This window comes from Dicentrarchus labrax, unplaced genomic scaffold, assembly GCF_905237075.1.
Source record: "Dicentrarchus labrax unplaced genomic scaffold, dlabrax2021, whole genome shotgun sequence".
NCBI classification, from domain to species: Eukaryota; Metazoa; Chordata; class Actinopteri; family Moronidae; genus Dicentrarchus; species Dicentrarchus labrax.
This window is the reverse complement of record NW_026136711.1, coordinates 24,334,342-24,390,127: the sequence shown is the minus strand read 5'-3', so window position 1 is coordinate 24,390,127 and position 55,786 is coordinate 24,334,342. Positions and strand designations below refer to the sequence as shown.

Below are 55,786 nucleotides of genomic sequence, written 5' to 3'. Positions count from 1 at the left end.
ACATGTGCTTAAATATAACCTACATGGTATTTCAAATAAATAAGAGCCTCGCTCAGAATGAGTCATATAAACACTTATTCTCTCTCTTGTATCTAAGTGTATAGATACAAGATATGTACATACATCTCTAACCTATTTAAACAGATATTTTTCAAATGACAATTTGGAGCCCAAACTGCAGATAAAGCCATGCAATTATTATCTGAGCTTTCTTTATATCTGACGAAGCTTGTCCTCGCTGCTGCCTGGCCAGCACAGTCTTTATTGATCGCCTCTTAGCCTGAGTGTCCCTACATCACACGTCTGCTGGGCCTCCGATACCTGACACCAGCCAAGGAGAATACAACTCCTGTGTCGTTTCAGATTTGCAGTACATTTTGGGGAGTAATAAACCAGGCAATTACATCCTCAGAAATATGATCGTTTTGTAAGCTACCTTGTAACTTCACATTTTACATTTTCACTGGAAACCCCATTAAAATTATATTTGAATTTAACATAATTTAATTCAAATGCTAGAAGCTCCTCTTGGAAATTAAGGAACAGATGTTTTCTCCAGACACTGACTGGTAGCTTACAGCAAGAGATGATGTCTTCTCATTTAGACTGGTACGCACTATGACTGTAAGCAATAAACATTTTCTAAGACATTCTGCCTTATTATACTAGTTTATAGCTGAGATATACACGAAATATGAGTACAGACCAAGGGAAGGGGCTGTGCCTCCTCCAACAACAAAGATCCCCCAGCTGGAATCAAACCAGGAACACTGTGACCATATGGCGTGAGCCCCAGACCACTTGTCCACAGGGATGTCTCTAAATGTGTGTATTTTAAGTCAAATGGCAGTCATCATTTATCCATTTTATAGTAAATGGATAGATGGGAAGACCTGCAGTAAGCTGAATAAAGAAGTAAATCCTCTGACCTGAAGAACTTTATGAATAAATGAAAACAACATCAGAATCCTTTTTCTTCTTTTTACCTCGGCCATTATGTTGTTATGTTGGAACTACACACAAACTGTCCTCACATAAAAGACACATTTTCATTTTCTTGTAGCTCAGAGTGAAAGAGTGATAATAAAACATTGTCACACTGTAATAACAGCTTTTCCCAAATTACGTCTTTGTCATCAAAGTAGAGAGGTTTGTTAATAAGACACCACATGCTGTGTGTGTGTGTGTGTGTGTGTGTGTGTGTGTGTGTGTGTGAGAGAGAGAGAGAGAGAGAGAGAGAGAGAGAGAGGACTGTAAATTCTCCTCTATACCACTTCTGATGTTTACAGTGACTGAAGGGAAACCGAAGGGAAAACACTAGTAAAATTATACAGTCTTTGTTATCATTTAATACCAGCATAGCGTTTGTGTCTCTGGTTGAGTTTCAAAGAAAAAAGCCCACAGCCATGCATTCAGTCTCCTACAGACTAATACAATACTGCATCAATACTTCATTTAAAAGCCAAGCCACAATCTTCTCTGTTATTCTACTAAAGTATTAATTATTGTAAGTCATAGAGAGAGGACAATAAAAAGCCACTAACAGACCTAAATGCTACTTGGAATCATCAAACCAACCCTCCCACATACATGCATCTTCAATACCAACTGCCTTAATTTATCCAGCCAATTATCTCTTACAATAGATGACAGTGAGCTGCATAATATAAGGTTGTGGTCAGCAAACCTTTCCATCGCTCACTTAAAGGACGGGTGTTTTTGCATGTTTTACATGCTTAACTACAAATTACATACACTTGTGAAATATTTTTCCAATGCGTGCTTTACAATTTAAAAAAGTTGATTGTCATTAGTTTCCAATTATTTCCATATGGAAGAAAATTCTACACCACTCAGCCATAACATTATGACCACTGACTGGTGAAGTAAATAACACTGATTAGTTTGTTATCATGGCACCTGTCAGTGGGTGGGATATATTAGGTAGCAAGTGAACATTTTGTCCTCAAAGTTGATGTATTAGAAGCAGGAAAAATGTGCAGCGTGAGGATTTGAGCGACTTTAACAAGAGGCAAATTGTGCTGGCTAGACGACTGAATCAGAGCATCTCCAAAACTGCAGCTCTAGTAGGGTGTTCCCGGTCTGCAGTGGTCAGTAACTATCAAAAGTGGTCCAAGGAAGGAAAAGCGGTGAACCTGAGACAGGGTCATGGTCCAAGGAAGCCTCTTCAAGGCTCATTGAGTGGGCAGTGAAGGCTGGCCCATGTGGTCCGATCCAACAGAGCAGCTAGTTGAGCTCACATTGCTGAAAAGGTTAATGCTGGTTCTGATAGAAAGGAGTCAGAACACACAGTGCATCACAGTTTGTATGGGGCTGCACAACATGGTCCCAGGTGGGTATAATGTTATGGCTAATCGGTGCAACATGATAAAAAAAACAAGGTTTACTTCCATCAAGAAAAGTCCAAATCATTTAAAATTATTTGTTTTTTGCTCACCGACTGGAGTGCAGTGCAATCAGTTCTGCCACCAATGACTGGAAACTATATCTCTGAAAAATACTCAAAATAATCTTAAAGGTTCGATATGTAACTTTCAGAAAACTGTGACGCCAGTGGCCATTAAGTGAACTGCAGTCAGCGTCCAGTTGCTCATCATCGAGTGTGAAAGGTAAACTGCTAGATTGTAGACTGAAGACTGACCCTACAACTTTTATTATTTTATTCAATTTGTACTATTCAATTTGATTGTTGTATATGCAGACAGGGGCAATATTCCTGGATATGTTGTTGTCAATGGGTGCTGCAGTGTTATTTTAAATTGTAATAGTATGTAGTGGAATGCACTGCACAGTTTTCCCCACCAGGTAGTGCCTGTGAGTGAGCACCAAGTCTTAGATTTAGAAGAAGAACTACTCATCCTCTATTGTTTCATTGCTGTCACTAATTGTGGCCGGAAGATGTTTAAGGCAGCAGAGAGACATGTGCAGTCAAATGTGAAAGTACACTGCTTTTTTTAGTGAAAGACAAAAATAAAAACCAAGCGTCTGTTTGTGTCTCAGGCGGCAACACAAGCATCATCCTTGCATCATCAAAAGTAAAAAACTCTAGACTGAATGCTGAAAAATAAATTAAAATCATATTTAGAATAACATCACAATCTGTAAAGTTCCTACATTTCATGTGGACCATTGACTTCATGTTACTAACTAGCTTGCCATTTACAAGTCACCAGCCAACACCAACAAAGCAACCAATGTCAGACCCACACCAGCTGAGCTTAGGCTACATAGCTGGATGCGCCTGCCTTACATCGTTCTCGACTAGAAAGCAATCGTTAATCGTTACATCATGTACTGTTGGCTGTTTGTAAGTTTGTGTCATAGCTCATGTTAGCTGGTAATTGGTAAGTAATTTAAAACCGCTAGCCAATTAATTCAATGTAGCCTATTTAATTTGCTACTGATCACGTCAATGTTAGAGAGCCACATTATCACAATGAAATGACTTTGGACTCCGTGTTCTGGTGGGTACCGGTCGTTTGTTGACATGAGCGGACTCCGATTATCAGCTGACGTTAGCTGCTGCACAGTGTTGATAACGTAGGAAAGCGGACAGAGAACGCACACGTCACATCCTTTGGATTTGATGGATGCACACAGTCCACAGGCAACAAAGAAAGTTGGGGAAGGTCTTATTTTTTAAGTTACATCACAACCTGTTTACACATTGGCAATATCAAGTGAATAATACATAAAAATGAAATATAAAATGCTTGAGATTCTTAGATATGGATCCTTTAAACACAGTAGCATGGCTTGCAAAATGGTTAGAAGTAAAGTAAAATCTCTTTTTAGTCATGCAGGAGAATTCACATCCCTGATTTTTCCCAGTGACATTGACATTGCTTTTTTTTAAACAAGATCCTTCACTCACCCTGTAGCCATTAAAGCCTGTTGTGTGTGACAAATTGTGCTGTGTCATGGCCATGGCTGGTTATAGCTGAGACCTCCCTCTCTGCAGTTCAAGATGGCTGCCTTCCAAGATGATGACCATGGGGGAAAAAGGGAGGGGGGAGGCTTGAGGGAAGGTCAGCAAGCTGTAGATACAGAAGGACTAGGTATCTGAAAGGTAACTGTAGTTCATATATTTTTCAGTTATTACATATAGTAGGTGGCAATTAACAGTCTCTCTCCATACTAGTCTGTCTTATCTCTCTTTCTCTCTCTCTCTCTCTCTCTCGCTGTCTGTTATAATTGCACACACAGACTTTTTGCCTGAGACCCCCTGCAGATTCATGAAATTCAGATGAGTTGAGTCTTTCTTTAATTCAGCTGTCAGATGAGAGGCTACAACTGTGTGGACAGCAACACCCACGCCCTGATTTCTCTCTCTGTCTTATCTTTTAGTCTCAACATGTTTCTCGTTAGCTCATATTTATTTCTCAAACCCTCATTGTCATTGCCCTTGTTGCTGCATGTTTCATTGTGCTGATTTAAGTGTGCACCTAGTGCGCACTCAGACATCCTGGAGGGGACTCCCTCCTTTAATGTTTTAGCTGACAGCATTTTTCTCTAAAACGATTACTGAGAGTTTCCCTTGTCTTTACTGAGGTTGGTGAGGTAGGCAGTTTAGGCAGACCTGTATTTCTTCAAGCTTTTTTGTTTGTGTTTTCTGAATGACTGCTAAGTAGTTCTGTCTAATTAGGTTTAGGTTTACCTTAAAGGTCTCTTTAAATATTTTCTTTCTGTAAAACCAGAAATACTGAAAACATTGCATATAAAGCATAAATCTTTGTGAAGGTGTCACTTTGTGCTCTGGGAATGGAATGTCCCACTATATACTTTTACTTACGTATGTTATCAATGCAAGACTTTTACTTGTACCAGAGTGTTTTTTGCGGTTACTTCTCCAGCAAAAGCACAGTAATGCATTTACGAATAGATGGTGCAATCCTGTTTAGGTTGCTGTTGGATGAAGCTAGCCTCATATTGTATATAGAAATATTATCATAATTTAATTTGAATTCTGTGTACCTTGTTTTCACTTTCATTTCTGTATATATATATATATATATATATATATATATATATATATATATATTCATTCTACATGATGAATTGCTGAAGAAAAACAATAGTTTGTGTTAGTGTTCAGTGTTTAATACTGATTATGTAAGAGAGAGAACTAAAGAATTTATGCTCCGCTGTATCTGTGACAAACATGTTGCAACAATGCACCTTGATTAAACCTTAAATGGTAAAAAACAAACCACACAGATGCAGGTTAGTAGTGACTTAAGTGAAAAATCAAGAGAGTCATCTGTCAATAGTCTCCAATCAGCCCTATTCTTCATTTAGTCTTCTGGGCTCATAAAGAGGTATGGGAGGTCAGGCTAATAAAAAACTCTTCCTAAGAGGGATTGACGTGCTTTCCTTCCCAGTAATTGGCTGCGGAAACCGTGAAAGCATAGAGTAATTGCATGTTGCTGTGTTTTAATTAGTGCTGAGGCTTACTGCACACTGCTTCCCCAGGTGGCCTGTAAATTCACCACACACAAAACCAAACAGCCACAGTCTGTAGAGAAGAGCTGTGCATCACTTTACATTACACAGATGAGTGCTGGATTAAACATTTTCCATCCACGTCCTTTAAAACCTAATCCTGCACATGGTTGTCTGCGCGTTGTAGAGACAAAAGTGAAGTCATAAAATGTACAGTGATATATTTTTCTAAACAAAATATTTGTATATATGTTGCATACGTTGCAGTACATATCTTTGCTTGTGTGTCCTTCACTTTACGTTCCTCCTCAGGATGTCTGAGCGGGCCAGTTAAAGTAAATTAATGTAGTGGGAAAACGACCAGAGTAATTATGTGCTTGTCTGTGGTCTAGCAGAAGCTGTAGACATTGTCAGCGTTTAAATGATGAGACAATTTCTTGTGACTATATTTTCATTTTTTTTGCATAGCCAACAAATATTGCTCTATGCCATCTTTGTAATCAGTTGTGGGGAAATGTATTACCTACAATCACAAGTAAACAGCTGTTGTTAAGCCACAAAATTTACCAAATCCAAATAAATTGGAAAACTGACAAGATACTGACTGCAGACTTGCAGTTATTTTTAAACTACATTTTGACAATGTGTAAAATCACAGTAAATCTCATAATATCAAAGATAATGGTAAACGTGATTACTATCCGAATTAGGGATGCTACTGAAATTGATTAGTTTATAAGATGATTATCAAGGAGGATTTATAATTACCAAATACTTATTTTTAAATTAACTCTTTTGGACAATGCAAAGCATTTGGAAACATCACCTAGGGTTTTGAGAAGTTGTGATGGCCATTTTTCACTACTTTCTGACATTTTATGGACGAAAAAAACAAAAAATTTAAATAATGACACAAATAATGATAAATACTCACTAGTTGCAGCCGTAGTCCGTAGGCCGCGTTTTAAAAGAATGTTTATTCAAATCACATTTTTTATTATGCAGAAGTTAAAGCTCAGAAAAAGAGAGAGATTTAAAATTATATCAGCATCTGCATTTGTAGAAGGGGTGTAGGAAAATATAAAAAGTTATATTTTGTTCTGTTATAGTCTATCAATTCTCACAATCAATTCAAACATTGTATACATTTTTTGTTTAACCACTAGATGGCAGAGTTGTGAACAAAGTGCTTATCCCACTGTTGCGTAATATTAAACTAACTCAGATTTTATGCATATGGTGGTGTTTTCTTTATACTATGACAGGTTTTTTTTAATCGCAATATATCACCTTACTTACAGTATAGCAATATATTGCATTATATTGAATTACACCCCCGTATCATTCTATATATATCGTGAGATTCTTGTCAATAACCAGCCCTAATTTGTAGAATTCAGTACTGTAATTCCAGCTAACACCCTTTCTGAAATCCTGATCTTTGTACATTGATCATTTTGAACACATACACATGAGTTTATCTTGTCCAAGTTCAAAGCACTTTTATTTGACCAGAGAACAGAAGAAAAATGTAAAATGTAGCCTTCAATTTACAGCAAACACATCTGGTCCTGAATAACATTCCAGTCAGGACAAATTAGGTCTGCTCAGAAAACTGTAATCAGCATTCGTCAACATGCTTTGTAGTGACGGAAATCAGAAACAAAACCCCAAAAATTGTCTCATGTCAGCTTTAACTAAATGTTTGGTGTCAAGTAAGGCCTAATATACTGGGACAATGTTGAAAAAAAACATGCTTTTATAATTCAGATTTATTCATTCAAATTCTGTCTCTCCACCGATGGCCGCTGCTTGGCCCTGTGCCAGGACAGTGGTGTGTGGATCTTCCTGCCGGATTACTTCTTGCCGAATCTCTGGGGTACAGCCATACTCCAGATCTGACCGGGGGCAGCCTCCCAGTCACGGGAATGTATCTGATCCTCTGACACTACCTGCCCTCTGGAGCCGCGACCAAACCTGTGAGGGAGGAGAAACAGAGGAACTGACGCAATTCAAAGTAATATACGGTTTAAATGAAGTCCTTTTTAATATATCTGGATTTAGTGGATCTTAGTAGGAACAACCACACAAAACCATGTTTTTGATGAGGCCTAAACATGGACAAATACAATTCACAAGCTGCAAATACAAAAGAATCATTTTGTTCTTCCATCAATCAAAAACAATCTCATATAATATATATGGTACTTTTCATTCTGAAACGTAGATATGGAAATGGAAAATGGTTGCAAATGCGTAAATGGAGTTTTGTTTGATCTACATTCCTTATTCCTTATTCACAGCAGCCATTTTGACAGGAAATAGTAGGGTAAACACAGGTGTTACAAATGATACTAATTAAGCAGACCAGAGCTTTTCCAGTGAGCCAACATACATAATAGCAGCACTCTGACTCTCTTTTACCTGAATGGAACAGAACCTTAATTAGTATCATTGGTAACAGCTGCGTTTACCCTACAATTTCATGACAATGCAGTGAAAAAGGCCTATTAGTAGATGATTAGTCAGTCGACAATTTGGATGATCTTTGAGTTGTCTCTGTTGATTTAATTGTTGAACTGTTGATTAAATTGTTGAACTGTTGATTTAATTGTTGAATTAACATTTTCAGCCTATTCTTGTCTTACATTATAGTAAACTGAATATCTTTGGCTTTTGGACTGTTGGTCTGACATAACAATACGTTTGATGACATCACCTATAGCTCTAGGAAACTGGGCTGGCCATTTGTCAGTTTTCTTTTATGACAAAATGATTATTTGAGAAAATAATCTGCAAAGAATGAAAATAATTAGCTAGTTAGTTGCAGCCATATATCTGCATGGCTCTTGTGCTACACTGATCATTTCAGAAATCAGAGTTATTGAGAGTTAAAGAATTGTAAGAGTCATATATGATGTTTTTGTTTTTCTGAAAATCCTTATGTGACCCTAACATGGCAATGGGCTATGCAACAGGTGTTGATATTTTTTCAGGTAACTTATTTCTTGTGTGCTTATTTTTATGTGCAGCCTACTGTATGTGTGTGATAAATACAGGCTCTGTAATGGCACTGACCTCTGTGGCTGATGGAGGACAGAGTTCCTGGTTTCTCTCTGAGATCCGAGCAGCAGAGCTCTCAGCACTGCGGTCAGCAAACGATCATCAATGCTGTTATCTATGTTTTCACTCTCCTAGAGTACAGCAGCATACACACAAACAAATGCAAAGCCTAGTATCAAAAAGTTTGTATTTAGTTTTTGTACAGAAACCCCACAAAAATATCTTGAGCCATAACTGCATTCAATTTTGGGTTGCAACACAAACCCCAGGGGCTGTCGCTCCAGTCAGTCGGCCCTGCTGTGGCGAGGCACCTTGAGATATAGATGGCAGTGGACAAAGGCAAATAAATGCACCTCATGTGCACCCAAATATTCATCCACCCTTATCTTTATGCAAAATGTAACCCAGATCTGTCTGTCTCTGCACGCCACAAGGAAAACGTTATATTTTTGACTCGTGATCTGAATCCTCCTCCATCCTGATCTGACTGTCTGTTGACCCCGGAATACATTACAGTGTATTTCACACTCTTGCGTGAAGAGGAGCACTATCTGAAACCTCATTTAGCTTGTCTCACTTTATAAAAGGGCTCAAATCCAATTTACATACTTCATCACATGGAGTAACAGACTTCTCTGAAAATGTTGGCATGACTTCTGGTTGTGCACAGAATTTTTCATTTAGTCTAATGTGGCACACATTAGCACAGACAGTCCATATTTAAATCCCGCCTAGAGACAGACAGTATATTTTAACACATTAGCATGTGTGCCTCAGATACGTTTCAAAATAGGATTTTTATTTTCAGATGCCAAAATTATTATTGGCAATTTGTATGTAACATTAATTATATAGCAAAAAACACACAAATGGTGTAATTAAAAAAGTATATTTCCTTGTCACAGCTACAGATAAATCAGAGAGTTAAGGTTTGATAATTCACTACTCAAAATTAAAGATTTGCAATTCAAGTTTGTGCATGGTTTGTTGTCTCACCAGCCCCAGCAAGTGGTCGGCCATGTTCTCCTCTGAGCCTGGCAGGATGTCATTTTTGTCCAGACTGCCTTGGATATGAAGAGCTCGACTGACGCCAGCCATCGCCATAACCAGACCCAGAAGAGTCACCACCGCAGCTGTGTCCATGGTCTCAAACTGCAGAGGAGGTCAGATGAATGCTGATGACAAAGGCAAATGAAGATTTCGGTTGTCCGATTAAACACTTGTTGACTTCTGCTCCTGCAAAACAGAGGAAGGACTCGTCCTGCTCGGGGTTAAGTGTCCTCTTTGTGCGGTGTCCTGACTAACTTCAGTGGTGGCAACATCCTTGCCTGGTCTTTTATACACCTCACGGTCACTGGCTGGAAGCCCCTGGGAGAGCTGGAGAAGGATGCTACTGTACAAAGGGGAACTGGGGACAGGATGGAAGAAGAACCATCCACTAATATGAGATTTAACTAGGGCCATTTAGCAGGATCAGGGCATTAGTGATGACTGAGCACCAGAGTGCGTTATTATGTGGCCCCAGGGTAGTGCAACACAACTCTCTCAGTTATTAAACAGATAAATCCCTGCAAATGGACTCTGATCCACCAGTCCCTGTTGTCCAGTAGTCGGCACCACATGTACAAACAGACAATGCGCGAAAACACTCATTACCAACTTAATCATTCACCAAAATTTAACAGATTAGACCGGACAACTTAAGTGATCTAAGACAAGAAAGTAATGGACCTAAAACACCTCTTTCAAAGCAGAAAAACAAAGTAGACGCAAAAGAAGAAAAAAACACGAGTGACACATTTTCTGCTTATTAGTTTTTTAATGTTTTGCTCCAGAGCTAATGTTTCTAAACTAGAGAACATATCCACAACATCATCTCACACCTCAAGGTCTACAATAATATTACTGATTCATTTATCAGTGAAGGATTAACCTCACTCAGAGTTTGTATCTTAATGGTATCTCGAATTAATGTTGTAAATCTTTACTTTTTGTCCATTTAAAGGATCATTTTACAAGTGTGGGTTGAATTGCCCAAGATTGTGTTTAAGATAGCATCGATTTTCAAGTAAAAGGTTCCATTATTACTTACTACTGAAATTCATTATCAGGTGGATATCAAAGTTTCACTGAAAATGCGTCACACATGCTCTCGCCAAATGATTACTGGCACAAATGTAAAGCACACTATGGTGCAATAGTAACATTATGGATCATGGAAACCTTTGCTTAAGCAGTAAAGAGACGGTTTTCTGAGTGTTTTTCTTAACATGCTGATGAAGGCATGTCAGACAGAAGCTTCTCCCAAAGGAAAATGTCTTAGAATAAAACCCCTTCATTTGTTAAATGTCAGCTTCCTTCATTTTGTTCATTTCAAACGAAGACAACTATAGCCTTGATTTGTGACAGTGGCTTTATTAGTGCCATATGTGTTCAATTTGTTTCTGTCTTTGGCTCAGAGTGTGTGTGTGTGTGTGTGTGTGTGTGTGTGTGTGTGTGTGTGTGTGTGTGTGTGTGTAATAATTAGTCACTTCCCAATACTAGATGAGACATAAACAGATTTGGCTCATCAAAGTGCCTAATGGATGACAATCCGCTTAAACTGCAACACACACACACACACACACACACACACACACACACACACACACACACACACACACACACACTCACTTCATAGTCTAACTGACTCTGTTTAACTGCCATGGCAACCAGGATGACATCTGAAGGATTCTGAGGGGAATTAGTTTTCATTTCTATAATAAGATTGGAAGCTTTTGGATTAGAGAAACATCTAATTCACTCACTCACACGTTGTGCTGTTTTCTTTAATGTTTACATACAATATACACTTAGTGGTCACTTTATTAGGTACACCTGTACAGTCTAATGCAACTACCGTACCATAAAGTCTACTCTTATGAGGATCAGTTAGTGATGTGTTCTACTGGACTGCATTCAATTTCAGAGGTGTTTCTAATATTTTGCCCCTCTCAAGAATATAGATATGGAGGACAAAAAAATAGAAACACTCACAGCTCACTAATCAACACGTTGTATCTTGTATCTTGTTTGTTTAATCCGTACAGAAACCAAAAGCCAAAATGTTGTTTTTACTCTAAGCTGTCCGGCTCCTGGCTGAAGATTCATATTGAGCAAACAGATATGAGAGTGGTATAAATCCTCTCGTATAACTTATTAATAAAATGTTGAATTATTCCTTTAATCTTACATCATAATTAAAGCTGGAGTACGGGACTTATAAATAAGTACTATATAAATGAACGCCTATCAAGGCCAGATAAATCTCTTTGTATTTTGTGGTATATTCCCGCGCTGGCACACTCAACTAGCAATGATTGGGACCAACTAGCAACTTTTTAATGCCTTTATTTGATAGTATAGGTGAAAACACAACGGGGGGGACGACATGCAGCTGCAGCTTGGAACCGAACCCGGGCCGCTGCAATAAGACTCCATGGGGAACGGGCTCTACCAGGTGAGCAACCATGTGCCCCTAGCCTGGGACTTTCCAGGGCAATGAGTGTGATAAAGTCATAAGCATACGTCGACAGTGTTTAATTACTCTCACTGCTAGAAAGGGGAAGATGAGTACTGTAAGAGTAAGCAACATTTTCTGCATTTATTTCTGATTATTCTATCAGAGTGGAGTGAACACATTAGGGTTTTACATTCATCCCTTTTTACATACAAATTTAAGCGCTACCTAAAATATTGTCACAGTATCAATATCAAGGTACTAAGTGAAAAATATTTTGATACAGTAAATATTGCACAGCTCTTCTTGTATGTCTTACCACCTGAATATACATCTGAACTTAATGCTGGGGGCTCTGAAACCTGACCACACTAATAAACAGGTACATAAGAGGTTCATATTCTTCCATTGTACAGCTGACAAATATAATAATTTCTATCTACCCTCCTCTGATCTGGAGAAGGTCATCTATGCTTATATCCAATCTTTTTTATACTTTGCTGCAACCCTCATGCAGAGCCAAGCGTCTCTCTCTCACACACACCGTTCAGCTGTATGGATTTTAACTGCACTTCAAGGAAAAGACCATGTATGACCAATTTAATCATCAGTTAGAAGAGGAAATGAGCTGAGCATTTAAAGCTCGGGTGAGTCTGACCTTGAGCTATATATGGCTGACCTTTATGAACCAGAGGACAGCCTGCATATCCTCATGATGATAATGATGATGATTGTTAATATTATATGACAAGACCACAATCAGTTTCTCTCTTCACTTGTTATTGTTTCATTTTAGTTACACACACAAACACAAGATCTACATATTGTATTCCACAGAAACGTATAATACCTTTATTTCTTCTGTGTTCTCCAAGAGGATGTACATTGAAAAGCAAAGGTTGTGTTAGATGCACAAAATCCTTTTCTTTTTTATTCCACTAATCTGTGTCCTTGCTGTGGCAATATGTCTCTCCTTGTGTTTACAAATTCAAGTCACACTGCAAGGTTGTGGGCCACATTACCATGAAAATAAGGAAGAAATTAATGCAAATGTATTCCATACAAGTGCTGTTACCTTGTAATTGTTTTTGTTCCATACTTAAAATGCCAATATTTGCATACTATAGCAACATTAATTTATTGTGTGTGTCACATAGACAAATCACAAATATGACAGAGACAATTGGGGTATTACAGTTTTCAGACTTTTGCCTCCATCTGGTGTTTTCTGATTGAACTGCATGTTTATCCAATCAAATCTGGCTAAAATTCAACTGAGAATGACACGACTTAACGTTATCTGATGGGTTTATTTTGTTTCCTTTTATTTTATTTACAATGTTAAAACAGTGCAGCCAAACATAAAATAAATAAAACACTGAGTCATGAAAAAAAAAAAAAATGGGGGGAACGTAAGAACAGCAACAGAACTTCATGCAGCTAATACAAGATTGTCCAGCAATACCTAAAAAACAAGCTGACTCTTCATGCTTTACAGCCACATCATCGACCCAAATTACATCCAAAGAAAGTTTGTCTGGTTCCTTGTCGGCATATTCTGCTCTTCTAGAATCTCTCCTCTCTTTGTGTTGTTTAAGCGTTGGAGGGATGTTTATTTATCCACCGGTGTCCAACAGATGCTTCAGGGCAGCCTGATCTAATTAAACAAAGTTGCCTTCTGTTCTTTACCGGCAGCTCACAATCTGCCACTTTCACCATAAGGCACTTGTTAGAAATGTCAGTACCGAAATTAAAGTACATTACCAGGAACAGTTCGACACGCAGGTTAATACAACGCAACTAAAATGTTCTGAAAATTATTTATACAAAGACGATGATGTCTCCTGGTAAAATATTTTTACATCTCAGTAAAAAAATAAAGGTGGTGTTGCTTGAAAACCTCATAATTTAGATTTATCTAATTCAGTCATACATGTAGGTGTTAATATGAAACCATTGTTTCACACATTATCATTTTATACAGTGGGACAATGTATCCCCTTACAAGCCTGGACATCCATCTAGTGTTTGGTTCAGAAATTTAAATGCTTACACTGCAAATGGGCTGACCATATTTTAAATATTGCTTGGCTTTTCGAACATATTTGGTTTTCATGCAATAACAGGCTGTGGTTTTGTTGTTCTTATTCAAGTTCACTCAGGCAATAAACTATTGATGTACAGGACATTTGACTGATATATTAACAACAAAATCACAAAGGAACTGACACAGAAAGTCTCCTCCTTTATAGAAGGCTTTTTTTTCCTTGAATAAAGATATACAAAAAACCATGAGGTGAACTTCTTGAATGGCTTTTTAAGAGCAATCAGCAAGCCCAGACAACAACACATTCAGTGTTCTGCAACATTTAACTTTACTGATATCTTACAAACTGACATTTCCCCAACGTTTACCAGTGCTGACTAAAAGAAAATTCTAAAACATCATTTATATATATAAAAAAACATTTTTTCATTGCCCATATCAGTCGTCAGTCTTACAGTAGTTAAGGCAAAAGTAGTCGCGGGCAGTGGCTTCTTCATCAACAATGTCCAGTCTGTATGTGTCTAATATTATACTGTATGTTTGTGCATTCATGCATGTCTTTGAGTTGTGATTTTCTGTCCTCCTTTGTTCTGCCAGTCAGAACTGACAGTGAAGTCCATGTAAGCATCAGCGCTCCTTCTGCATCCTGTAAAGCATATTGAGCGGCTATACTGGTTCTAATATTGTTTCTGGCCATCAGCATTTACTGTAAAACACTGATATAGATGCACAGTGTAAATAGACTATCCAAGGCCAGCCATCAGCGTGCTACAGTATAGGAGAAATATAGATCCAGTCACAGTGTAACAGGCCACCAATATGCAAGTACTGACACAGTACAGTGTGCACAAGATGTCATGATCTCAGTCCATGTGCACTTTTTTTAGTCCGTTAGTTCCAATGCAAAGACAGAATGAGTGCCACACATGGTGATTTGAATTAATTCAGTCAGTCAGTGCTTCAAAGCGAGTTATGAGGTCCCATCGCTCCAGTGTGTGGCCCATTCCTTTTTATGGACAACTCCTGACTTCTCAGTCTGGAACTGTGGCCGGTCCTCGCGAGGAATCTTCACTGCGTGGTACTGAGGCAACTTGTCTTTGTAGTGGGCACGTTGGAAAAAGCCACACTGTCGGCACAAGAAAGAGGGAAGCAGGTAGGTGTGCAGATAGAGGAAGAGAGGGGCAAAAAGAAAGGAAAAAACAACAAATTGATGTCAAATATAAGAATGCGATTGCAAATCACCTTCAATTGTTTACCCTTATTTCAGCACATACCACCGTCTAATATCATGCCTCTTAAAAGACATATAAAATGTCACTTATTCCACCAATGTCTTCTAGTTCATCTCAGACAGATGAGAAGAAAAACTGATTATCTCATGACCTTGTGCAGTCAAGGTGACTTTTTAATAAAAAGGTACATCCACCCAAAAAGCACATCCACATGCTCTGCATTTCTACTTCAGCGTCGGTCTCAAGTGCCCCTGATGAACAAACCAACACACCAAAGTGCACACATCAATACAAACAAAAACACCTGGTGATATTAATGTCAAGTTGATTCTGGCACCTGAAAAACACGAGGTACAAGCCAAATAAGAGTTTTTTAATAGATTTACAAGCATGTGACAGTCACATCAAGAAAATGAATACATTTTCAAAGACTGGTGCCAGAATGAACAAGTGTAGATAATTAATGTCAACAGCAGTGGCACAACACACAGCACAGCAGACATCTGAAACACCTGAAGGAGAGATGGCTGGATGGTGTTCAATAGGCACAGATTAAAAAGAGAAAAAATATCCAAATAAAGGAATCAGTTTTGAATTAATCTCTACAACAGCACATTTTGCTATCTATGACATTACACTAGAAAGAACTACAGTGGCCAAAGTGCCTAAAGAGACCGTAACCATAATTGACCATTCATTAAACCTCTCCCAGGCTTTGTATTTCTCCACATCATGAAGCAGTTTTCATGTGGCATTTTAGTCTTGTTTGTCCAAATATGAAGCTTAAGTAAATCGGGCAATCAGGGTGATGAAATAATATGACCAATTTTTACAGGGTCTCTTACAGAGGAAGCTGGAGCATTAAAATATCAGCTGGAGACAACAACCGACTCATATTATCTGTGTATTTTCGTTATTAAGAGTGCCAAAATGTGCTAATATTTAATATTATAATGAACACCACCAGCCACACCAGAGTGGAGGAACAAAGTCAAGGAACAAAGCGATTGTGGGTGAGGTTTTTTTTTTACCGCTTGGAGGGAGAGGAGGAGGGGAGAGCAGGCCAGAGTGAAATATTCTTTATATTATAGTTCTGAGGCCTGCTTCTCCGCCTCCGAGGGTTGGACCCCCAAATGGGCGCGGTAGTACTCCGTGTCATAGTGTCGGCGCCGCTCACTGCGTTTGAAGAACCCACACTGGGCAACAGATGACCACAGGAAAGTTTGGGCAAAGTGAAACCGGGGAAAAAAACAATGGGAAATGAAATAAAAAGGGGATTTAGGGATAGAAAGTGGATCCCCAGATAGAATTGAGAGGAAACAAAACAAAAGAATGACACACAGAGGACAAACACAAATACAAAGGAGGAAAAGAGCAGAAGAGAGTGAGCTGGAAGGAATAAAATTATTATACGAAGACAAAGAACAGATCAAAGCAGATAGAAATAACTGGACATGGAAAGTGATGATGACAGGAAGAAAATCATGAAACTATAAAGACTTCTTATGTGAAGGCCGTTGAACTCTATGTATCAATATTAGCTATTAAATCTTAATGGGGCACAACAAATGTTTCATCCTAGTGATCCACCTTAAATGACAAAATATCCATTGTTGTTGGACTGGAATATATAGGACAAAAAGGTGTAAAGAGAGTACAAGTGTACAAGTTACAGTTAGATATCCTGTGTGTGTTACCTTCCACAGTATGCAGACCAGCAGAGTCAGCAGCAGGATGCCTGCCAGAACAGCTATAAGGATGATCCACCAGGGGATCCAGTACTGGTCAGCGAGACCAGGCTCAGGATAGATCATCACTGGAACCTGGAGAGGAAGGAAAATTAAAGGAAAAATAAGAGAAATGTATCCCTTCTGCAGGTTATTTGCCGATTAGTGAACACATTTCCCTACAGTCTATCTGAGGACACATGCTCTGTGACCTGAAGTGTGCTGAGTACCTGTGCAGCAGCATCCTTGAGGACCAGGTGTTTGATGCTGGACTTCACAGTGATGTTGGCTCTGACCAGCAGCTCCAGAGCACTGACAGCAGGAAACTCCTGCGCGACAGAGAGAAGAACAATATTGCAAACGTTTTAATTGCTAATAAGTTATATACATAAAGTTCAGAGTAATTCTTTGATAAAGTTTGTCTAATCCCAGTCTTTTTTGCTTCCTATAGAGTTTTTTATTCAGCTAATGCATACTGCACTCTGAGACATATATTCAGTCCCAGCTGAGAAAGTGTGAACATAGATTTTGGATTAACCCATCATATCATATAAAACCTGCAAGTAATTCGGTTTTTCTATAACCTGGTCTTATTTTTGTAGTTTTGACCAACATCATAACAAACAATGGGAGTTAAAACTATGAAAATAAGACCTATGTAAAATTTAATTAAGATTCATATGGAAATAATTCAAGCCATAAGAAAAGTAAAACCTTAAACCCATTTTGTTGGATGTTCAAGAAAAAAGCAAACACAATGTCAGTTGGATATTTCTTGTTACTCTTGGATCTCCCACTGAATATTAAACTCGCTGCTGCAGGTGACTCAGTGGTCAAAGCTGACAGCTGCATTCACAGTTTGCCTACTGCCTTAACATCAAAGCCTCATTTTGTAAATGCGCTCGATCAGTGTGAGTGTGTAACAGCTGGACTGAAGCCGAGGTGGAGAGTAATGTGCATTAAGGTGCAGATTTTTGTTTTGATTTACCTCTATGAAACTGCTGTTCCACAGCCTGGCATGGATTTTGAGGACAGCCTGACCAGAGAAGCTATGGAGGGGACATTGTAAAAGGACACAGCGTGCCGACCCCAAGAGACAGTCCTGGAGGACAAAATGAAAGCAGCAGCTATAAATGTAGTGAAAAACAAAAGTAACAAAGCCTGCATCTTTGAGGTGTGTTTAGTAGCCTCCATATGCAGTAGCAGGGAATCAATAAAACACGGATTTGCATTATTTTCTCTTGTTTTCCCTCCTTCTCATTTCTTATGTGTTTCTCTCTTCTCTTGCCTCCTCTCTTATTTTCCTTCTTACCAGTTTGAGCGACTTGCGTCTCTCTGAAGCTGCGACAGCTGGGGTGGTTCGTCCCACGCTGCCTTTTGTCATCACTTGACCTTCCTCCTCTGGGTGCGAGCGGCGTGTTCGCCCAGGCTGGTGGAAGTGACACATTCATACAGGCAAAGAAAAATCAGTATCTAAATATGGTTGATTTAATTGTCAGTGTGGACATGACGTAACAGGGCAGAAGTGTAGAACAGAAGGATGATGTGGAAGTCAAAGTCTTGATGACCACAAATGATGCATCCAAAAATAAAATATCCATTGAACAAAACATCCGTTCTCCCTTTTTGACCACATTTCCAACTGGATAGAAAATGCGGCTAAATGAACTGAAGTGGTGTTCCTCAGTATTCAAATAATCTAACCAGTCCTTATCATGGCTGCCACTGAGGTATCTTTCACATTTCACTCAGTTTAGGAACCTTCCAGGCCAAAAAAAAAAAAAAAAAAAAGCAAATGGAATTGAGATCCAAAATGTTTGTTGCCTTTATTTGTGGTGTTAAAATAAGTTTTCCTACCAGAGTCAGAAATTAACTGTGAACTGCTTACGTTATTGACAGGCTGGGGAAGTTGAGCAAGTGAGGAGCTGTGTAGCTTCAGAGGATTCAAAGCCCCTGTCGGGGTGCAGTGTGTGTCTGGGTGACCTTCAAACTTCAAGCTGGCAGGATACAGGAGCCATTTTTCATTGGCCAGCTCATAAGGCCACATGATGTTGAGGAAGGCTGAGCCGAGCGTCTGCAGAGCTTTCCCAGGATTAGCAACCTGTCAGAAAAAAATACTTTCTTCCTTTCTTGGTTGACAGTAGAAATATCTCATATCTTAATAGCCAGGCTGTTTTAAGGTGTATACACCTGCATACACACACACACACACACACACACACACACACACACACACACACACACACACACACACACACACACACACACACACACACACACTGGTTCCTCACCACAAACTCAAAATCCACAGGGCTACCGATGTCATCCAGACTGGTCATGGCACTCTCTCCCTTCACTGTCCCACTGAAGAACAGCTGGTGAGGACGAGCAAGCCTGCAGTAAAACACCATCACACCAGTGGGTCAGACAGCTGCATACACACTCACACAGCATCATATAGCCACTTTTTTTATAGGTACAGTGATTTTCTCTTTATTTAAGTTTAACACCTAACCCAAAGCAGTACATGTACACGATATCTAGAAAACCTCAGTGTAAACATCATATAGCATCAATGAAGATTGTAACAGGCTGATACAGGATATATGTGATACTGTCAGACTAACATGGAATAACATGATTTTAATAAGATTAAAGCTTGTGGAAAATAAGGGAAAAAATGTGTATGTTAAGTTTAAGTAAACTAAACAAAGATAAATCAGGAGTTTTAAGCCACATCCAGATTTAAACAGGTTTCACTCACCCAATGACAGACAGAGGGAGCTCTATCACAACTTTAGCAAAAGCTGTGACTGGTACCAGGTCAGGCTGCTCACTGATACTGAGGGAAAAACCATGAACAAACGCTGCGATTAAAGGATTGTTTGGTCAGAACAAGTCAAATATCTTAAATAAATAAAATAATCAAAAGCTTGATGTGAGTGAGTCCATATTGGTGTCATATGACTTTTCACAAAAGATGCAGAGGGCTTACGTTGTCAATAAGAGATCTGCTGTCAACTCAGTGGTCTCAATTGTGATGTTAGATGTGCTCAAGTTGATGGAGAACTTCAGCTGAAAAAGCAACACATAAACTGATATTTCAGACAGGACAACTCACACATAATGCTGATGAACACATGAATTCATTTTGTTTCCTGCTGTAGGAAAGAAATATCAAAAGGAATGAAAGTATATGAAATTATTGAACAATTTATATAATTTTATAGTTTCAAGTGTTATCATTTAATCCTGACAGTCCACCAAGCTTTGACTGAACTAACACTGTTGTGTTTTCTTACCTTAGTATCTCGTTTCACAGGGTTTCCCAGGTCACATTCAATTTGGGAGCCATTCTGGTTTGCTTGGCATCTCATCTACAGTGAGTCAAGATATCAAACAAACACTATCAGTAAAAACAGAAATCCAAATTTATGTGTTTCTGGAACATGAATCCACCTCTACAAGACTTGTTAGAGCCCGTACCTGTGGGGGGATCCTTGAGCCAGCATACGACAAAGTGTTTGGAAGGGTGATAAGCAGCTGAGCAGCATGGGCATCATCTCCGTTCTCCTCAGGGTCAGAGGGGTCAGAGGGCATGTTGGTGACGGTGATCTCCAGCACCACCAACCTCTGGTCGGACAGGGAAAACACCTGCACATCATCTTCATCTCTACATGAAGGGGAAGAGGACAGAAAACACACATTTACAGTTATTTATCAATTATTATAGGTTAAGATGAAACGTTATTGATCCACAGACAGCTACCCAGCAGTAGCCTATATAAAGTAATTAAAATAAAACTCCACCCTCACCAGCAGCATTAGTGATGTAGACATTAATGCATAAATAATTATATTATATAATTATATAATGTGCATTATTCTGAAATGAAACAATCTCTATAATGACTACTTTTAATTTTAGTACTTTAAGTATATTTTTATGCATATTAGTCAGAAAGTGAGAAATTCACAACATGGCAAAAGCTGTTCTAAAGTAGTGTACTTATAAATATAAATATATATATATAATATAAATCTGATCTAAAAAGCATGATTAAATTAGTTATGAAACATTAATAAACCCATCCGTATCAACATAGAACCCCTTTAGAAATGGAACCTTGTTATCAGTTGGTACCAAAAGATAAACTAAAGAAACATGATGTTATATTTTCATGGTAAATATTCATGTATCACTACTGCATACACACAATTGTTTGTGTTGGGGTAAATGTTGCTAGGCAACAGTTCACATCATCATGGCTACGAGCTTGCACAGATTGGGCTCTACAGATACTAACTTTGGCAAAGGGGTGAAGAGGTCGGAGGTCAGGGGTCGCGTTCCAAACTGGTAATTCAGCTTCAGGTTGCTCTGGCAGATTTTGTCACTGCCGCATCCTTCTCGCAGGAAGTTTATCTTCAGAGAATAAACGAGACAGACTTTTAATTCAATCTCAAAGCACATTCTACATGTTTAGGTTTTTAATACAAGATTCAGTTATGTACCAAGGTTGATAATGAAATGTGTTCCTTTTACTAAATGGTTTGACTGCATTCAGAGCTGAAACAAGTCAATTAAACAAAACATTAGTAACTAAATGCCAAAAGTTGCTTATTTCTGCATAAATCTCAATAAAAAAGTTCATGTTGTTAACCAAAATCAGTTTTTCAGCATGATATGTTTTATATGTAATATTTTGGGCTTTAACAAGCCTTGACAAGCCTGAATGTGTCTCATTAAGCTCAACTTGTTTATACAGTGATCTGTGGGCAAGTGTAGCCTATTAAAATTAATCCAGACCATAAAATACTTCCTTTTTGTTACAGACCTCAGAGTACAGTGTATTAGAGGGGGAGACACTCAGTACAGGTGCCAGCTTCTCCAGCCTCTTGGCACCTGAGTGTCTGCGTGGTGGCACAGGCTTGATAGTGTGGGTTATCGCCAATGAGATGGGACGCAGTTTGTCACGGATGCTCTCCTGCATGTACAGACATCATAGAAAAGATTAATAGACAATAAAAGATTTGGGGAAAGAGATTGTTATATGGTGCGAAAGAGTGGGGATCTAAAAATTTTGTAGCATTTTAGTAATGTTGTTATTTCCATCCATTTTCTGCTACCAGAGTAAAATAAGACAAAAACCAAGACCAGCACTAACTATTGTTTACTAATACCTCAATACCTTGGGGGGAAAAACACTTTAACACCACAATAAAAAAGACTGCAGTTGCTGTTTCTGATCTAGAACAAATCTACATTACTGACATGGAGCTGGAAGACAGCAGTGGTGCACACAGGGTATCGCTGCCGATGCAGCTCCACTTCTTCTGTCTGCGTGTACTCTGGCTCCAGGGAACTGCGGCCCAGGAAGTTAACACGGTGGGGGAGGCCCAACTTCCTGCGCTCTGTGTCGGCTTCAAAGTGCACCACCAGGGCTTGAAGGGAGTAAAACAGGGAGCGATGTGTGAAAAGAGACGGAGGGATTGAAAAACCAGAAATGTCAGGACACACACAGAGAGCACTTAAAGAGCCCACCAGGGGCAGAACATATATGAAACCCCCATCTAAGGGAATACAGTATTACACAGCTGTGATTTAATCAAAATAAAGTCTAATGTTACCCCACAGATAAGGTTACTTTCCACTGTAAATAGAAATGACTCCTGTCACTATGGGAGTGATCTGAAGTCCCACATGAGAGAAGAACCAAATGGTTATGACTTACTAATGTGTGGTGAGTAGTGTTCTGGGTGGGCTGTGAAGGTGAAGCAGGCCTTGACCTCCATGCTAAAAACAGCAGACGGTGGAAAGTGGAAAAAAAAAAAGTGTTGCTGTTTTTACAACAGATAGATATCATACATTATTTTGAAAATCATTAGCTGTTGGTTTGTTTGTTATATCTGGGTTTAGTTCAGTTATTCCGAATGTTTGTCACATTATGAGTTCTTACCAGACGCCATCTCTGCCCTTGCAGTTGTGCTGCTCCAGATCGATGTCTTGAGGGTCGATAGATATAACTCTGTTCACATGGATGACTGGACGAGACCTTGGGGGCACACAAAAACAAAAAGACGTGAAGGCAGAACAAATCATGACTAAGTCATACTAGAAACAGATACTACACATACAGGATTTATGATAAAAGTGAATTAAAATTGAGATCTCATTTGGGATTTCTCACCTGAAGAGAACCACTGCATCATTAAGAGAGCCCACAGCAATATCTGGGTACTGATTATTATCAATATCCAAACCACCCGAGATGGAGTATCCAAAACGTCTCACATCAAAGTCACGACCATCCAGCACCTGGTGGGATAAGACACATTGATCAGCCACCATTAATCCAGTCAGTCACTCTTGTATTCTTATTCTTCCTTTCATCCTTCCTTCTGTTCGCTCATTCCTAAACTGTTTGTATGAAACTTGTGACTCACCTGAGCAGGTTTTGTTTCAATCCCAGCATGTGAACCTCTGTAGATGAAAACTTTGCCATCTCCATCAAATGGTGCCCCCACAGCAATATCTGAACAGATTGAATGAAAAGAGTTTTAGGTGTATGTTTTTAGAAACATTAAATACATTATCTATAGTGTAATATTGGAATGAGACTCAAGAATTATCAACAACTCAACATTGATCTGTTTCATGTATTACTGTCAGAATATAGTGAAAGATTGAGCAAATTTGACAAAAAGCTTATTTCTTTATAACTTACCTACTGCGGCTTTAACTGGATTAACACCATTTAAATTATCATCCATTTCAAACAAAAGCAGCAGAAATGTAACAGAATCTGTCCCTTTTTGTTAGTATGTTGTATGTGCAGTAACTTTTGTGTGTTTTTTTTAACAGTAATATCTGAAAGTCTTGACATAGATTTAGTAATTATATATCATATTACACTTACTATCAAACTGAATATTTATCAGTGTATGAGATAAGCCTTGAGGTCATGGCTCCGTGTGAAAAAGTTCTTACCTCCGTATCCATCCTGATCCAGATCTCCAATGTTGCTGACCGTAATTCCAAACATGGAGTCATAGGTCCCGTTGAGACGGATTGGTCGAGCCTGATCGTCCCAGTGACCGAAGGGGTTTAGGTACACATACACAGCTCCACCGATCTCCGCTTTACGGTCAAAGAAATTAGGAGCTCCAACAATCAGATCGGTCCAGCTAATAACAGAAACAGGGGATGGGAATTAAACGTAAATAATAAAATGTCACAAAGCACAGAATTGAGTTTTGGGAGCACAGTTTTTTGTGAAACTCGCCCCCTCTCATCTAAAGTCACCCACATTCACCCTCATGTACTCTACTTTACAATGTTTAGGTAGTTTACCACTGTTTTTTCCATTTAATGCTACTTCATACTTCTGCTCCACTACATTTCAGAGGCAAATATTGTACTTTTCACTGCACTACATGTATTCCACAGCTGTCGTTAATAGTTACATTTAAGAAAGAACAAATGATCAATTGATAAAATATATAAACCTATGTATAATGATGTATTCTCATAGATTAAACTAAACTGCCTAAAACAATATAAAGCAGTTAAGTTAGCTCCACCTTGACTGCTACAGTAAAGTAATATGTTAATTTATCCATAATAATTCTACAGTAATATAGAAATGTAACACTGATAGGGTCTGAATACTTTTACTTTTGACAAGTACAAAATCTTTTACTAAAAGGACTTTTACTTGTAATTGAGTATTTTTATATTGTGGTATTTCTAGTCTTGTGTAAATTATCTGAATACTTCTTCCATCAGTATTCACCCCTATCCACCTCATCCAGCATTTCCTCACCCGTCCTTGTTCAGATCAGTCGTAGCCACCGAGTACCCAAATGAAGACGCCAGCTCTTCCCCCCAGAAAATGTGCTGTGGCACTAGCCGGTACACGTTGTCTTTCCTCAGCAGCACCACCGCCCCTGTGTGATTGGCCCGAGGTGCACCTGCAACGAAGGTCAGCTCCCCAAGGCTCATTATCCCCATGGCCGAGTCCACAGAAAACCCTGGAAGAAAGAGAAGGCAGGACGGACGGGAAGACGGGGGTGAGGAGGAGGAAAGGGTCAGGGGTTAGTATTGACCGTGGGGCTCAGAGGCTCATCTCGTCTCAGTGTAGCGTGTTCCGCTCATCTTCTTACTAATGAAATGTGTGCCTTAAGTGACTATTGATTTTATGACAAACTCATGATGGGTGTAAATGTCCTGTGTGCTGTGTTTGCTAGTGTAAGGAGGCCCGAGATGGTTGTGTGTCCACTGGTAAGAGCAAAAAGGCCGGTTGTGACGTTAACAGAAGGAGATGTATGTTGCTTCGCCTAATGTCTCATGAGATTCATGATGCTGCTGCTTTGTATCAGTTGCCTCAAGTGAAGGCAGTGTGTAAACATTGTGGGTGGATGTTAATCAGATTTATAACCTAAAGCAACTCCTCTTTTGTGTGAGTGTCCATGTGTACGTCTGCATAATGTGTGTGTGTGTAAAGGAATGTGATGCATATAAATCAGGTAGAACAAGGGGGAGGTGTGTGTGTGTGTGTGTGTGTGTGTGTGTGTGTGTGTGTGTGTGTGTGTGTGTGTGTGTGTGCTGTGTCTGTGTGTATGTGTGTGTGTGTGCCTGTGTGTGTGTCTGTGTGTTTGATTCATAACAAGATTGTGTTGAAATGTTGTTATCAAGCTGTGAAAAACAGCACATCATAGGAAACATTTCACCTGAACAGAAGCAACCACATGCATTTGCTTCATCAGTTTGCAAACATGCAGAGGGTGTGAAAGGGGAGGGTAATCCTAAGGACATGGGGGGGCATTTGTTAGACCTGAGTAAACATGCAGACAGAGACAACAACAGTGGGCAGCTCCAGGGTGGCAGGTGTGGAATGCAACAGTCCGCATTGCAGGTCCTGTAAAAACCTCCGCACGTAGACAATGGTGCTACTTTTTCCACACGGGGTGGCTTTTAACACGCAGGCTTGCTACAAGGTTGTCTCTGTAAAACTAAATATGGAATTTAAAGCAGCACAAGGTTTTTTAAAGGGGCTCACTACCCTCATTCCCACCTCAAGGCTTTGCACTAAAACGTGCATATTTTAGTTATACTGTATATATTCGTACATATATGTATATACAACATTGTTTATTTATTTATTCATTCAGTGCTACTTTTTTTATTCTACTTTGTTCTATTTTATCACCCATCTTGTTGTTTTGTTCTATACACTGTTTCTACATATACACATTCAGTGAGCAGCAATTAATTGTGCATGTGACTATTAAATGTTACTGTTCCTATGGAAAGGAAGGCAATTTTTTCAAATGGAGTATAATTTCAGTCAATAGGTTTGTTTTTTTGTTACATGTGATCTTTTTTCCCATTCTCCTGTAGTAGGTGTATCCTCACTAAACCAGTTATACATAATCTTAAATATCTATTGTTGATTTTTCATCAAACCACTTTCCAATGAGAGAAGGTATCAACCTTATTACCTATTTAATTTTATTCTCAAAATGTTCTCCAAACTCAGATGATTCCTGTGTATTTTGTAATAGCATGATATAATTAAAATGTATTTAATGATACTTCATTTTTAGTGAGCATGCATAGGTGTGGCATATCATCTGGTTAGGATCAATGGAAGCATGTGAGTAATAAATGAAGGCTAAAAGGTCATGTGGGAATTAGTGTTGTCAGGGAGACGGCTCAATATGGAGAGCAGGCGGGTAAGTAGGCTTGGAGGTATGTGAGTGAAGAGGTTTATGAAAGATCCACACACTTAGTGAAAAGTAATACCTGGAACCCCACAATAACAATAAATAGGACCTGTCAACGGTTGACGATGGTTCATTACACATGGAGACTAAATACCAAGAGATTTGTAACAATATCACAATCGCAGTGCTTTCTTCAAAATACAAACTTCAGTCCACCACTTTAGTCCAAGCTAAAATATCTCAACAACTATTTGATGGATTGCCATGAGATTTTGTACAGATATTCAAGGTCCCCAGAGTATGAATCCTACTGACTTTGGTGATCTTCAGACTTTTCTTCTAGCGCCACCACCAGGTCAAAGATGTCACTGATTCAGTGAAATATCTCTACAGCTACATGATGGATTGGAACACAATTTTGTACAGACACTCAAGGTCCCCAGATGATGAATCCTAGTGACTTTAGTAATCCTCCTCTGGCGCCACCATGAGGTTGACTTCTATGGTTTTAAATAAAATGTAAGATGGATTTCCATGAAGTTTGGTACAGGTATTCATGTTCCACTCAGGATACACTGTAATCATTTTTGGTGAACCCTCAACTGTACATCTAGCACCATAATAAGGTCAAAAATGTAATGTGTCAAATACTTGAGTTTTTGAATAAACGAATGACATTCCCATCGGCCTTAGCGGTACTGTGTTTAGTGCTAATTAACAAATGTTAGCATGCTAAACTAGTCCTATCGAGGTTATCGAAACATTATACCTGCTAAACATCAGCATGTTAGCACTGTCATTGTGAACAAAGCTCAAAGCACCATTTTGCCTAAGCACTGGCCTACAGAGCCACTAGCACGGCTGTAGCTTCTTATTTGTTAGTTCAACCCTTTAATCAGTAAAACGATTTAGTAAAACTATGACAACTGACAAGAAAACCACCACCTGGAAAGTCCCGACACACACATGCAGACTGACTCAACACACTACAAACAACAGATATCTATAGACAAAACAGACAAACACCTTGCTGCTACTCAAAGAGACAACCATCTCCTTACCATTGTCAAATCAGCAGGTAGAAGAAGAAAGTGAAAAATAATCATACTATAGAGTAGAATAAAATAAAATAAGATTAAATTAAATTAAATTACATTACATTACATTAAATTAAATTAAATCATAGTTTTACAGAACATTTGCAGTTTTGGATGGCTGTCTCTTCATTACAGTAAAGGCCCCACCTAGTACATAGATTACACACTAAAAATCTATATACGCAGACACGAGGCGGAATTAGCAGAAAGGATTAAGACAAAGACGGAGAAGAGGGTTGGGACTACTTCCACTACAAGCCCAAGTCCGGTCCAAACAAGAACACCTCACGCCTACAAACCTAAGTAGCTATTATGAGCTACATCCTCAAACGATGTGGGCCGGCTGGAGGGCTCCAGAGTTTTGTACAGCAGTGCATCTTCAATGGGGCTAGCCATGAACAAGAGCCCTATGGCCCAAGATGGGAAAAGAAAGACAGAAATAGAAAGAGAGACAGAGGGAGGAGTGTGGGAGGGGAGTGATGGGGTGGTGAAATGGTGAGGGGGGAAAAGAGTGAAAAGAGAGAGGGAGAGGGAGGTGCAGGTGAGACAGGCTGTGATTGATTGTTTTTTTTTGTCTTTGTGGTTCCGCAGTGGCTTTTTTCCTGCAAAACCACTGGGAACCTGGTGGAGAGACGACATATCAGGCTCAGACTGTGCCCTGACTAGTTGTACACCACCCTGTTAAGTTTTCCTGAACTTTGTTTCTGTAAGAGGGTGGTGGATAGAATGAGGATAACGTCATGGTTGTTGGGTTGGTTTTTTTTTTGGGTGGGGGTTATATATTTTCCTTGTTCGCCCCTAGAAGGGAAATGTTCCAAACTTGCATCATAAGAATTCATGTCATGCCACAATAAACTCTGGACATTTTTCACCACTCCACCCACATTCAGAAGGGAAAGAGTAAAAAAAAAGAAATGCAGGATTTTGTGAGTCACACAAAGATTGGCTCATCCAGAAATAATCAAGAGGGAAAGACCAGTTAGAGGCAGTTTGCTACTGTTACTAGCTCCTGGTCACGGCAGCCATGTCGGGGTACAGTCTGAGCCCTGGTGTCGCCCTCCCCCGGCCCTCTCTTTCTCTCCTGTGCACAGGCAGCAGTGAGCAGGGAGGGCAAATCCTACCCAGGTAACTGTGGTAGGGCACAGGGATGAGCTGGGCATTAAGTTGTTTCTGATCTGCCACCTCATAGGGTCCGTCGTCATAGAAACCGAGGTCAAGCTGAGTCTGGTTTAGGAGTTGGACGCGCATCTCCCCTGGAATGGAAATAGGTGAGGGCCACAGCAACAAGACAACACTCACACACTTTCACACAATGCAGACATCAGAGTACAAACAATCACATCCACACAAAGTCCCAAATCTGTCCAACTTTCTAATTCTGTACAGTATATAAAACATACTGATCAACATGGTATACTGTTTTAGCAGTTAGTATACAAACAAACAAACTTTACAATTTTATACTTACACGAAATGATACAATACATGTGCAACACTGGACGTCAAGTGTTTCACTTAAGACTTTCCCAATACTTTTCTTTAGCTGCCACCATTTACAATGAATACATTTTTCTCTGGTTTGAGTAGGCAGTGAACACACTACAAACTTTTGATTTTGGGATAAGCTCTCTCACACACACATACACATATAAAATCACACTCTATAAATACCTTACATTTCAAAATACATGTTTGACTTTAACAAAATGTAGATTCATATTTCAATGAGTTGTATAAATTAAGATTATTATGCAGTAAAGCACAGAATTGATCTAATGTGACAGACTATGACAAGACAAAATAAATAAATCAATCGAGTACTGCACCAAATGAATCTCAGTGCTTTCTTTGATTAAGTTACGCTGCTGCTGTGCATAATTTCTGTGTCCAATCACTAGATTGGCTTGTAAATCAATTAGATTGTTTTTTTTATCCCTAACAGTATTGTCCTGTTAATAGTACTGTTTTAATTAAGGCCATTTACATGGATTGGCTCTCTTCTCTAGCTCACATTATTTGCAACAGTATTTCTTCCAGCAGCACCTTTAAAAAAAAAGTTTGAAAAATAAACATTTTGCACAAAGCAGGTGCAGCACTAATGAAGGAAAAAGGGGGTAAATCAATATAAACTAGGGAATTAAGTGCATTTTTTAGGTCTTCAAACCTGTAACAGAATAAAAGAAACTGCTTCTTTACTTGTTGCTGCCACCTAGTGCCCTACAAAAATGTATTTAAATTTATGAATTAATGCAGCTTTAAAACTGCAACACAACAATGGTATATCGCTCCATAAAATGTCTGTGTAGCTTTCACAACCTTGTTTCCATGATCCAGCCTTCTGCAGGTCAATCAGACACCTTACCTTTCCAGTTGTATGTTCCCGGAGCCCCAAACAGAATGAAGTTGTTGTCTGGGGTGAAACTGACGGATAGGCCCTGCTGACAGAAGCCAAACTGCTCATGTCCCTGTGGCCGGCCCTCGCAGAACTTCCACTCTCCCCCGTCCAGGTCATCTCGTTCTGTCAAATCCTCACTCAGGACGTAGCAGCGTCCAATGGGGTCACGAGTCTCTGAGGGTTGGTTTACACGTTGCCTGAGCTCATACAGGTGAGCGCAGGTCTGGTGAGGGACAGGAAATGGCATTAGAGTCATATTTTTATTATTTACTTTGCTTGTTGTGATAAGAAATGCATGTTTGTGGGTGTTTTGGACATCCGTTGGCTGGTATGATACTCAAAACAAAGCTGAAAATGTCTTCTTGCAGCTTCCTGCACTGATGCATTTACAGGATGTAGTCTTTACTTACCACCACCTTCCCTCCAATCCCCTGACTCTTGACAGTAACTCCCAGCCACTGGTTGTCTTTGCTCTCTCTGTTCAGACTCACTGAGGGAAAACACAGAAGGAAATGGCAATCATAACGGTTTCCATATTGTAAACCAATTAGGATCTGAGCTGCAGTAAGTCAACAGCACACAACAGTTATTCAATGGAAATATTGAAGCTAAAATTATAGTCAACTTTGGAGTAATTTATTTTAATGTCAACATTAGGTAGAAGCTTTTAAATACAAAGGTTTGTAACCGAATGAGGCTTATTCTGAAGTTGCAGAATAGTCAGAGGAAGAATATAAAGTCGACAATAATCTCTGTGGAAAATTCAAGAAAAGAAACCCTGTGAAGTCTTAGTGACTGTGTACAAACTAGGATGGGAACAAACCATTTATTTTCATTATACATTAAACTGACAGTTATTTTCTCACTTAAAGGTCCAGTGTGTAGGATTTAGAAGATTATAGGATTACAGATTGCAACTCCCTCGCTTCAGCCTCCCCTTCCAAGCACAAAGGACCATGGGCAAAAACGCAAATGTCCCTATCTAGAGCCATTCAGCGTGTCTGTTCTGGGGTACTGTTGAAATTTGGAGGTTCAACATGGCGGTTCAGTAGAAGAGGACCCACTGTAGATAAAAATGTCGAAAACACAACAATTCTTATTCTCAGGTAATTATTCACTAATGAAAACATAGTTTATTATTATATATTATATTCCATTTCTGCCAATAGATCCTCCTTAATGTTACACACTGGACTTTATTAATAAGTTGAACAATAAATGGTAGGAGATTTGAAGAAAATGCTCATCACCATATTTATAACCTGTTATAGGCCTATATAACAACTATTCTAGCTGACATAAATTAGTGCTAAAATAAAAAATCCATTTTTGACATTTTTGCTTATAAAATTACTCAAATGGCTAATTGTTTCTACTATACTCACCATCTCCATCAATATCCACCCTCTCACAGTCGTACTCTTCCGGTGTGATTGGACACCTGAACAAGGCTCCTGGCCGACTGCCCCGCAACAGGCCCTGCCCTGCTGCCTGCGGCGCCCCCACAAGGATCCTGAAGGAACATCACTCACATTTAATTGTAATGTCTGGTGATAAATATTGATTGCTGATTTCACAGGGTTATGTATCATAGACTAAGCATCACAAGTGAGTACTACTACTTACTGGTCAGTCTAGTGGCAGTGGTTAGACATTATTAAAGAACTTTGCATAATAAACTGCTTGTTTTTGGTAACAGGGTCATTGTACATCACCTTTTCTCATATTATATCACATGTCACTGGTGGCAAATTTCATACAGCCTCAGCTGACCTAAGCCAGCATTACTGTAAAGTACAAATACCTGCAGCTCTAGTAAGCCTATTCAAACATGCTGTTATGTTATCTTGACTTCTTGACTGATTAAAAACAGCTCTGCAGAGTCTGCATGTACAGCGTCTTGTGTCTACACACTATCACCAATCATCCTTCACTATCAAGGCAAGGAAAAGTTTTATTCTCAGTGAGGTGGTTGCTGATATTTTGGGGCCAGTGTCACTACCCTCTGCCTTATTAGGAGCGGCTGATTCAGGCTAGGATGCTATTTAAAAACCGAACGTTGAGCCACATTCCACCCAACACCGTCAGCCATGGCATACGCATGGAAGCGAGACATGAGGAAACAGAGGCAGAGAAGAAAGATTGGAGAATAAAGAGCAGCTTGTTAGATGGAAAGACAACAGTAAAAGGGATCAACATTAAATTTGGTGCCACAACAATAGTAGTTACAATGGGCTTGCTGCTTATATATAATTACAACAATGATGTTATAGAAAATGTTAGGCACCAGTGACTGGCTGCAATGGCTATGTGAAAAGTTCCCATCACCAGCCCCCTTCATATCTACCTTGTTATGTACACACTTAAATTAGAGCTATCTCTGTGGAAGTATTTTGCCTATAAATACAGTGTAGCAAGCTGGCAGCACTGCATGCACAGACAAACAGACTGAGAAGTCGATGTCTGACACTCATCAACCAGCCATAACAAGAGTGCTGGGTACAGATTTACTCTTGTGCTGGATGATTGAGATTGTTGTTCAATACAGTACATTGTGTACATTTTATAATATTGGCTCAAGTCTGATGAGTGCTCTACTTTCCTAATAATTTTCATCTTCATCTTTTGTAGTTTTGCAAAGATTTTAGCCGCTAGCAGCATGGATTCGAAAGCGTGTTGGTCAGTCGATCAGTCAGTCAGGTGATGAGTTTGGTCCATATCTCACTAATGAATTGATATGCATAGTCCCAAGAGGACTTGATCACCTGAGTTTTGATAGCTCCAAAAGCTTACTGTTATATGTTAACACTGTAGCATAAGCGTTAGCATAGCATGGCTAACAAGCATAGAAAGCTACACATGTACTTACTTTGCTACATTTGAATTTTAACAAAAATTTGAACTTTGCTTTAAATGTGGGGATTGAATGTAGAAGCAATATTACACAAGAAAAATAAGCATCACCTGTCTTTTGACTATGATGTGATTACTTTAGAGAAAAAACATGTGTTATTTCATGTAGGGTAAAAAGCTTTATAGCATGGGGCCAGTAGGCACAGATAAGTAAATATATGTGGACAAAACACAGTTTGAAAGTGATGGGAAAGGGGAGAGTCAAAAATGCTGCACCAGACTGCTGCATATCCCAACATCTTACTCATTTTACATGATGACAACAGCTGCCACCGTGACTCAACATCTTTTCTTCCAGTGTAAGAAAAAGCTTTTGTCCTCCCTTTCATGTTAGCCATTACACATAGTCTTTTACACACAGACACAGAAACTACCACTGATACCACCCAGACTGCCACAGACAGCTCTACTTTCTATTTTCTATTCCTCTTCCCCGACAACTACTTGTGTTGAGGTGCAGCCGTGCGTGGCTCAGGAATGACTTCCTCTCACCTTAATGAGTGAGAACCCTAAACAGCCACCCAAAGTCCAGACATCTCATGCTACACACCACTGGTGGTCTACATGAGAAACCCCACCGGTGTTAAGCTACCCCAAACACATGTTAAACAGAAGGGATTTGATAAAGAGGAAGAACGTACAACAAAAAAAAAACCTGATAAGATCGGATCCCTCGTATAGCTCCACATTCCAGGGAGCTCTGGTGTATGTTTAGGAGTTAAGGTGATACCTCTCTTTTCCCCATACATGTGCAGATACACAGGCAGGTGTCAGGGTGTGAGGTGGGAGGTCCGTTAAGCTGTTATACCGGCAGTACTTGGGGGAGAGAGTTGGATAGTTTCCAACATGTCCATGTGCCTAAACGTGATATTCAGCCAACTTTGACAGATTCAAATTATTCATCAATGAGAAAACACCTCAGCCATCAGCCATCTGTTACCAAACTGTCTCGTAAAATTACTAACGTGATGACATGAATTAGAAGAAGAGACAGATAAACCTGTACTCATTGGTATTTACAACTGTAGGTAATGTAGATGGTACATACTTCATTGTCATTTAAAATAAGGGATTCAACCAGGATACATTAATGGGGGGAGAAGAAGGAAATATAAAATAGTGTGAGGGACATTTGAACAGTTTTCTTTAACTTTTTTCATTTAATTTAGCATGAATTACTCCTGACACTAATAGGCACTTTTTACTAGCACGATACTATACGTCAATAGTCTCAAATGTGCGAAATATTTCAGACTAGAGGTGAAATGATTAGGCGATTAAACAATTAGTCAATCAACAGAAAAAATATTGGCAACTATATTGATAATTGATTCTTCATTTCAAGACATTCACTAACTCGAGCTTCTCATTTCGGAGGATTTGCTGCTTTTCTTTCTCTCGTGTAATAGTTAATTGAATGGTTGGACAAGCAAGACATCTGGAGATATCAACTTTGCCAATGTTTTAGGACAAAGAACTAATTGATCAAACAAATTGTGAAATTAATCAGAATTGCAGTCCTATTTAAGACATTCATTCTTGATCTTTTCCTAAAATGAAAAACATTTTTATGTAACAAAAAAAAAGACACAAAAAATAGGGCCTGCTGTCTGGGTGTCCTCAAAAGCTGTCACAGCCCTTAACATTTCATGTGTGAATCTGTTTGTGTGAAGTTAAGTGGTTGAGTTGAGTAATGCCAAACATACAGACAGGCAAATTTGACACAGATAAAATGTCATGGCTGCGTAATGCTTTTCATACCCACTCCTTAGCTCACTCCATTGTTCAGGATTGAGTCAGACAGTAAGATCATGATCTCCATTGCCAAGCTCATCTTTCACTAAACCCACATTCTACATGGTATGTGTGTGTGTATGTGTGTTTCTGCATGAGTAATATGAGTGGTTGTGGGTATTCTGTTGCTGCTGCACACTGGGCCAAGGGGATATATCAGGGTGTTGAGCGTGACGGTGGCGGTGAACTAAGCACATAAACCCAGACGCCACAGAGCCGGCACCAGCATGACTGAAGTGTGTGTGTATGTGGAATTTACATTGCCGGGTTGTATACGCAGATTAGATAAAGCACCTGGGCCCCACCTGCATCGGTCACATCCCCTGACAAACTAGACAAGACTGAGTCCAAAACCAGGATAGCTCTGCCTTTGATGTGAGAAATTAGTAACATGCTTGTTTGGGTAGCTAGCTAGCCAGCTACCGTAACCTTGGTAACAATAGCTAACATTGGGGACGTATACAGAGACGTAATGTGGTGGCTACGGTGGCTCCTTAGCCTGTGGAAAAGTAAACTGGTTCTTAGAAGGTTGTGAAGTTGAGCCTGAATCAACTCTCCAGCCCAGAACTAACAATAGGTGGAAAAGGAGTATGAGAGGTTGTACTTACAATGATAACACTAACATGATGAGATGTTTTGGGTAGCACTATAGCATTAGAAATTAATGGAATTTATTCAAACAAAGAATGGAAGCATATAAGAACATGCTCTTAAGTATTAGATAGCTTGCATTATCCATCACAAATTGGTACCAAAGACCAGTCAGGCAATCACAGCACCCATCAAGCTGTTTGTCATGGTTCAATCAATTGATTAACACCAATCAAAAAGAAATACCCATTATACCAAGAGGGATAGGGACAAATACATTGCATTTAAACGTAAACTGTATAGTCTACATGCTATCTTGGCAGAGACTTTTAATCTCAGTGAAGCTCTTTCCTGGTTAAATAATGTAATATTGTTAATTTACTATTATTATGTTACATTAAATAGTAAGTTTTTGACCCAACAAAGCATATAAAGGCTTTTTAGGTATCCTGTATTTTCTTTGTGTTTGATTGCATCTACAGATTGTGAAAACAATAATGCCAAAACCCATTAAATTGATATGCCTCTGCTTATGGGATAGTGATTTATAACCCCACCCTCCATTGTCATAAATCCTCCTTGTTTTTCCAGCTAATCATCACAGATACAAGACAGTCACACACAGGACCCTCATTAGACTGCACTCATACCCATGTGTTCATTGATGGGAGCATGTGCAGTGACCCCAAAACTCTCTCCACGAACCTGTCCACCCTTCCCCCATCCAACCCCCTCCATCCAAACCCTACACACACACACACACACACACACACACACACACACACACACACACACACACACACACACACACACACACACACACACACACACACACACAATCCCATCGTCCTTCATTCCTCCCCCACTCTCAGGAGTCACATCCCTGCTTCAGCTTCCCATACAGGCAGACAGTGCGAGTGAGAGAAAGACAACAATACATCACACATGTAACCAATATTCAGACCAGCACTCTTTCTGTAAAAAGAGCTACGCCCAAGAGCACTGGACCATCTCTGACAACATGATGGAGCAGTAATCTTTGCCCTGTCCACTTGCACCTGCAGCTTGTAAGATCACATGTCATCAACTTTCATGTTTTCTATTGCTGGCTGTGTGCTCCTTGATGGGTTGACAAAATCTTGTGTTGCTAAAAACCTTTTGAAAAATCCACTGTCCACTGATATTAAATAATAACTAAACCCACAAACCACTTTTTCAGCTGAAAACATATGTATATTCTGGCTTCTCATGACGGTCAAAGCGCGGCTAGGAGAGTCCGACCGCAGCTGCTTGTGGTCGGTTACCTCGGTAGCTCTGACTACTAGAAGCTGTATCTCTGCTACACTGAGCAGTAGTCCATCTGTCAGAGCACGGTCACAAATGCACACAAATGTTGAAGTGAAATGTGAGCAATGCAGGAAGTGCCACACACAGAAGTTCACTAAAGATGCAAATCTGGTTTGCCACCGGAAGCGAAGGTTATATTCGTCCCTTATATTTCACATAGAAAGGGAGTGAACAGGAGGCAAATATTTTATATGTTGATTTTGTGTATGTGCGACCGTGCCATCACTCTGGTCCGTGTTACCTCCCACATCACAGACTCCGTGAGCAAAAAGCCAAGCCCCCTACATGATTCTCAGATTTTTCCTAAAATCAGAAGGAGGGAGTTAGCAGAATTTAGGGGTTTAGTTCCTTTTCTTTGTTGCTGAAACAATTATAAGAGATTGACCTGGCAATAGCAGCATGCTGACATGTGAACACACAATCAAACAAGTCACAGACATCTGCAGAAAAGCATTTTGTATCCCAAGATAATTTGGGAAGAGAGAGAAGTCTTGTTTTGTTTGTTTATGGAAAGATGGGGCTTACACTCTGACCGAAAAAGGAGAAAAACAATGAGATAAATGATGTGAGACAGAGAGAGTGAGAGAGAAAAAAGACTGGGAAGCAGTTCAGACGTTAATGTGACGCCCACACAAACTCAAAACAATATCCTTAAGGGGTCAGAAACTTTTTCACACACATAATTTTAATAAAGAGCAACTGAAACAGATTAACATTTTTTTAAACCCAACCCTGTCCTGGAATTTTCCAGGCATCCAGGCAAGTTTGTGAAATGTTGAATCACATGAACATTTTCAATATTCACTTTCAGAACCCTTTCAGTTGATCCCTCCTAATCTGGCTGCTCACCCCCTTTAACATCTGTCCATCGGATAGCAGCATGAGGCTGTTGCTCTATTGACAGTGGCTCTGCAGGATCAGCGTGGGGGCCAGGGGCTCTGTAGGCCTTCTGTTATCCTGAGGCAACACTGTGACCTCTGACCTGGACACTCACACACACACACACAGACATATACATGCAAAGGAAAACATGTGCAAGCATGCAGACGTTAACAGCGGTAAGAGTGTACAAATGGACCTGAGTATTTGTTCATAATAATTGACACACACACGTGCAGATACACACCAGACAACAGAAGGCTGCTCAACAACTGTGTCAACTAAGGATCAACTGATTGACTGCAGCCTGTCCAACAACGTCCACTGTGACAATCAGTCTCATAAAACAGAGCTAAAGGGCCCATTTCAGAAAATGCCGTTTTCACACCTGACTCCAGTTCCTCTGTTCAGTTTTGCTGATGGAACAATGACAGCTGAGAATGAGGTGACCTAGCTGTGAATCATCGCATTTTTAACATCTCAACTCTTTCACCACGCTGGGCAGGAGGGAAAAAAGGGTTGGGTAATGCACAATAAAGGGCAAAAAGAGAGACAGAAACAGCTGCCAGGCTGTGCAAAAACCCCTTTGGGATATTGTGGTTCACTGCCCACAGATGTGAGTCAACTTCCTGCTTCAGTGCTTTCTTCAAGGACATCACAAGAGCAGTTTGATGTCATATTAACAAACAAACAAAAAAGAGAATAACTGCTGTCCGACACTGAAAGTGTATCTCAGGAAGGAGAATGGTACAAACACTTTGCTTTTAGAGGACAATGGTAACCCCATCCTCACTTTACATGCATCTTTAACAACCCCTAAGCTCACCACCTGCCCCACTACTGATCAATAAGTGAACAGCCATTTCCAGACATAGATGGGGTAATGATTGGCCCTCAGGTCCAAAGTGTAAAAGAGGACATAACCCCTACACCATCCCTCCTCTGTTTCCTTTTATCTCCTCCTTTTCTTCTCCCCCGTTATCGACTCATCTATCTATTGATCTGTATATTTGGTTCTCATATCCTCTATTTTAATTGTTCTTTCTTTCCTCTTCTTGTTTTCTTTCTTTAAAGTGTGACATTTATAATACTGTTCAGTTTGTTGGTAGGTAAAGGTAATGCGCTCGAGCTGTTCATCCATCCATTCATGGACAGGTCTATCACACAGAAAGAGGCACACGTTCAATATGTCATATCTATGATTAATTTCCAGTTTCCAGGTCATCTGGCCTATGTCTTGTCCAGGAAGAACCTTATCCTTCTTGTTTGTGCGTATAGGAGACAGCGACACAGTGAATGAAAAAATTAGAAAAGCAAAGAGAACAAAGGGAGGAGTTTAATTAATAAAGAGAAATTTGTTTTCCATACAAAATAAAGGCTAATTGCCTCTTTGCTATTCTAGCCATATCGGCTCCTGTTCAGCTTTATTTCCATGTTAGTCATATGAAAAAATAACAACAAAACTAATATAATCATTATTACAAACGACTAGCAGAACCTTTTGACAAGCCAGGTTGACAACCATGTTCCTTTATTGTTATTCTCATGGGTCTACTTAATGTCTGTTCATACGGGCTTTACTGAGATTAAAAATGCTCTAGAACTGATATAAATCAGATGTCCCGAATGTATTTTTGGCTTTTCCATTGAATTACTTCTTTTCTGGAATCAGCAGATAAATATTCTTCAACATTACAGCAGGGAACGAGCATCAGTGTACCTCCATTATCATTCTCCCAGCTATTCGTATATCCATCACCAAATTTGTGTGTAGAGTCCCACCTAATTTATTTGTAACTACGAGCTAATTTCAAGCAAGATGCACCATTAAAACTTAAGAAAAAAAGGCTTGTTTAAAGCTTTCGCTGTGCTTATTCTGAATTTTGGGGAGAAAGGATTCAATACCAAGTTTGTGGGGTGTGTAGCTGTAAAGTTATATAACAACTAGTGTAATTAATTACTGTCAGCAGGGAGTAAAAAGTAGTAAAGTAATACTATTACCCTTGAAAAGAGCATTACTTTACATACATACCGAGACCTACTCAATACATAACTATTTGAGGAAATACTAAACACAAGCAAGTGACAATGATAACGTAAAGGGCATCTATATAATATATATACTGTATATATATATATATAGTAATTGTACCTTTTGTATTAAAACGTTCCTGTGTAATCAATCAGAAAATCTAATGTAATAAATACAAACAAAAAGCATCCACATCCCTTGTAATTTCCTGTTTGTGTCTGCTTCTCACAGCTTCTTTCCGATCTCAATTCTTTATCAGTTCCCAGCAGAGATGCCATCAGCTGATTGATTAAACTGCGTCTTTACCAGAGTCTGCCTCCAAAAGGCACATACACACACATAAATGTGGGCACACACACACACACACACACACACACACACACACACACATATTTAATAAAAGAAGAGACCTTCCGTGATTTATTCATCCCTTCAGCTCCCATCAGACCCTCGTCCCCTCCCCCACATACAGATCATACGATTTTCCAAGTCAACTCAAGGTAATGCCTAAACCACTGAGGGTTTTTTAATCAACTAACAGAGAAAGCAAATCTAATAGCAAAGCTATTAACATATTAACACCAAAGAAGATAATTAAGTGCACTGATAATGGAACAAAATGCCAGAAAACTTGACCCTCTCAGGACTTTATCTGCCAACTATCTCTGAAGTGCAGATGCAGAATCAGCTCCTGCTCCTCCTACACTGCCAAACGATGCATTTGTTCTGCATCTCCATCAGATCTAAGTTGCATGTTTCCCCCTGACTCTGCAGATTGTCCCGCTCCCTCCAGTGAGCACGTGGTCTGCAGAGCAATATTCCTGAAAGCTCTCTGCCGGGCAGCGCTGCTTCCCACCGAGCTTTTGTCCGGACTCAGGCAACCCAGTGTGGAGGAATGGGAGAATGCTAAATAGACAGAGAGTAAGTGGGAGCTAGTAAAAAGCATTAATCGTGTGTGTGTGTGTGTGTGTGTGTGTGTGTGTGTGTGTGTGCCAGACTGTAAAGCCCATGCTATATACCCTTTGCTCCTTCTGATCTCTCATATAAATAAGCACTGCAGCAGGGTGAGCTCCTACATTTACGAGGCTTTCACATGAATGGCCTCTAAGAGATTTAGAGAGAAAGAGAGGGAGGGAGCAGGAGAAAAATCATGAATTGAGTTAGGAAGGGAAAAGGGGGAAGGTTCATTCTCAACTCTTAAGCTGAGGGTGAAAAGGCAGCTTTTATTTGGCTATTTTAATGCAAATTAGCTCCCAGAAATTCTTTTTTGTGTTATGAATGTGGAAAGCAGTTATGCTGGGCCCCATTTACACACATTAAACATATATATATATATTCAACAAAAGACATGGCACTGGAAGGTAAAGACGATACGGAAGGCAAAAACCAAAGGTTTTGTTGATTTAATTCTAACAGTGAAATAAAAATTACCAATTACAAAACAAAAGACTTAAAGGAATAGTTTGACATTATGGGAAATATGCATTTGTGTTCTTGCTGAGAGTTAGATGAGAAGACTGATACGACTCTCATGTCTGTACGGTAAATATCAAGCTACAGCCCCTTACCTTAGAACAAAGACCAGACATTGGTGGAAACAGCTACCCTGGCACTGTACAAAAGTAACAACATGCACCTACTAGTTCCTCTAAAGCTATTGTATACACAAAGGAAGTTACTGTGACTGGCAAACAATTAGTCCGACACATAACCGCCCATAAAACTACTTCAGTTTTTATATAGATTAAACAAACAAGATATAATGTGTTAATATGTGAGTTTTAGAGGTTTCAGGTCAAACAATTGCACAATAAAAATGTTACCTCTTGTGCTGAGTTTCTCATCTTTTGCATTTGACTTTTCTTGCAATCTCTGTAACCTTTTGGAGGTCGACCAAAAATCCCTTTGACGCTCTACTCTTGTTTTTTAAGCTGTGTTAATCAAGCCTCCAGTTCAATGGGAGGATTTGTTCAGCTTCAAAAAGCTCTGTTTTAGATACTTACTCAGCCAGTGAAACCGAACTCCAGACTAGATGTCTGGGATTATATCAGCTACCTGTGGCCCCACTGGCATTGAGACTTCTCAGAAAGGCACCAAAGCAAAGTCCATGGTAAACATGAACTTTCTACTTTCCCTGTGACAGCAATGTAACACAGCCAACTACGTCTACTGACAGCCTGACAGTCTAACAATGATGTCAATGTGTGGTTGTGATGCACCCAAGAACAAACTGACATGGTTTGGGGAGGAAAGGCATAAGAAAAAGATAATAAAATGCCAATAAAAGACATGTCCAGAGAGGGGAAATGACTGCCATGATTCAAAACACAGCACAAAAGGAAGGATAACAATTGGGTCGGAATAGGAAGCACAATAGATGTCTTTCAAGGCCAGATAGAGATCCTTCAGCAAAAAACAATAACAGATGATTTGTGACCTACATCAGAACTGCCGTCCCCCACCTTTGTCAAAGCACTCTAAAACAGAGAAGACTTTTACATTAAATCACAAGGCTGAGATCAATATAAAGGAATGACATGAAACTGTAAGGATAAAGGATTTCCAGCATACATTTTGGGTAGCCTACAGTGTGATTTACAAGCCTTTGGCAGTTGGCTAGAAATCTATATATGCTATATAATGCTGTCATGGGTTTTGTTCTAAGTGTATTCATGTATGATACTAAATGCTTGCAGTATGTATAATCATCTGATCCTGAATATATACTATCAGCAGTGCAGGATAGTGACCAGCAGCTCTACAGCTCACTCTGTCTGTCAGTCGGTTAAAAACAATTTCCCCGCCCTTTGGCAGCCACAGCTTTCTCCCTAGGAGGCTGAAATTTGGCATGGAGGTCAAATGTTTGTGAGGTTGTGTGGCTGTGAATGCATGAAGGTGTGGATGCATGGGCATACGTGGACGCAACAAATTCCGGCTTGTCATTGGCCATGTTGGCAGTGGCTCTAGGAATGGCAATGAGTGTCTGTCAGTCGGATTTTGGTCCAGACAGAAATATCTTAACAACTTTTGGACTGATTGCCATGAAATGATGTACTGACATTCATGGTGGATGAATTGTAATTATTTTCGTGATCCCTTGACTTTTCATCTTGCACCATTATCAGGTCAAATATTGCTTTGTCCAATATGACCAAATACCTACGAAACGAAAGACATTCTCCTTAGCCGCAGTTGTACTTTGATTTTAGTGCTAATAAGCAAAAGTTAGCATTCAAATGCACTAACTTAAGATGGTGAAAATGGTAAACATGCTACCAGCTGAACATGAGCTTGTGAGCATTATCACTGTGAGCATGATAGCATGCTGATGTTAGTATTGTGCCTAAGTACAGCCTCTCTGCCCAATGCATCTTGTTTGTTGGTCAAATAGCTTCAGAAATACCTTCTCAACACATCTTTCTGACGGAAAGGCGTTTGAGTGTCCGACCATATCTTTAACTTTACAAAACCGACAATCAAACATTCACACTCCTTCACAAAGTGATTGGCCAGCTGTGCAGAGTTAAGAGAGGAGCCGGGGTTTGAACTTCTCTATGTCTCTATGTTTTTTCAAACAACTATTTGTGTCACTTTTCATGTGAAGAACAGAGTGTCTTCCAGGAGAGACTGTCAACTAGTAACTTTTTTGATTAACGATGTGGTTGATAATCTTATGAATTAGTGTGATCAAGCATAACCTCTAATCTAGTGAAAATGTAAAGTCAAAGTAAATACTGGTAGTAAGTCCCCATTGTGCACCTGCAAAGCATTTATCTATTTGCTATTACAACCTATGTATCTTTTAAATATTCTAAAAAGGTCTCATATTGTAAGATATGAAAGACTCTGGTGTATTGTACTATTACAGTATGTGCTGTAAAAACATAAATAAATAAACATGCAGTAGCTGAATTCAGGAAGATTGGCAGTAGTGGGATTAAGCTCAGGGGGCTTCCTGTCTTCACCAGGCAGTAAACTATTAGCAGAAGCACTTCTCATAGCAGTATAAATAGCAGACGAACACATAACTCAGACTCAAATACCCTCTCATCTCATCCTCTGTCTGGCATCAGCAGCAGCAGCAGCAGTAGCTGCAGGAGAAGTCCCTTAAGTTCAGCTTGGGGGCTCTGCTTCAGGACAACAACAACTAAGAGATACAGAAAGTTTACAGAAGCCAGATCGAGCCTCTTATCAACAAGAGACCACTTTACAACATGTCACTGAACGGGATCTCACTACAGCACATCAGTCAACATGAGATCATTGTGTCACATGGGTTGACCTTTGCCTCAGACTTTGCTGCTTCACTGAAAAGGGGCAGTAGGTTTAAGGGCAGCCATAATCTGTACTGAAGAGATACTGTAAAACGGGACAAAAAAGACATTCATTCACTAAAACGGCCAGCTGTATCTGAAGCTGAATGTCTGTTCCCCGACATTGTGTGGTCCTGCTTTTGAAGAAAATGCCTCAGATGCTTTAGGGAAAATAGTTTTTCCAGAGCCTCCAAAAAACTGTGCAACTCCAAAACCAGAGAAGGTGAAACTCACTTATGACAGTATGACTAAGCTGATTTCTATTAACACTTTAACATTATAGGTTGTATGATTCAGCCATGAGTAAGCACAGAACAGAGGATCAAAGCCGTAATATCATTTTCACCATTCAATCCAGTTGTATAACGTACAATGAGCGCAACACAGTATGACCACAGGCGACAGTAACCCAAACCTTCATAATATAAAGAGAAAATGAGTCAATAGCATCTAATTACAACAAGTTTGAGGCAAATTGTTTCACAAAAGTACATCAGAAGAACAGAGATGATAATGGGAGCACCTTGGAAAGTAAACTCTCAAATTTGAGCTGCAATAACAGAGAGGGCACTATCATAAAGCTAAATGGAAATGTATTATTCAGACAGCAAAGATAATTGCTGTGTTGCTATCTGAATAATACATCTTATTGAAAGAGCCATAACATCAACTAGAAATGCTTTGAACTCCTGTAGTCCACAGTGCTGATGAAGTCATCATCAAGTCATCAGGGAAATGCCATTGAGGACTCTGAGGTCATAGTCTCTGCATTTTCTCCTGAGAATCTGTGGGGTTTCAGTGGCAGCGGTGGATCTAGAGGGGTGACTTATATGGCAGCTGCCACCCCAGTTTGGGTGTTAAAAAACAGAATTGAATGTAATGATCTGCTATGGCCACATTTTAGACTAAGTGATAGGCTCAAGTTGAATGAAATATCTTAATTTGGGGGCTTTTCCAAGCAAATATTGATAGATTGTTTTCAATTAAATTACTAATTAAATCAGTTATTGCAGGTTTCAGGATTCCTGTATCAGCTGTGAAATATATATATATATATTTATACCATTACTGTTACCTATACCATTTGAAAGGACATTGGATTGTCTGAAAAATTTCACAAAACTTCAACCAAACTACTTTTATTAGCTCATGAAAAGTTGAAATAAAAGTTGGGAAATATTTACCAATGCAAGTGAACAGTTAACTGAATTTACAAAATGATTTTAAAAAAAATCTAATTTCAGAGACTCATAACCGCAGAATTTCTAAAATCATGACTACAGCCCTGTGAGTCATATGGAGATACAGTAGCCTTGCTGTTGGGACGGGGATGAAATCATCATAAAGTTATAGTGGGTTTGATGACAGAATACCAGCAACAGCATTATTCATCCCACTGTCTTCCATTTAGTGCATCACATCAGCACATCAAGTTAGTTTATTGACTATTTATTACATTAGCATTTTCTCTCTGTTGCAGTTTGTTTGGCCGCAGTAGTGAGCGATACAATACTTTGAGCTCATCGTCTGTTATAAATATATAAATAAATAAGTTCCAGGAATGCTGCTGAACAGTGAGCAGGTTTCAGAGCAGTGACATGACCCTGGCTCTGACTGTCTATGTGTCTGTAAGTGCTGATGTCATTCCCCCGGTCTTACCAGGCGACAGGATGACTCCAGCCCGGGTAAACTGAGGAGCCAACAGTTAAATATGGAGCTCCAAAACAGGGACCTGTTATAAATGAATTCCCTTATACAAAAAGTGTTTGAATTCATTTTAAGTGATGCACATTACATAAATGTTGTATTTGCTGTACTTAGGGGTGGAAAGTACTTATGTTTGGGATACCTGTACTTCCATTTTATTCAACTTTATACTTCTACCACACATTTTAGAGGGGAATATAATATTATGCAAAACGTTACAGTTAACAAAATGCATTCTCAATCCAATACTATAATAAGTAATATTGTACAGTATGACACTCACAGGGGCCATTTTCTTCTGCACAGCAAATATGTTTTGTTCATAATGTACTTTTAATTTCGTAGGAATTTAAATTCAGGTCTTTTAGTAAAGAGTAATGGAGTATTTTTACATTGTAGTACTGCTACTACCAAGTACAAGATCTGAATACCACTTGTTATAATCATGTATCACATTTATGTGCATTGTGTTTGTGTCTTACTGCTGTTGCTATAGTTAAAAGTGAATGTTTAACAAAAAAGTGAAGTTGTAACCGTATAGAAACGTTTGGATGACATTAACTGTGACACCTGAATTTGTAGCGGAAAATACAGAACTCTGCTCTGATGAAAAAAACCTGATCCTATGGATATGTTACAAAACTGTGACTCTCTGGCACATCACCAGATGAAATATTAATCGCAAAGTTTCAAAGGAGGTAAATTAAGACTGCCTCTTATTTACAGTCATGCAGTAAGCATTTCCAAAGATTTACAGGCAGACTGTTGGTATAATTTATTCATGGATTCTGGAGGATGGGGACGGGGCTCATGAGTGTTCCAGTCACACTGAAAGACACATCAAAACAGCTGTTGGCAAACAGCGGATCAGAGAACAAACATGGTTGAACAATCATCCATAAACACATATACACACAGCCCTACACACTATAGGACATATTAGTCCACTCCCCTAGTTTGAAGTCAGCATCAGATCTAAACTGCTTTGGAAAAAAATCACTTAAAAACCTTTTTCTCCTTCCTCAGAAATCACTGCCTGGCAGCTGATTCAGCAAGCCTACTCTCATCCACTCTACACTTACCGTAAATCATCGTCTATTAACTCAGAGTTCAGGCTGCTCATGCTGTACATGCTAAAACTCCTGCACTCACTTCAGTGCAATGATTTAGCAAATCCAAGGACGGGTGCAGCACAGAAATGCTGACTGTAGCCACACAACTCAGCTTTTACTCACAATTTCAGCTTTTAAATGTCCTAAAAATGAAAGATCATGGTACAGGGAACGTTTTGCACGAGGAGCAGGGGCAGATACAAGATAAAACACAATGAAACTGAATATGTAAGATGCAACAACAAGTCAAAAACACACAGGACACACAGGGCATGAGCTCAGTGCTGCATTCACCCACTCACCAGCTCTGAGGCTCTGGGGTAAGCTGTTGGTGAAGTGCTAGAGAGAAACCAAAAAAGGTCCCATGGTCCCCCAACTTATGCAGTGTGTGAGTAGTATCCAGGTTAAAACCCCACACTTGGCTTGAAAGGGACAACAGAGCCCAGAGGAGGGTAGTCCAAGGATGAGAGGAACAAGGTGAGAGGGAGACACTGTTCCCATGTCCCACCAGGGCTGCCATAGCAAGGTGCAGAGCAAGTTCAGTTCAAGAAGAGTACAAGGCAGATTCCTTTTATGGCTCCCAGAGAGCTAAAAGAGAAAAAATGGGGCAAATCCTGTGTAGTCTCCTCTCCTGTCCTCTCCTCTGTGGATGCCTCCCTTGTTTCCAGTCTTCTTCCTCCCTCGCTCTGTCGTGCTGGCTCTCAACTCCGTTTGCTGCTGTCAGTCTGAAGAGCAGGCTGTGAAAATGTGGCCGCTACGAGTATATGTGTGTGTGTGTAAGTGTGTTTCTCTCAATGCATGTGCGCCTCCCCCCTCCTCTAAGCTCTGAGGGAGACAGAGGACAAGTGCCTTGAATAGCCCGCTCACTCCTCCCCCCTCCCCTCTCTCCCTTTCAGTCCCTCCACCACCCTGCCTCCCCTCTCTCAGCTGACATCAACACTCAAGGGACTGCTGCCAAAATACCAGGCAAGGTTGTCAAGATACTTGGAGGCTATTGAATAGAGAGAGAGAGGGTGAAAAGACATTAGACTGTTTTATCTGTTGAGTTCACACGGTCCAAACTGCCTTTTTCTGTGGCTACTCGTTGGTGCAGGTGCTTGTAGATCCAAGGAACATAAAAGGGAAAAAACTGAGGTACAATCTTGAGATTTAAAAAGACAGACAGATGAAAAGTCTAAAGGGTTTTTTTTACCATGAGCTTGAAAGCCCTGATGTCTGACTTCTGGTGGCAGCGATCTGGAATGAATCTGGGAGACAAAAGGGGCCGAAATGTGCACAGTGACCCAGGAAACTTTATTACAGACCTTTAGCTCTTCTGGAAAGAGAGAGTGGGAGGAATGTATAGGCCGCTACAGAGCAATGTTCACAAAGGAAAATTGCATTACTCCAACGAAGCATATTAATTGTTACGTGAATTATAAGTGCTTTACACCAATGATTTTCCTACAAGTTGCTCAGACAAACAACACAATGCCTACCTCAGTAATGGCCTCTCACCCACAGCTGTTGTTTTAACCAGCTGATTTCTGTTTCTCTTGAGTCAATCTGTGTGCAGCTGTCAGTGTGTCACCTCAACTGTTCCACACAATAAACCTCACACACAACAGTTGCACACCAGTGACACGAGAATAGGAAATTCTTGATATTGAGGAAGGACTTTATATATATATATATATATATATATATATATATATATATATATTCATATTTCCAATCAGGTGTTGAACCTTTTCTTGCATTTAAAAGTGCAAAATGAATATATACAGAAAGTCTTCATAAACCTTGAACTCTGCATTAAATATGTTACTGTAATTATTAATTATATCCTGAAATTCAGATGGTTTGTTTTCTTGCAAAGAGCCTCCAGTGGATGTGGTGGACTTGGTTGGTGTGGGAATTTAGTTTTGAGCGTTGACAAAGAGGCAAAACTTTTCACATTAAGGAGGATTCAAACTTACCTAAGATTCATCTCTCTGGGCACCATCATCAATGTTTACACACACACACACACACACACACACACACACACACACACACACACACACACACACACACACACATACAGGTTACTAGGGGATGAGGCTGAATTCCTCTTGTGTGAACTGTCTGGCAACATGAACCTGCTTCTGGTGTCAAAAAAAAACTCTCTCAGCCCCCTGCTGCCCCAATGTGGTATTAAAGAAGAAGATTAATACCACAGTAAGATTAATATGTTTCTATTATTTTGTCCACCCCATCTATATCAATGAGGGTAAGCTAAATAACCGAAATCTCTGATGATTTGAGCAAAATACTAAAGTCAGCATGTGCACAGTGACAATTCTAACATGCTGAGGTTAAGCAGGTGGCTTCAATGTTCACCATCTCAGTTCAGCATGCTAACATTTGCTAATTAGCACAAAACACAAACACATCTGAGGCTGATGGAAATTTAGGTATTTTCTGGACAAATAAAAAAATGTGACTTAATGATGGCACTACCTGACGAGTGAACGAATGTCTGTAAATTTTATGGCAATCCATCCAGCTAGTTATGGTTAATACTGTAAAAACACATATCTTGAGTGTGTAGAAATATCAAAATATGAATGATGTTGGAAACTTTTTATCACTTATCCTTAGTGATGGAACAGATTTAAAAATAACAACACATAAATAATGCTGTCAAGTCTGTTTGTGTTTCCAAGAATGTGGGAAAGTTCAGCATGTTTGTATCTCTTAGGAGCATCTTTGCCAGATTTGCCAGAGTTTGTGCCTCTGTCAGCAGTTGCTCCCACACACTCACTCCTGAATGATTAACGAAAACCAGATCACAAGGTTGATTTCTGATATCCAATAACATAGTGTGACCCCTGTCTGTTCGCCATGTGCAGCTCGGATTTGAGAAATAAATACCAGAGGGATTCCACAGAGCAGAAGAAAAGGAGAAAGAAAGGAATGGTGTGGGATGTCGAGAAAATGCTGAAAACATCGTAATGGCAGCTCGGGCAGGAGGCCAGGCAAGAATGTCTTCAAATAGAACAAAGCACAGTCAGAGGGACGGATGGAAGAAACAGAAAAGAGAAGAAGAAAGGGATGGAGAGGAAGAGAACAGTAGTGTTGGCTGGCTGCAAAGATTATCTGTCACATCTTCCATGACTCTGGCATCCCTACACAAGAGCTCATTAGCAGTCTGAACCACACTTCAAGGAGAGATCTTATTTTAGACAGCAAGCAGGGAGCAGTACATACACGCAGGGTCATTTTTCCTCTTATAGCCCCCCGTCACTTCAATGACTGAGATAGCCGCAGTCAGCACTATTACTGTATTGATTCATGGATCGTGCGGGATGCTATAAGAGGGAGTGGTGCTGGTTATTACGGGATTAAATGCAAGCACACCCACTCTGACTATTTAACTGCAGATGATCCCACAGGAAGAGGCTAAACTGAGCACAGTGGTTTTTCCCACTGTAGGTAATAACATTTAGTTCCAACATTATGGATTTTATATCACTGATTTCATTGTAAGAGGGTCTGAAAAGCAGGCTAGTAAATCTCTCCATTACTTTGATGCATTGTTGGACAAAAGGCCTAGTGTTGAGAATAGGTGACACAAACTCCAAAGGGTGTTGTGCTCGGAAAACTCCTCATGCAATCATCATCATCACATAAAAAAAGCCCATAATGCAGCAACAAATAACTCCTCACTCGAGAGAGCAAAAAGACCAACAACAAGTTCAAACCTGCAGTCATTTGGTGTGACACTTTACATTTCGGAGTTGCCAAATTCTGTTACTTTCACTGGGGAAGAGAGACAGCTGATGTTGTTTGATGGGTTTGGAAGCTTTTCTGAATGGACCTTTTTCACAGCAGCCATCTTGATATGAAATAGTAGGGTAAACAGTTATTAGCAATGACACAAACTCTGTTCAATTCGGGTCAAACATAGTCAGGGTTTTGCTATCGTGCATGTTGGCTCACTGGAAAGGCTCTGATACAAACAAGAACACTTGTGTTTACCCAACTATTCCATGTCAAAATGGCTGCAGTGAAAAGGGTATATTGCTGACTCACAGTCTGATGAAACCTAACATTGTCAAATATTTTGAGTTATAAAAAATTAGACAAACTCCAGATAATCGACCTGGTGTGTCCCTTTACATGTGACGTCAGATTGATGATAGTCAAAATGTTTGTACCTCTGTATATTCTCACCCAGTGGATGAGTCAACAGAAGAAAAATGGGTTTCTCTTTAATAAGAATAAGATTATATAACTGTATTTGAAGCTGACACAAATCAAGGGGAGTCAAGGAGATGTTGATCAAGTTCATAATGGTTCAGGGGCGTTAACAAAGAAACTAAGTAATACTACAGTTATTCCATAAACAAACAAAACATTACAAAATTAACATAAACAAGTTACCATCCATCACCATAGGCATTTTCAACATCATATTATGTTCACTGCACCAGTTTCTTAAACTACCAGCAAAGCTCAGTTGGGCTCAGAATATATGACAGGATGAAAAGTAAGTTTAGTGTCCCTGAACCAGACTAAATGTACTATCTTGGATTGAAAAAGCAAAAGAATTACACTTGTAGGTGATACAACACTGAGTGTTAGTGTTAACAGACCCATGTGGCTTACTTCAGTACTGTTGTACTATACATTCACTCAAGTACTCTGTAGTTTATGAGGAATTCCAGTTCTATTAAAGGTAACAGAGATTATATGGTTTATCCACATCGTCAATCCTCCCTAATAACAGAAAAACCAACCATGTATTCTGTACATCAAGAGATTAAAATATCTGTTATTTAAATCTTTGATCTCTGCTTTATTACAATGAGACAAAACAGTCACACATTTATTGTCTTCCATGTAAAACAATATGCTTGATAACAAGTCTCAGTAGCACCAGCATGAAGCATACAGTGTTCTACCATTTCCCTTTCTATACAAAACAAAGGTGGCGACCTCTAGTGGTAGTTTAGTAACAAAACATGTGTCAGCATAATTTCAAATCTTCAAATCTTCAAATCTGGCTCTTTCAAGGTGGACGGAAACCCTAAAACTCCTCAATTGTTCAAGAATAAACCAAGACTGAGCACAACAATTAAAGTATGTGTTGAGATGATGTGAATGAATCAGAATTCTTAACAGATACAGAAAAGTTACACCTTAACTGTCGTGTCCATCATATCATTATTTCTCTTATCATGTGAGATGTGTGTTACTTCTATTTTCTCCATACATACATTTTTAACATTCAACACTTTCATTTAAAATTGGACATATTTTAAAATTGGACAGTGCTAAATGAATGGTCATTACTGAAGCTAACCCATAAAAAGCAGCAGCAGCATTGAGTTTAAATTCCAGACACACTGCTATAGAAACTGTAGATTTCTCAAGGTTTGTGATTTGAATTTGACATCCTGCAAAAGTTTCCAGTGTATCAACACCAAACATTTTACTATCTACCATCTACTACAAGGTATTCGGTTTAAGGGTTTGGGCAATAAGAGGGGTTGTAAGGCAGCTGGTCAAGTTCATGTATATTCGGTGGCGGTCCATAAAGCTGGTTGGAGTAGGGGTACATCAGCTGCCCTTGACTGAATGCTGGAGGGTAAGCAGGATCGGCTAAAAAGACAAAAACAAATATTTGGTTTGTTACTGAAAAATTATGTTGCTTTCTAAATTATAAATTTTTTTCTAACCAAGATGTTGGCCTGTAACAATAATCATGAAAAGATAATACTGGTGTTTATCTTTTGATTTTGAATACATTCCTAAAATACCTGGGCACTGTAGTTCTTAGCAAACATTACTATATCAGGGGTAAATAGCGAATTTGTTGTGGACTATTTTAAAATGTGGATTAATACACATTTGGTGCTCTAGTGAGTATTTGAAACAGCAGGATGTATGTGAGATTAACTCTACAGCGCTCATGTTCATGTTGATAAGGAATATGTCACCAAATGCAAAGGTATGGCTCATTGTTTTTAATCATTTTTGGCAAACAATGACACAGGAACAAGCAGACAATACTTGTTAATATGATGAATTCATTGTTGGGTTTTTTCTTTTATAATTTTGTTTTTAATAATTACTCTTTTCATGGGATTATTTTCATTCACTCTAAGAAATCAATTTGGCATGCCGGACTGGTCTAAATACTACAATACCTATGAGCTTTGGTCACTGTTGCTATGGATAAGAGGCGCAAAACAAAATGTAGCAACACAGTAGCTGAGTTCACCCAAAATTGACCCCGAAATGAAAAGTGAACTGAAAACACTGTAATCTTTCGTCCATCATGCAGATATTTCCTAATGCAGTTGTTAATCTTATTCACTGATCACTTAATCAAGAGAGTTTAATGACAATCTGAGCTGCTGAAGTGCTCAAACTCTGAATCATGTAAAACTGTCAATGGAAAAAATGTGGGGGAAATAACTTGTCCAACTTCACAGCTTTATTGGTTTTGGACATCATTGTGGTTCTACAGCACAGAGGATTAAGATATATCAGGCTTTAGGTATACACAATATGTGTTGACAATAAAAAATACTGGATATCAGCAGACTTTTTCTTTAAGAATTATTGTTGCTATCAGTAAATGCTAACAACACTGATTTGTTAATGCAAATCAGACCGTAACCCTTTAAATATATTCTAAATCACAGAACAAACTGAATCCTCTTCTTTGGACAGGTGGACTAGCTTGAACAACTGGTTGACATCAACCAAGCCTGTTACACCTGTATATTCCTCCTAGGTTGAATTAGTTCATGTAATGTATAATGTATCAGCCACTGTTTAGTAGAATAGTTAAATCAGAGTAACACATTTATTGTTTTGCATGTAAAACAATATGCTTGATAACAAGACTTGGTAGCACCAGCATGCAGCATACGTTATTCCATTGTTCTATATAAAACAAAAGTGGGGCAGAGGCAGTTGAATTAGCCTAAAATGTACCAGCAACTGCTTAGCAGAATACTAACATTTATAAATGGTATGAGACAACTTACTGGCTTCCATGTATGAGGGTGGTGGTGCTGTAGGGATGGGCGGGCCTACATATCCAGGCTGGACAGGTACAGGCTGGTAGCCTGGGTAGGACGGTTGATATCCGGAGGGAGAGGTTGGCTGCTGGGGTAAGTTGACTATGGTGGCCACAGCTGAAGGTAAAGTCAGAGATTGAGTTTGGTTTGAAAATAAGCTGCCAATAATCTACTGTGATTTGTTTGCAGACTGAAACAAATTCTATCCAAAGACAGGTGGATCCAAAAACAAGGTTTTTTGTTTAAAGGAAAGTTTCAACATTTTGGCAGATATACTTAACAGAGTTCACTTTCTTGATGAGAGTTTGTTGGCTCTGTCAAAGCAACAAATCGCTGTTTAATTGGGCAGTTATGTGCCAGACTATTTCGTGGCCAGTCGCCAGGCAACCAGCAGAGACTGTAAGAAGTTACTGGTGCAGCATAAAACAGAAATGTATTATTGTACAATCCAAACTAATGAGATACAATGTGTTAATTTATAAGCTTTAGAGGTGCTGATGGGCCGATTTTGTTTCATATGGACAGAGCCAGGCTAGCTGTTTCCCCTTGTTTTCAGTATTTGTGCTAAGCTAAGTTAGCGGGCTCCTGCTTAGCTTATAAGAGTGGTATTAATCTTCAAAATTTAACTCTCGACAGGAAAGCAAATAAGCATATTTTCAAAAGGCTGAGCTTTTCCTTTAACTGTATGTGTAATCGCTTGCACATACAGCACATAAAAAAAGACTGCAGTTTCCTGCACAAAGTAAACTGAAACCAAACATGTCTCCTACTTTGGGGCCTCTGTCCTTTTCGACACTTCTTGTAGCACAAGCAGCAAGGAGCCACACAGCAGACGATGAGACTCACACAGAAGATGATGGGAAAAATAGTCCCCAAGATGCTTCCGAGAAGCATGGGAATATGATTTTTAGCATAGCTAGGCCTGGGTAAAAAGACACAGAAAAGGCAATTTAAGGAATTATAATGATTAAAACTATTTAAAATGCTGATATTATCTTGCATCCTGTACGTGTCTCAATCTTTGTATCATAGAGAGTGAAGCACACCTTCCAGAACAGCGATCTTGTTTTCCTTGAGTTAGCCTGTATTTATTTTCATTGCAGCAGTATTTTTGGTTGCAGTTTCCACAGCAGTACTGAGAACATTGCTGATCATCATGATATTGACCATCCGTGTCCCAATAGCTGCTACAGTAATCAGCTGTAACATATAAAATACAGGGTCATGGTAGTGAGGGTGAACTGATAACATTAATAGCTGAACTACAATTACAGTTGTCTCTTTTAAGTAGTAGGTTAAACATACATTTAGATGCAAAATGTCAAAGCTGTCAGCATATCACTGAGAAAGTCCTAAAGATCTTAAACATGGGGGAAAAAAACACCACAATGAAACTCACCCCATACAGCCGGGAGGACGATCACACACAACACACACACAAGACAGGACAAGACGCTTGAAACCATAACTGCTATGATTTAGTGTAATGAGGAAATGTCTCTGACTCTGCAGTGAGACAATTGTTTCAACATGTCTCTTTGTCCCACCCTATAGCAAGTAGTCCGACAACATTCCTCGCTTCATGTGAAAGATTGGCCACCGGATGATTTATGGAAGATTTTTGCATCAGGAAGTGCTCCTTTCAAACACTTTTTTGTTTTGTTTTAACTCACTGCTGCTGACCCCTTAAATGTCTGCCTTTTATTTTATTTTATTTTATTTAACCAAATGAAAGTCTAATTGAGATTAAGTCAGTAGCACAACAATTGTGTTACAGCAATGAATATAATA

At 39.4% G+C, this 55,786-nt stretch overlaps 3 protein-coding genes across 6 annotated transcripts; all 3 read right to left on the bottom strand.

Moving 5' to 3' along the window:
- Window positions 1-7,217: 7,217 nt before the first annotated feature.
- npffl (neuropeptide FF-amide peptide precursor like) lies at window positions 7,218-9,840 on the bottom strand. The gene is made up of 3 exons (XM_051414690.1): window positions 9,523-9,840; window positions 8,542-8,657; window positions 7,218-7,440 (listed from the first exon to the last, which is right to left on the bottom strand). The coding sequence occupies exons 1-3, from the start codon at window positions 9,667-9,669 to the stop codon at window positions 7,320-7,322; spliced, it is 384 nt and encodes a 127-aa protein (XP_051270650.1). The 5' UTR covers window positions 9,670-9,840; the 3' UTR covers window positions 7,218-7,319.
- A 3,475-nt stretch (window positions 9,841-13,315) lies between these two features.
- Window positions 13,316-47,766, bottom strand: itga7 (integrin, alpha 7). Of its 4 annotated transcripts, XR_007886540.1 has the most exons (26): window positions 47,240-47,766; window positions 31,635-31,762; window positions 30,660-30,739; window positions 30,217-30,472; window positions 28,976-29,107; window positions 24,855-25,062; window positions 24,020-24,216; window positions 23,476-23,564; window positions 23,220-23,347; window positions 22,989-23,084; window positions 22,764-22,825; window positions 22,304-22,473; window positions 21,867-22,016; window positions 21,339-21,454; window positions 20,518-20,704; window positions 20,334-20,408; window positions 20,027-20,106; window positions 19,796-19,873; window positions 19,323-19,425; window positions 18,920-19,132; window positions 18,344-18,460; window positions 18,020-18,133; window positions 17,262-17,360; window positions 17,002-17,127; window positions 16,336-16,500; window positions 15,108-15,198 (listed from the first exon to the last, which is right to left on the bottom strand). XR_007886540.1 is itself a non-coding variant. In XM_051415494.1 (25 exons), the coding sequence occupies exons 1-25, from the start codon at window positions 47,455-47,457 to the stop codon at window positions 15,043-15,045; spliced, it is 3,378 nt and encodes a 1,125-aa protein (XP_051271454.1). In that variant the 5' UTR covers window positions 47,458-47,765; the 3' UTR covers window positions 13,316-15,042. The 4 variants fall into 4 exon arrangements, 3 of the variants coding, with proteins under 3 accessions (XP_051271454.1, XP_051271455.1, XP_051271456.1); XM_051415494.1 differs by lacking the exon at window positions 16,336-16,500 and having other exon boundaries at window positions 13,316-15,198; window positions 47,240-47,765; XM_051415495.1 differs by lacking the exons at window positions 16,336-16,500; window positions 28,976-29,107 and adding an exon at window positions 28,154-28,261 and having other exon boundaries at window positions 13,316-15,198; window positions 47,240-47,765.
- Window positions 47,767-51,735: 3,969 nt separating this feature from the next.
- On the bottom strand, window positions 51,736-55,561 carry LOC127372250 (protein shisa-5). The gene is made up of 5 exons (XM_051415780.1): window positions 55,395-55,561; window positions 55,042-55,195; window positions 54,766-54,917; window positions 53,963-54,112; window positions 51,736-52,565 (listed from the first exon to the last, which is right to left on the bottom strand). The coding sequence occupies exons 1-5, from the start codon at window positions 55,459-55,461 to the stop codon at window positions 52,429-52,431; spliced, it is 660 nt and encodes a 219-aa protein (XP_051271740.1). The 5' UTR covers window positions 55,462-55,561; the 3' UTR covers window positions 51,736-52,428.
- Window positions 55,562-55,786: the final 225 nt, after the last annotated feature.

Excerpts from the sequence above, each read along its gene's own strand:
- itga7 (XM_051415494.1), bottom strand. The coding sequence starts at position 47,457 with ATGGCAGCCCTGGTGGGACATGGGAACAGTGTCTCCCTCTCACCTTGT. Across the intron at positions 29,108-30,216 it reads GGGAACATACAACTGGAAAG|GGGAGATGCGCGTCCAACTC; the intron begins GTAAGGTGTCTG and ends TTTCCATTCCAG. Across the intron at positions 22,826-22,988 it reads AAGGGCAGAGATGGCGTCTG|CATGGAGGTCAAGGCCTGCT; the intron begins GTAAGAACTCAT and ends TGCTGTTTTTAG.
- LOC127372250 (XM_051415780.1), bottom strand. The coding sequence starts at position 55,461 with ATGGTTTCAAGCGTCTTGTCCTGTCTTGTGTGTGTGTTGTGTGTGATC. Across the intron at positions 55,196-55,394 it reads CGTCCTCCCGGCTGTATGGG|CTGATTACTGTAGCAGCTAT; the intron begins GTGAGTTTCATT and ends TATATGTTACAG. Across the intron at positions 52,566-53,962 it reads ACCCTCATACATGGAAGCCA|CCGATCCTGCTTACCCTCCA; the intron begins GTAAGTTGTCTC and ends TTGTCTTTTTAG.
- npffl (XM_051414690.1), bottom strand. The coding sequence starts at position 9,669 with ATGGACACAGCTGCGGTGGTGACTCTTCTGGGTCTGGTTATGGCGATG. Across the intron at positions 8,658-9,522 it reads CCGACCACTTGCTGGGGCTG|GAGAGTGAAAACATAGATAA; the intron begins GTGAGACAACAA and ends GCTGTACTCTAG. Across the intron at positions 7,441-8,541 it reads GTCCTCCATCAGCCACAGAG|GTTTGGTCGCGGCTCCAGAG; the intron begins GTCAGTGCCATT and ends CCTCCCTCACAG.